This window comes from Sinohyriopsis cumingii, chromosome 8 (assembly GCF_028554795.1).
Source record: "Sinohyriopsis cumingii isolate HCF-2022 chromosome 8, ASM2855479v2, whole genome shotgun sequence".
Taxonomy (NCBI): domain Eukaryota; kingdom Metazoa; phylum Mollusca; class Bivalvia; order Unionida; family Unionidae; genus Sinohyriopsis; species Sinohyriopsis cumingii.
In genome coordinates, this window is record NC_142968.1 from 33,747,511 (window position 1) to 33,819,599 (window position 72,089).

General features: G+C 35.4%; 1 protein-coding gene across 1 annotated transcript; it reads right to left on the reverse strand.

Annotated features, from left to right (window-relative positions):
- Nucleotides 1-21,118: 21,118 nt before the first annotated feature.
- LOC149793267 (uncharacterized) lies at nucleotides 21,119-39,292 on the reverse strand. Its single transcript, XM_089966336.1, has 7 exons — nucleotides 39,015-39,292; nucleotides 37,396-37,716; nucleotides 35,469-35,777; nucleotides 34,048-34,089; nucleotides 32,030-32,128; nucleotides 23,429-24,272; nucleotides 21,119-22,110 (listed from the first exon to the last, which is right to left on the reverse strand). Exons 1-6 carry the CDS (start codon nucleotides 39,073-39,075, stop codon nucleotides 24,247-24,249), a joined length of 858 nt encoding a protein of 285 aa, XP_089822462.1. The 5' UTR covers nucleotides 39,076-39,292; the 3' UTR covers nucleotides 21,119-22,110; nucleotides 23,429-24,246.
- Between the last annotated feature and the right edge of the window lie 32,797 nt (nucleotides 39,293-72,089).

Below are 72,089 nucleotides of genomic sequence, written 5' to 3' on the forward strand. Positions count from 1 at the left end.
ATAATCATGTGCCGTCTCGATCCCTGTCTGTGGTAAGTCCTACGTATTTATAACCATGTGCCGACGTGATCCCTACCTGTGGTAAGTCCTACGTATTTATAATCATGTGCCGTCTTGATCCCTTCCTGTGGTAAGTCCTACGTATGTATAATCATATGCCGTCTTGATCCCTTCCTGTGGTAAGTAAAACGTATTTATAATCATGTGCCGTCTTGATCCCTGTCTGTGGTAAGTCCTACGTATTTGTAATCATGTGCCGTCTTGATCCCTTTTTGTGGTAAGTCCTACGTATGCATGATCATATGCCATCTTGATCCCTTCTTGTGCTACGTCCTACGTATTTATAATCATATGCCGTCTTGATCCCTTTCTGTGGTAAGTCCTACGTATTTATAATCATATGCCGTCTTGATCCCTTTCTGTGGTAAGTCCTACGTATTTATAATCAAATGCCGTCATGATCCCTTTCTGTGGTAAATCCTACGTATGCATAATCATGTGCCGTCTTGATCCCTTCCTGTGGTAAGGCCTACGTATTTATAATCATATGCTGTCTTGATCCCTTTCTGTTGTAAGTCTTACGTATTTATAATCATGTGCCGTCTTGATCCCTTCCTGTGGTATGTCCTACATTCTACATGAATCAGCTAAGTGCTTTCAAAAAACACTCAGACATTTAACTTATACAATATGCAAGAGCTCTAATAAAGTACAGATCTTGATAAAATATTTCTTTATTTTAGCTATTGCATTTCATTAAGTATATCCTAAAGATAAATGTAGAAAACGGTTATAAAGTTGTCCGACAATAATACTTGCCTGAATCATGCAGTAATTAGAAGGGTGTTGCAATAGTATATGATCTTCTCCTAAGATAGCCCCTAGACATTACAACTTATTTAAACCGAAAACTAGCAGTGTATACAACGGGAACAAAATATTGAGATAATAAAATAATTTTAAGATGAAGACACTTTCATGCTTGCAAAATGAGTCTAGCAAGTACATCTTAATATATGACAAGTACTGAATATATCAAATAATCGGGGAAAGCGTCATAGAGAGAAATCATTATATTATAGAATGCATAGCGGTGACATAAGGCTGTATTTATATGTAATACATGTATGGTATTATATGCCACGACATGTAAAAATATTTTATTGAAAGGAAACGAGGCTTGCTGAGTTTCCTTAAAAAGAATGATTTATAGAACGAGTGGTATATCATTGATACAGCGTACTTATTATACATATACGCTATTTATATCACATACAAATATATGTATTTACCATTTAAACGTAGTTAACATTTATTAGACAACTGTGCATTGACCGAGTGAATGAACTTCTCACATCGCTGACAAGTGTGTCAACTACAAATTGTAGTTCTATGCCTTTTGTGGGTGTTCACAATTACCTTTGCATATTGGTAAGTTCATTGTTTTCATGTTTAAGTTTCTGTTTTTCTTCACATTGATTAAATCAATATAATAAACACTTACGATTTAAACTTGAACTATGGTTTTATTGAGGAATGTGAAACACCACAAACATATGTTTAGCGACGCCATGCACATGAACGCTCAGCCATTAACGTAGCGGTGCATGGAAATTAATGTTAAATAGAAACTGAGAAAAATGACGAAACAACAAGAGGTAATTACATTATTTTAATAATTTTCAGGTGATGTAATCCATTAGTCTACTTTAATAAGATTACTACCGACCACAAAAAGCTCTCTCTCTCTCTCTCTCTCTCTCTCTCTCTCTGGTCGGTCTTATTTAAATTTTAACAACATTCATAAATTCAGAGACATCATGGAATGACACAAGCGAAAATTATCTTCGCCCGTCTTTTCATAGCTTATTGACCGTATCTTGCTATGATGGTCCAGGGAGAGAGAGAGAGAGACACACACACACACACACACACACATATATATATATATATATATAGAGAGAGAGAGAGAGAGAGAGAGAGAGAGAGAGAGAGAGAGAAGGTGGACGGCCTTTTGCATATTTCATATTTAATTAATAATATTCGATATGTAACATTATAATATGTGTAAGAAACAACAAGAACAACATCAAAACATTAAATACATCTCATTATGTCAACCACGTAATTGAGGAATTTAACATATAGCATTGACGGGGTTTGCAACACTGTATCATTGATTATATAAACATTGTAGATAAATCCAATGAATAGTGCACACATACCGTTATGACGAACCATATTCTTGTTGGTTATAATAATAATAATAATAATAACGAGGACTTTGTATAGCGCCTAATCTTTAGAAGCTCTAAGCGCTTTACAACATTAGACAACATCTATAATATAAAAAACATATAATAATATGATTACAAAAACAAACACCATGAAATTACAAAACATTAAAAAACATGCTGAGAATATGTAAGGTAGGAAACATTATTAGGTCTTTAAGTTTGTTCTTGCAGTCGAAATAAGTGAGTTTTGAGAACCATCTTGAATGGGATCAGTGTGTCTTTGTGTCTAAGTTCAGTGGCCAATTCATTCCACGTTGCTGGGTCCTGGTATGCAAAAGAATGCTGTCCATACGATTTTGTTTTCATACTTGGAATAATGTGCATACGATTGTTAGCAGAGAAGCGTAAATATCTTGCTGGTGTGTACACCTGGGTGAGGTCGGATAGCTATGTTGGACTAGAGTCCGTCAGTGAAACTTAGCACAGAGAACAAATTTTGTGTTTGATTCTGGATCAAATGAATAGCCAGTGTAGTGTACAGAGCAGCCGGGACGTGTGTTCTGATCGTGGTACTCTAAGTATGATCCGAAGAGCTGTGTTTTGAACTTTTTGAAGTTTCTGGAGCAGATATTGAAATGAACCAGAAAAATTGAGTTACAATAGTCCAGTCTTGAAAGTACTAATGAACACACAAGTGTTTTAGTGGCATCAGCTGAAAGATATTTACGAACTGAGCTGATGCGTCTCAGCTCAAGATATGCAGCCTTACATATGTTAATGACATGTTGTGAACGAAGGATCTATGCAGAAAGGCAAGGTTGTCTGTTGGTGCAATGTGAGAGTACTGTCCAGAGTAACACCTAGGTTTCGTACTGATTGTGTGAATGTATTGTTGTTGTTGCTGATATTTATTGTTTGAGGTAAAGGATGTGAAGAAGAAAGTCTTTGTGTTTTGATCAGAATGACCACAGTTTTATCATCATTCATCTTCAGCTTGTTACATGTCATCCATGATTGCAGATCAGAAATGCACCTCTCTACTCCTTGGATGGTAGCATCAACTTCAGTCGTGTGGCTAGATTTGTATATTCGGGTGTCATCAGCGTACAATTGGTGAGACACTGTATGATGATCTATGACACTTGAGAGCGATTGAGTGTACAGAAGGTGTTAGTTCAATTTCAAGGTTTCCTTCGATCCCCATCTTTTCTCTCACTTCATAGTCATGCGTTAAGCGTGTGAGAGGGGAGGAGCAAAAGAAAGCAGAAAGGATTACGATGAAATTGTGTACCATATTCAATTCATTTAAAAAACGGGGATTATTAATACTTTTTTATCGTTTTATTTTCATACGTTGCTAATGACTAATGTATGGAAATTCATCAATGATCTAGATTCAACAGCACACAGATGGAAGAATGTTTATATATGCGTATTATTGTGCTATGGGCGGATCACAATTTGATATACCGATACTATTGGTTACTATTGGTATATCTAATTTCCTTATAACAACTCTTGGAAGGCCATGCTATTATATATATATATATATATATATATATATATATATATATATATATATATATATATATATATATATATATATATATATATATTGAATTAAACATTCTCGACACCATGTGCAGTTGCATCTAGATCAATGATGAATTTCTACAGATTAATCATTAGTGACGTAAGAAAATAACAATAAAAGATATTAATAATCCTCGTTTTCTGAATGAATTTACATATTTTCATCACAATCCTTTGTTATCTCTGGCCCCTCCCCCGCATAACGGGAAAAACTACTCAGAAAGGTGGAGTGAGAGAGAGAAGGAATTTGGGGTTTATTAAAACCTTGACATAGAAATCACACCAAGTAACCTACAAGACTATGGTTCGTCGTAACGATACGTGTGCACTTTCCATGGGATTTATCCACAGTGTTTTTCGATGATAGAAAGTTGCCACCATGTCATCATTATACAATAAATTCCAATGTTACATGGTACACATACTGTGATGTATTAGGTTTTGTTTGTGTTGGTTTTCTGTAATATACTATAATGTTATAAACATTGATTGTTATTAATTAAATATGGAAAACACCTCTCTCTCTCTCTCTCTCTCTCTTCGTAGCAAGATACGGGCTAAAATCCATGAAATGACGAACGTACAAACTTTTCTTTCCCATTATATCTCTGAATTTATGAATGATGGTAAAACTGACCAAATGATAAGAGTGAGAGAGTTTTAAAATCAAATCGACCACAAAGAGAGAGAGAGAGAGAGAGAGAGAGAGAGAAAGTCAACAAAGTAAACATTAAAATATTTTAATTACCTCGTGTTGGTTCGTCATTTTTCTTAGTTTCCATTCTACATTAATTTCCACGAGAAGGGGGGTGAACGGCTTAGCGTTCAAATGAATGGCTTAGCTAACCAAGTCGTTGCAGTGCGCTAACTTTTATCATTAAATCATAAGTCTGCATTATATTGATTTTATCAATGTGAAGAAAAATAGAAACTTAAAAAAGAAAACAATCGACTTATCAATATGCAAAGGTGATTGCGAATAGCCACAAACGGAATGGAACTACATTTTGTAGCGGACACACTCCGGGATGTGAGGAGTTCATTTATTTGGTCAATACACAACTGCCTGTAGTAAATCTTAACTCCTTTCAAAGGGCAAGTATATGTATTTGTATGCCATATAAATAAAAAATATGTACAGTATATACGCTATATCAATGATATACCACTCGTGCCTCGTTTACTTTTAATGAAAAATGTATACATCTCGTGGTATATCATCGATACAGCGTACATACTATATATATGGCTGAAAAAAACACCAGGAGATGAGCCCAAACGTGCGAATCTAACAACCACTGGTTACTACATCAAGTCGTTCCCCCGTAATTCTCGCGGAGGTGGAATTGCTGTCATCACAAAGAACTCCATCATAAAACGTCTTAACCACACCACAACATTCAATTTCGACCACACATCGTTTGAACTAGTCCAAACCACACTCACACTGGAGAAAATGTCAGTCCATTTTTTCTGCCTATACCGGCATCCTCCTAGTAAAAAAAAAAACAAACTGGCTGACTCTCTCTTTTTGGAGCAGTTTCAGAATCTCCTGGACTATGGACTTCGACTGTCATGGAAACTCAAACACATAAAATCTCACAGATTCCATTAATGTTTTCAACCTCAAAGAGTCAGTTAAACAACCCACCCATAAACATGGTCACATTTTAGACTGGATTCTTCATAGACCAGATGATAACATTTTACGGCCCTCCCTGGTATAACTTGACCTTGCATCAGATCACCTCTGCATTATATGCCATCTTGACGTATCAGTCCCTAACCCTCCACATTTATCTGCTACTAAGAGAAACCTATGTATGATAAATATAATCAAACTAATGCACGACATCCAAGCTAACCTAACAACTTGCTTACCTCCTACCGCAGAACAACTCGATAACTGCCCGCGTTCATTGCTGGCAAATATGGCCCAGCTACCATGTGCAGAGTATCAGTTCAAAAGTGTTCTCTATGGTATAGCAGTGTTAGGGACCAGCTTCGCACTGCTAAAAGAGACCTCCGTAAAGCTGAGAGGCTATGGCTTTCCACCAGACTTACTATTCATAAGCAATTCTATGAAGCCGCTAAGAAGAATGTCACAAATATAGTCCATGCAGCGAAATCAGCCTACTACACTATTAAGATCATGGAAAGTTCCAGCTGCAAAAAGCTCTACGAGATTACTAACACGCTAGTGTCAAGGAATAAATCTACACCACTTCCAACTACCTTCTCTCCAGTAGACCTTCCGGACATGTTTGCAAATTTCTTCCGTGACAAAGTACAAACCATTAGAGAGAAGCTTGACACCTCAATTTCAATTGACTCGTCGTCACCATACAGTTCGGATACAGAATTTGAGCGGCAACCATTAGCAGCATTTGAACCTGTCTCTATGGATTTCGTACGTTCAATCCCGATGAAGAGTGCACCAAAGTCATGTGAACTTGATCCAATTCCAACATCACTGCTGCTTGAGTGCTTAGATCCAGTAATGCCTTCACTAACTGATGTTATTAATACCCCTCTCTCTCATCCGGGGAATTCCCATCATTTTTCAAAACTGCCATTGTAGAGGCTTTGCGGAAGAAACCAACACTAGACCATAACGATTTAAAGAACTACCGCATATTTTTTAATCTCCCATTCATAAAAAAGAATCTTAGAAAAGGTTGTTCTATCCCAGGTTGTATCTCATCTAAATTCAAACAGTCTTTTTAGCAATGTACAATCTGCATATCGCCTTTGCCACAGTACTGAAACTACTCTTCTAAAAGTAGTTAATGACATTCTCTCTGCGTTGGATAGCGGAAAGATTACAGTCCTCACCCTCCTTGATTTATCTGCAGCATTTGACACAATAGACCATGATATATTACTTCACCGTCTCCAGCATGTATTTGGCATTCATGATACAGCCTTACTGTGGTTCAAGTTTTACTTGGTCAACAGGACACACATTGTATCTGCAAATGGAATACACTCCAGCCCAGTTGATCAATGAGGTGGTGTTCCACAGGGGTCTGTTCTTAGACATGTTCTCTTCATTATGTACACTCAGTCGCTCTCAAGTGTTATAGATCATCATCCAGTGTCTCACCAATTGTACGCTGATGACAAGCAAATATACAAATCTAGCCACCCAACTGAAGTTGATGCTACCATCCAAGGTGTAGAGAGGTGCATTTCTGATGTGAAATCATGGATGACATGTAACAAGCTGCAGATGAATGATGATAAAACTGTGGCCATTCTGATCACAACACAAAGACGTTCTCATTCACATCCTTTACTTCAAACAATAAATATCATCAACACCAACATTAAATTCACACAATCAGTACGAAACCTAGGTGTTACTCTGGACAGAACTCTCACATTGCACCAACATGTCATTAACATATGCAAGGCTGCATATCTTGAGCTGAGACGCATTAGCTCAATTCGCAAATATCTTTCAGTTGATGCCACTAAAACAATTGTGTGTTCATTAGTACTTTCAAGACCGGACTATTGTAACTCAATTATGTCTGGTTCATCTCAATATCTGCTCCAGAAACTTCAAAAAGTTCAAAACACAGCTGCTCGGATCATACTTAGAGTACCACGATCAAAGCAAACCTCCCCGCTGCTCTGTACGTTACACTGGGTATCACTGGACAACAAATTTTTACAAAAGTCATGTTACTGAAATAAAATTAGTCAATTCTTATCAATTTTTATGTGCTGAACACGAAATTGACAAGCAAATTGCAAAATTGGCTCTAGTTTTTTTGTAATTTGCAAGAAATTAATGTTTACATAACGAAATGCATTCCAATAGTAAAAGGTCAACTGTAATAGCCTACCTATAAAAAATCAAGTCATTGACTACATCTTAGATTTCTTCGCCTGTCTCTTGTACAGCTGTTCGGGAGCATCTCTGAGGAGTGTCCAGCAGTAGTCAGCCAGCATTGTAGTGGACCATTTTCCCTGGTATCTTTGTTCCATTGTTGCGATATCTTGATGAAAACGTTCGCCGTGTTCATCACTAACAATACCACAGTTGCTAGGAAAGAAATCCAAATGGGAATGAAGGAAGTGAATCTTTAGAGACATATTGCAGCCAAGTTTCTTATACTTCATCAACATGTCTTCTACTAGTTCCTTATAGTTTTCTGCCCTAACATTTCCGAGGAAGTTTGTAGAAACTAGGCGAAAAGCATTCCATGCTTGTTTCGCGTCACCTTCCAGCAAGTTGTTGAACCGGTCATCTTTGAAAAGCTCTCGAATCTGAGGACCCACAAAAACTCCCTCTTTAATCTTTGCTTCGCTGAGTCGAGGGAATTTTTCATGCAGGTATCGGAATGCTGGCAAAGTCCGGTCAATGGCTTTCACGAAGTTCTTCATCAAACCTAGTTTGATGTGAAGGGGTAGTAGCAAGATTTTCTGAGCCTCAACCAGAGCTGGGTGTTGGATATTCTTCTCTCCAATGGCTACATTCTGCCTGTGAGTCCATTCCTTCCTCATGTAGTGCATTTCCCTTGCTCGGCTATCCCACTCGCATAAGAAACACATGTATTTTGTATATCCTTGCAGCAGTCCATTAAAAAGGAAACTACCTTCAAATCACCACAGAGGTGCCAGCTGTACTTGTTATACTCAATGGAATTCAGTAGCTGCCTTAAGTTATCGTATGTCTCTTTCATGTGGACAGCATACGCTACTGGAATAGATGGAAGAATGTTTCCATTGTGCAAAAGCACAGCCTTGAGACTCAGTTTCGAAGAGTCCACAAATAGTCTCCATTCTTGTGGGTCATGAGTGATTTTTAAAGCATTCATGAGGCCCTCAATATCGGAACAGAATATCAGATTACTTTCCTTTCTGAAGAAAGGCTCCAATTGCTGGTGGCGCTTTCGATATGCAGTAATTGTGACATCTTCTTCTAGAAGATTCCATTGTTGGAGTCTTGATCCTAGCAATTCTGCCTTGTTCTTTGATAAGTCCAAATCACGAATCAGGTCATTTAGTTCTTCCTGTGTTATTCTGTGTGGGGTTGATGATGCACCACAGTGAAAATCTGGATCACTGCATGCTGCTGGACCAGGAGAAGAACAGGTCGACTCACCTTTGTCTTCGTCAGATGAATCAAGAGAATATTCTGCTGGAGGTTCTGGAATAGGAAGTCCCTCACCATGTGGAACTGGTCTCAATGCAGACGGAATGTTTGGGTAGACTATTCTCGACTTCTTTCGCTTCGTTATTCCGCCAGAAAGAGGAGGAACCAAGCAGAAGTAACAGTCATTTAGGTGGTTGCTTGGCTCTCTCCACACCATTGGGACTGCAAACGGCATTGATGACCTTTTGCAATTCAACCACTGTGAAAGCTGTGTTGTACATGTAGCACAGCATATATGTGGAGCCCAAGGCTTGTCTTGGTCACCAACCTTGCATCCGAAGTAAAGATGATATGCCTTCTTCACTTGAGAATTGATACTTTTCTTCTGGTTGGCAAATGTCACTTCCCCACAAATATAGCAAAAATTGTCCGCGGTATTAACACACTTTCGAGGCATTACTGTTCTTTATTGTACGTAAATGGATAAAATAATAAGTTTTATGTAACAGTAGCTTGAACTGTCTCGCACAACGTCTAAAATATTTTAAATGCTGAACCTATCTGATTGGGCTTTATATAGTACACTGCTTACGTCAGCTTCAGCAGCCGCCTGGCATTAGTATAATAGGCCTACACATGTATAGTACACTGCTGACGTCAACTTACTTCAGCAGCTGCATGGCATTAGTATTGCATTGCATCAGAAAATGATGCAATCAACTGTGGATGATGTGAGCATGATGGTATTATGCAATGTTACATCATTATTCCGGATGTTGCTGCAGTCCTACTGGAGAAATTTACACAGTGAAACATAGAAAATGAGGTATATGAATATCTTCAAAACGAGAGCCAATACAAATTTTTCACGGTTATATTCGTGTTCGGCACACCAAAATACTACAGATTAGGGCCTTTTCAAGTCAGTAATGATTTCACTGTTGACCAGTGTATCCATTCGATCCAGGATCAAACACAACATTTGTTCTCTGTGCTACGTTTAACTGTTGGACTCTAGTCCAACATACCTATCCGACCTCACCCAGGTGTACACACCAGCAAGATACTTACGCTCCTCTTCTGACAATCGTTAACTCATTATTCCCACTGTGAAAACAAAGTCATATGCACAGCGTTCTTTTGCATACCATATCCCAGCAACGTGGAATGAATTGCCCACTGAACTTACACACAAAGACACAGTGATCACATTAAAGAGTGCTCTCAAAACTCACCTATTTCGAATGCAAGAACAAACTTAAAGACCTAATAATGTATCCTACCTTAAATAATCTCAGCCTGTTTTTTTTTAAAAATTAAAATATTTTGTCATTTCATGTTATTTGTTTTTGTAATTTTTATTTCATGTTGTTTGTTTTTGTAATCATATCATTATGTTTTTTATCTTAAAGGTGTTGTTTAATGTTGTAAAGCGCTTAGAGCTTCTAAAGATTACCCGTGATACAAAGTCCTCATTATTAATATTATTTTATATATATATATATATATATATATATATATATATATATATATATATATATATATATATATATATATATGAGAGAGAGAGAGAGATCCCCATTTTAAAGGTTGATACATGGCTAAATTGTTCAATCCACGTGATAACGTTACCATAGATCACCATACCGATCCAAATACAAATGTAAATTCCTTGGTTAGATTAGTATTCATCCCCATAACCATATCTTAAATCGCCATACTTCCTCAAAACAGGCAGATATGCTTCTCATACAATATGACGCCAGGCTGCGCTTTTGATCAGCGAGATGAAGATATGTATCGTATTGCCTCCATTAATGCCATTTGTAAAACTCGTCGAATAATTTTTAACAGTTCGTAACTTGACCAGACTACTAGACGACTACAAAAAAAGTTTAATAGGCTAAATAGGATCATCTTGGCGCAGTTGACTATCATCTTGTCAGGTCAGATTATTTCCCGCCCCCCATTCCATCCCAGTACCTTTGGGCAATATCAGCTCGTACTTTGCAAGGCTTAATGTATCCATAATTAGTTTAAACTTAGACATTAGCAGCAGTCTGATTGTATAACATGCTGCATGTGAAAAGGGAATTACATACATAGGATTGATAGATTACGCAACATTATTTGTATCACATTCTCTATTTTTCTCTCCTGAAGTTGCATTAACAAACGCCCTGTGATGCTTTTTACAAGATGTGTATGTATTTTACACTTTCAGTCATGCCAAAAATGTTAACCTTAAAGGTCGATGCTGTATTGTACTTTTTCTTCCTATCAACTAATTTGTATTCGCTTCTACGAAATCTTATATCGTTGGGACAATCATATATCAATTGGCCTTTTCCCATCCTTGTATTCCGGATACCAACCTTTAAGATTTTAAAACATTATATTTAAGTATGAAAGTTTCTCCTATACGAGTGTCCAGCAAGGAAGCTGTTTACAGCGGTTAAAACTTGCAAGTTGCAAATCGGTTTGCTGCGAGGAATAGCTTTGCCGCTTAACGGTGTATTGTAAACCGAGGCAGGAAGTATATCATCGCCGCCATTACTTAGTATGCGTGTGTGTGATTTGGACTTTTTAACGAAGCTTTAAAAGATATTTCAGTTATATCGCTACAGTGTATGCAGTGTGGCAGTTTATAGTGATGTCTAGCACCAAGTCACATTATGCTGAGCAGTCCTACCACTAACCCGTTAATGCTAATCGTCAAGAGAGGGAGCTGTTAGTACCATTTTCTGTTAAGTCGTTGGTATGACTCGGCCGGGGTTCAAACCCGCGACCTCCCGCATCGGAGTTGGATGTACTAACCACTAGTCCACCGGAGCGGTCCTAAATGTGTGAAATCTAAATATATATATAGCTTTAAAAATAATTATGTTATGTCACTACGGTGTCTGCAGTGAGACATTTTATAGTGATGTCTAGCACCAAGGCACATTATCTTCTGTTGTCCTCACACTATCCCCTAATGATGAGTGCCATGCGAGGGAGCTGTTAGTATAATTTGTGTTAAGTCTTTGACATGTCTCAGCTGGAGTTAGAGTACCTGAAACTTTCACAGTTATATCAGCATAGTCTGGGTTAAACTATTTCTCTGCATGTACCTTAGTTGTCTTACAAAATAAGAATATACGTTGAAGACTTGATTTAATATTCCCATCAGTTATTCGAGATTTTGAAATGCAGTCTTACCGAAAGGTATGCCTTTTCTTTATCTATTGTCAATAAACTCAGCCATTATTCAAGATGAGATGGATTCATTAATTTGACAAATGTATCCTAAATGCTACTCGACTCTTGAACCTTCCATTACGTATGATGTCCTTGGCAAAGATTATCTTAATATGTACGAGAAAGCTACTATTATTACAAAAATCCGTAATATATTATTAAAATATAGACATTATCATTTCTTCAGATTGCTTTCCCAATATTACAATATATTATTGCTTTCTAACTGTGCCTGTACGTTAGATTCAGCGATGATGAACCCACCCGTCGTGTTAGACATTTTATCACCTATTATGGCAATGACAATGATGATGATGTAACCATTTGATTTAGTTTTGCTGTCGCTTCTTTCATTCGTCTCTTGCTCTTTTGCTGAAAAATCTGAATAACCAATGAGCTATTCTTGTATTCTGAGGACGTTAGTAGTGAGTGGGGGCGCTTTTTCGACGTGGGGAATTTAACATGGATGAGTCTGTATAGCGGCAAGGAAAATTTAACATAGCATCAATGGATTGGGGCTGTATAGCGTCCAGGGGTATTGAACATAGCGAAAAGGGATTGGGCCTGTCTAGCGACAATGGAAATTTAACATAGAGTCCATCTAGCGACAAGGAAATTTGACAGACATATATACACAAACCATTTTGCATGTATAAAAAAATTGGCAATACAGAATAGACATCTCTTTTAGTCATATGAGGGGCCTTGAAAAGGTCCGTTTAGTTTTTGTTAACATCGTGGATGCAGACATAGCAGGTGTGAATTCTGGCTCACTCATGTCATCTTCAAAATCGCTGGCACGAATTTGAGCCTAGAGTTCAGCTACTGTGCTAAAGGATCAGTGTCTTCCCTCAGAGTATTCATTTACACTTTCAGTCATACAAGTGTTTTCTTCAGAGAAGCCTAAGGACTACTCCCCTCCTTTCGAGATAAAAGTCGAGACACATGCTATATCTATCAAAAGAAAGGGCATTGATCGTCAGACTCCCTAAGGAAAAAGAGAACCGATCCAAGAAATAAGAGAAGGATGAGAAAGAGCAGAGGTGTTCCGATCAGGAAGAAGATGTACCCTCCGAAAAAGAAGAACACAGACCCGTAAAGAATGACAAGAAAAGAATACGAGAAGAACGTAAAGAAGAAGAGGAGGAAGTACCCGTGACAGTTAAAATGAAGAAATTCAGAATGATTTGATAAATGTTATTTCTCCAGATTTGATTCTTTTTATTTCTCTCACATATTTATCATTTATTACTTTTAGCTTTTTTTTATCTCATCAAGTAATTGTTTATTTTCGTAGTCTAGTTTATATCGTTCCAATTTGAACGAGGATTTTAGTTCATTTAACTGACTAATATTAATTATAATCAGATTTGATATTATCTTTCGTAGTTGTTCAACATCATTACGAAGTTTTTCCGTTTTTAATGAAGAATATGAAGGTAGTGGCCTTGACTAATCCACATATGTGCCCACTGAGTCGATTTCCGACGCTAGTATTTTAACCGGAACATGCAGAAACTGTACGAGGAGCAACCACATAAGATATCCTTGGACTGTTATATGAAATTTGTTTATTACAACAAATGTTGTAACGTTTCAATGATTTTACATGTGTGACCATTATGTTTTTTTATATACTTTAAATAACAATTTAAGAACATATATAATTTATTTATTTAAACCCATAGGTGGGAGTTCCAATGAACATTTAAACTGTGCTTTTATGTTTTGAATCTCAAGCAAACTAATGTTAAACACCTGTCCATGCATTTCTCTCAGAAACATTTGCCGAACACGAGCAAAGTTTAAAATTGAGAGAGATAGGAATAGATAATATAGCATCAGTGTAGACCAAACTCTAGCAATTTAATTGTTTGAACGACAATAAATAAAACAAATATCTACATCATTTACAAATAGGTATAGTTTATTTTCTGGACTCTTAAACTACTAAAGGATGTCACAAGAGTGAGTGTAACATATAGTTTTTTTATCTTCTAATGAAGTCGTATGGCATTAATGTGATGCAAACAAACATCGCTCTCTAATTCTGCACATTGTCTCCGTAAACGTGTTAATATACAGGGACGTTTGTTAGCAGGATCATATACCACTAGTTTTTTCCTTGAAATGTATCTTAGAATGCAAGTGCAAGATGAACTTATATATGAAAATTGTGTTCGTACACTATACCTTGATAAAGTTATGTGTAACAGTAATTTATCTTCTATGTCGACAAATGACACCCCTAAAGTCGTCCTTTGTCATCCCAAGTACAATATAATCCCTTGTGTAACCATACTATGTCTTCAATGGCGAATGGAAATTCAGTTCTCCTTTTCTCAATGCATAGGTTTGCCTGTCCGCCTCGTTGTCTTGTAAGACAAATGCACAGGTAAAATGCAAATTACGACAAGATACATGCCTTTAGGAGTCGTATGTATAATATAATACACGGTTGTTTCATCAAATTGGAATGGACGTGTGCAAAATTCTTGTAATTGTGCCATGATCACTCTAACTGTACATATACTGAAACAAACCAAAAGGTTTCTACAATTGTATCATTGTAAATAAAACTTAATTTCCTCGATTATATGACTCATTGTTCTGTGTCTAGTCATGAAGAATTGTGGATTTATATATGAAAATGAACGCAGACAACGAAACGAGAACAGGTGGGGGCAGTTGGTATTTCCTATAAGGATGACGTGATAAGTTAGCATGGGAGTCATCCAGCGCTTGTTTAATAAGTTGTTTTTCATTTGTGCGCATCAATTGAGAAGTTTACATATTAACTTTTCTGTACCAAGTAAAAAACTGAGAAGATTCAATTCATTATTATGTCACAGCAGTGTGTACATAGCGATTAGCATGCGCATGGTATCGAAATCCAAAATTATTATATTTAAAATAAAACAATAAAAAATCATCAACTATCAATGTTTATGTAAAATGCATACTCACAGTTATGGACCTTTAGACAAAAGATATTAATGCTTTAAAGTCGCGAAGTTACTAATTGTAGACAATATCCTATTTCACTTGTAACACTCCGCAAAAACAACACAAATAAAACAAATCTGACACATAAAATATAACATGATCGAGTGGAACATTGGAAGCTGATTTTAATAGTAGAATCAATGGTACTTTAGACAGCGATACATCGGAGTTATTAATCTACAAGTTTCGAATCGCACACATGTTCCTTTACGTGATATACTGAATATATAAACTGATTAAATAAATAAGTCATGTCTATAGTGTAAGCAAATAAGTTATATGTATGTGCCTGTGGGAGTTTTCTTTAATGCAAACTTGTCGAATATACTGATTGTTCTAATTATGTTAAAATGAATCAAGATAATTGTCTGTCTGGAAGAAATATTACAATAATTGTCTTTCTCGTTTGATTATCTATGTAATTTTCCAAATTCTCCAATCCGTTCTTTAATTCCTTTATGAGCTTAATTTCATTATAGAATATCTTCCTTCTTGCCGCCTCGATAAAAGGGTTGTCTGTTATTTTGTTATAATTCCTTCATACTAACATTTCCATTTATATATTACCTGAAAGAGTGCAATGAGTATTCTAGTATAATGAAACGTCAATAGTCATTCTACAATTACGACATGAACTGTCAACATTTAGGAGATTAAGAAATACTGCGTGTACGTACTTCGGAATATGAGTTTCTCAGCTAGTGAATGTACTGCTGTAAGAACTATGTACGGTATTGAGAGTTTGTTTCATTTTTGAGCCAGGCCTTGCGAGAATAAATTCTGAAATAATAATTTTGAATAAAAAATAATAGTTTTAGCATAGGTAACGAAGGCTAATTAAAATGCTGATATAACGATACAGGATAAGAACGTAACTCTAATAAATAGGCATACATACATACACACACACACACACACACACACACACACATCCACACACACACATATATATATATATATATATATATATATATATATATATATATATATATATATATATATATATATATATATATATATATATATATATATAAGTTCGCTGTCTCTGTATTGTCTTCAGCTTATATTTTGACCTCATGCAGTCCCTATAGCATCATAGATGGAAATGTGTATCAGCATCCACACTGTCTCTGCTAGTTAGACAACCATAAACATACCGGTCCTAAATATCTGGATTGAATGATGTACTGATTCAATTAGTGACTCAATCAAATAATTCCTTTTCTCAACTGGTAAACCGTTTCATATATTAATGTAATTCAACTTTTATAACTGATATATAGGTACTTTTTGTAATTAACAAGGAACAAAGATCTGAGTAGTAAATAAAATGCACACAATACATGAAAATAAATACATGCAGTATGTAACATAAAGTGCTCAATTATATTACATACAATATAAACCATGTTTATACCTTTTGATAAATATATAAAGTATATATGCAAATGTCACTATAGTATGACATTATTGATGACATGGAGAATTACCAGCTTATGTATTGAATAAATTAGTGATTTAATGAATGAGTTGTTCTTGTATCATTATACTGGTGGAAAGATGATCCTATTCCACTCAGTACTATTGTGTAATTTCACAGCTTACCTTTGCCTGTGTCCGAGATTGTTGATATAGTCTTCCAATGTCCTGTCGATCAAGACAAATATATACAGATTCAGACGAAACATTAGAAGAAACGTTTATATTCGTTCAACAGAAAACGCAATTCTAGAAAATTTTCTCCGTTCATCGAATGTATATGAATCAGAACTGTATCCTGCCACTTTGCAAGTTTCCTCAAAAGAAGATAGATGTTGGAATCTGTTTTAAACCTGTGATTGCTAAACACCACATCCCCCGCTCTACGTTACCTTTGGAAGCATAAGGTATGTTTTACGCCAAATATGACAGAGACAGAGAGATGGAGGGATATATAAAGGGAGATACCTTTGTGAAACTGATGTACCAACAGACCATCCAAAACAGCTAGGGTAAGAGAAGTTTTGGAAAGATGTGGGTTTGAAGAGACTTGCGCTAAAATTATTTGTTTATAGACCGTCCCTATATTTCTGTGTTTTCTTTTGTTTTCTGCTACCTGACCAGTGACATTGTAAGACGGAAGAGTGGCAGGATAGGGGCCTACTGCCAAAATTATATTTTTAAAAAATCTGTTTTCAGAACCTAGTTATACGTTTCAGATAAATAACAAAATTAACAAAATATTAAATAAAATGCTGTGTGTGCGCCTCCCTACCAAATTATTTACCGTTCTGTCTCGACAGTCTATTGCAATTTTGGTTCTTTGATATTTCCAACACTGTCGAGAAATCCCAAGAAAAAGTACACACACCATTAGGAAATAATAATAAAGCGTGAGAGTAGATCTTCTAAAAAGAAACCGTCTCATTTAATTGTATGGTTGAAAATGTGCCAGATGTTCTATATAAACGAGTTATCTGTATATAATTTTTTTCGCTTGATTCTATTTGTTAGCCCTATCTGAGGTTTATTTTTCTATAGCATATCGACCAACTTTATCTCGCTGAGGTGATTATCAAGATTTGTCAGAATGTAAACACGCACAGTATTCATATAATTTTCATCATACCATAAATTATGCAAATTAAAGATTCGTGTAAAATATGTGAGATTTGAGGCATGGATAATTAGACGGGCAAGAAGAAGAAAAAGATATTTGAAAGTTTTCGAGACAGAAGAAATAATCTATATAATGGTTGCTTAGTTCGCTTTTCGCAACGCGTGTAGAATATTGCATACGATCACGACGGGGTCATGAGTGTTATATTATTCCTTTCCGAATCAGGAAAGGGAAACAGGTATTATAATGATCAATACTTTAAAGATAAAATGCGGGATGTCTCTTCACGTACCATGAACGAGCATTAATTGAAAATATATATTATGAATTGATGAAATAAAATAATTTTGAATTATATTATTTAATTGCGTCCTGTTTACCAAACTGGATTGTTACTTACTTAAAATGCAGTGCTCATATCTCTTGCTTGGAAGTCTCATATAGTATACATATTATATTGACAAAATGTTTATGCTCATGTTAAATGCATACTTACGTTCAACAAGAACACTCGTGTTCTCTTTCTCAGTGGAAGTTGACCGTACTGTATACTTTCCACTGTCATTGAAATTTGCACTTAATAGCAGAAAACTGAAACTAACATTGCTCCATACGATTCTTTGTATTCGGCCATTATAATTTATTTTAATGGAAACATTTTGGTTTTGACCGTTCTCTGGGTGGTACAGCAGCACATTAGTGAATTCTTGATTATTGTTGTAACCAGATACATTTATTTCCAAAGCAGTATTTACATGTGTATCAATATCAACAGTAGCATTATTTCCCTGAATAGTTGTCAGCTGAACTGAAAGAAAGGTTAATGAATCTACTTCGATATGCCAAATGCATGACAACAGTATAATTTTGTTTTCTATTTAAATCTTCAGACATATATACTTAAATGTAGTGTCATATAGATATCAAGTTAAACATACATGTACTCATACCATCAAATATACATACATGCATACTTACACACACACACATACATACATACATACATACATACATAAACATCTACGTATTCGAGACTTATCAATGTCTTTTTAATAGCGATCTTTCACGATCAACGAAAATGTGTATGAGCGATGCAGTCTAAAAGCACTTAATGTTCCTTTCAGATTATATCTATGCACGACTTTCAAATTTCGGAGGGTTCTTTCAAACATCAAAATACTTATCTCGATTTATGCAAATATTTACTTTGATAACAATCTGTTATTATTATCATCCTCTGAGGGAAAGAATCATTTAGGAAGTATATATCTAACTAATACATAAAGAGAGATAGATCAAGAGAGAGAGAGAGAGAGAGAGAGAGAGAGAGTAGTTGAGACGGGGCTTGGAAGGTTGTATAGAGCTTTGCGTGTACAGGCAGATATTGTTGGTTTAAAACACTATATGCAACATACATATTTGTCAGTCCTTAAATATAGCATGGTTCTTATATTACATAAATTTACATTTTAATTTGAGGGATTATTACTATTTCCATCACTAAATAAGATTAGCAATACTCTTCAAAACTGACAGTACATGCTATATCCAAAATGATTTTATTGAGTATTTTTTAGCTTTGCCACTTTATAATACATTAAACCTAAATTCACCATTTTACTAGATAGATAGATAGATAGATAGATAGATAGATAGATAGATAGGTAGGTAGATAGATAGATAGATAGATTAATGGATAGATTGATAGTTCTTGATATCACACATGTTAGTTTTTGTGAGTTTAAATACTTTTTATCAAGTTATGTGTCCTGCCTACTCATTCATAAAACATTATATTTACTGGATATAAACGTTATACTCGAACAGATATTGTACCAATGAAAAAATTAATTGATCTTTGATCTTTAATTAATAGCTTGGTTTTCTCTTTTGAACATGTACTTATTTTTAGGTGCAACAACAACACAACAGCCCATTTCGAATTAGATTGTGAGATTGAGGGGAAAATGAGACAATTTGATAAAAGACCCAATAACCATAGAAATCAATGAATATTTGTTTATTGTGTGTGGTTTCAGAAATAACCAGACAATAATCCCAGTTGTTGCATAATCCTTTAATAAAACATAAACTAAAATCTCATTCCGATACATACACAATAGAGAAATATAGAAATTGGAGAAATATATTGCATGACGTAGGATTGAACTTTAGCTTCCAACATTTCCAAGTGAATTCTGACATTTAACTTCTAACACAAGGCATGACCGTGTGTTACAATTGTGTCTTGAATAAACAAAAGTTTCCATTTCCTTCAGACACAGAGAGACAACGAATTACACATTAAGTTGGTGTCATATATACAACGAAAACAATCGATATATTTCAACGTATATGATAAGGAAGAAAGTGATATTTGATCAGAGCAGTGTAAATTGTACATTTTCCTTTTGTCTCTGATCTACATATATCAATGGTGAATATAAACAGTGCCAGATTAAGGCCTTCCAGGGCCCCAAATACTGAAAATAGTATGGTGTACCCCTACGGTCTACACAATATAAAACAAAACAAATACTATTAAAGTCTGGAAAACTTCTATATACTACTATATATATAGATAGACAGAGGCATATATACTTTATTCAGTCATATCATCAACAGAAAAATACATAATTTGAATCGCGAAAAACATTCATAATATTCTTCTCGGAGAAATTAGTTTCATTTGCGACAGAAAATGTATTCTAGATAAAAAAATATTTTGAATAAAAATATATTTATCTACGAGAAATTAAAAAGCTTTCTTATAGAAGAAATCATTTTACTCATCAAGCGAAAATAAATCTATTATACGATTCAGCGTTTATTTCGGCTCGACGAAACTAATTAATTTCGAATAAAATTCCTCAGTGCTTTGTAAAGCAGCGGAATAACGTAATGATGAGTACACATAAAAGAACACCAACTTTCCAATTATTATATAATTTGGTCGCTTAGAAACATGTATATTGTCGATCAAAATATTAACATTCATGAAGAATATAATTTTATTTGCATCAAATCTTCGGTTTCAATGGTTTGTTCTCCGAGATGAAACACAATACTTTTTGTCTCTAAATACGATTTCATTAGCGGCGAAAAGTAAATTCATGGTTCGAATAATATATATTTGGGGTGCAACACACACACACACACACACACACACACACACACATATACATACATACATACATATATCGATATCATGGTTCGAATAATATACATTTGGAGTGCAATATACACACACACACACACACACACACACACACACACACACACATGTATATATATATATATATATATATATATATATATATATATATATATATATATATATATATATACATACATACATACATACATACATATATCGATATATAGGATTCTGATGAAACTTCACTTACTGCAATATAAAAATCCATTGTACGCTGTTTGAAAAATCGGCCAACATTTTCATTTATTTCCTGATTCATTTGTACCAATATAAACCTAAGATCAATTCATAATTTAAGGGAACACATGATATTCCTACACTTGGCGGGTCCTATGGAGATATTATATTAAAAATGATGTCCACATTATTCTAAATAATATTTAACTCCTGAATATATTGTGAGGAATATTATCTCCAAAATGATTGATAATTGTACAAACATTACGAAATCTGCTCTACAATTTAATCATGGCTAAATAATTATAACATGAAATTTAGTCTGGAACTAAAATTATTTTCGAAATATATTTGAAATGTGCACCAATTTGAAACATGGTTAATTGAAGGTTCATGAACAAATGAAGTTTCAAAGTTGGACCGAAATTTTTTCCACACTATAATATACAAAGGTATAAAACAATTTAGTTGGGGATTCAATTTATAGTCTTATTTATATTCGGTCCTCTCATTTCTTTCTTTCTCTCTTCCTTGTGCTTGATTTTTCTGTTTGTTATCTAGCTCAAGCCAACAAAAACCAGGAATGACTACCGCGATGATACAGTACAAATCAATGTGTTTTAAAGGGTCTGAACTATTTATCAGCTCCATCAATCGTTTCGTCTCGTCCTTCCTTCTTTAACTGTCATTGTTTATTTGTGTCCATTCCATTTCAATTGCAATGGTTAGTAGCTAAAGGCAATTATGACAGTCTTTCATTCTCTTCATGAACTCTTCCTCGACTTTGGGACATTGAGGTTGTTCGGCAGGTTCCATGATAAAGGATCTTCTGATCGGCTTCTCTGATGTCCTGTTGTGATTCCAGATGCTTCTTTACACTCATTTCGAGGATAATTAAAACTCCAGCACCGGTACAAATTTCTGGTTTTAGAATCTGTTGAAGTAAACAATAATTTGGAGTAAAAAGTAAAAGCTAAATGCTAAAAACTGCAATGCGTGTTAAAGTTTATACTTTCCGTGCAAAAACTGTCCATTACATGAATGAATGAATGAATGAATGAATGAATGAATGAATGAATGAATGATTTAAGCATCAGTTGTTTTGCTTAAACAATCTTTTTCCCCCGATATGATTAACAACAAAAGCAAAGTTAATAACTTATGTAGCCAAATAGATAAACATAATGTAGCCTGACATTCTTTTTATTGTTGTTATCAGTCGAATAGCAAGAGCTATGAACTCTGCTAAGCTATCTGGGTTAATAGGATACAATGCAACCATTGTATAGAGAAACGAGATTGACGAGGTTTATTTTTTTTACTGAAAAAGGGCATTAAAATGGTGTTCTATTTATGTCGACAGCCACGGATAATGGCTGTGATAAATGTAGAACAGTATGTAAAGCACCCAATGATAGAATATGCAGATAAACATTATTTAGCCTGGCATTGTTTTTGTTATTGTTATCAGTCGAATGCCAGAGTCCTCAGCTTTTGTCTATGCTAACTGGGCTAATACAATGCAATGTAATCAGCCTGTACAAAGACAAGATAGACAATGCTTATGTTTGACTGATAAAGTGCATTAAAATGTTCTTCTATTTATGTTGACAGTCACAGATAATGGCAGAGGTACCTTTAGAACAACATGTAAAACAACTAATGAGAGAATATTCAACGTCAGAGTCACAAAATTCCTTCTATTTATATTTTTTTTTAAAATTACTATTATTACGTTTAACTGTTCTCATATTTTAGTGATAGTGTACATTATTGCTGCAGATGCGCATCTTTAGCTTAAATTTAAGGTGCATCACTGCAAACATCGTATGTACCATTGATTCAATTCAGAGGAAAATATGACGTTTAACCAGATGGGATTCTAGGACTCGCTGCAGACGTAGCTAAGGTAAGTTTCATATAATTTATGTACAAACGTATTTCTGCAAAAAACGTTAATTATTATTTGATTTTATACCCGTAAAAGTATCTGCTTGTACGTAGAGGCAAGTCAATAATTTAATTATCAGTTTCCACTATGTAAACAAGATTAAAGGATTTAATTACAAAACACAGTCTGCTTCTCCTGAGGTTTGTTATTGATAAGAATATCTGCATTATCTCGGCAGTTCCTCTTGTATTCTGTATAACGTTAGAGCTATTTGTTTTAAAGTCGTTTTGAACGAAACCTTACATTTAGGAGTTTGAAACGAGATACAAAAACAAATAGGATAATATCCGTAAATAGCTACCTTGAAGGTTAGATGATTCTTGCGTGAACATACATGAATGCGAGCTGATGCACCTTGCATTAATCTTCTTTTGACGTTCCCGGTATTTGGACAGGTTTGGAGAATCGATAATTTTTCTTGTCAATGAGTTCTCTATCTCAATGGAGCACGGCGGAGATAATATGTTGGCCATATCAAGGCTTCTTAGCTCAACAATGGGGCCTGTATGCTGAGTCTTCTTAGATCTCTTTTTTTCCAGTTTTGCATATAAAAAGTTGATGGAAGGACTCTTGATAAGGGTTTTATGTTAACATTTTTCAAAGAATATAAGAATTTCTCAGTTTTGGTTTGCTTCTTGTTTTTCATCGTTACAATTGGATCAGGTGCAGGTGGTCGTAAGGTCATAAAGGTATGCTGGATCACGTAATCGTATTCAATGGAAGAGTCAGCTGTAGTTTCGGTGCCGTTATTACCTAAGGCATTCGAACACAGACATGAATCATTCGAGGTACAGTCCGTCAGACAGACAGTTTTCAATTCATCATATTCCTGCCCATTGTCATTTACAGGAGCAGATTCTGACAACAAACATTTGGAATCTGACTGCAATTTGCATGCAGTTCTCATTGATGACTTTGCACAAGCGAACCCTTTTGCGTAACTATTTTTATCGTTCATTCTGACTTTGGTCTGGATTTTATTGTCCTTTAAATTGTTATGATTCTCTGAAATAATCTTCGTCGAAACTGTTCGAAATTCTTCCGAAATAAGAGCTTTCTTCAAGTTCTGGCATTCACTTCGAGAATTGTTAGCGACAGTCGGATTTCCATTCCTGTGTGTCAGGTTCCGCGTCGTGGTTGTTTTACTTAAATGACAAAATATAAGGTGTTATAAAGAAAATCGTGCATACAACTATCAAATGAGTGTCAGCTATAATTTTTGAATTCAATTTCCAACCATTTACCAGAATAAAATACAACACCAAACAAAACATCAAACCATTTTCAGAGGACATATTTCAAGAATAGTAACTGTATTGGTAACGTCAACACTAAATCGTCAGCAAATATTGTTCAAAAATTGCAGGTGTAAAATAGTATTTTCGCCTCACATATTCAACGTGTGAAATAGAGATGTGGAAAACATTTGGTAACTGTCATTTTTGATAGTACTAGAAAACCTTTGGCGGATAGTAATGAGAGCGGTTTATCTTCTCAGATGGAAATGTGTAGGACTATTAATTACAAATTGTGTTACGTATGCACATAATCAACTTTTGCGATTAAGCATGGATACTAATCGTAGGAAACATTTGGTGACTTACATCGATATCGCACACGAAGGCTCAGTGGTTAGCACGCCTATATTGCGATATACTCAGCAAGTTAGAGGTACATTGTCGTGTTGTATAGTCATGCAGGCATTTGATAATATTACATTGAATATACATGGTTTGCTGCGGAAAGAAGGTGTGCGCGTGTCTGAAATTGGGTCATAAAGACATGTGTTTAAAGGGGATCCCTCAAGAGGCAATACTGAAATGGCAGTATCACCCTGCTGAAAATTCAATTTCGGTGGTAGCGCCGTACACCACATTTGCCATTGCTTTTTGAGTGTCAGCAAAGCAACACGTTTGAAACAGATAGCAGCAAAGGCGGGGAAACAATGCACAGATTTTACTTGGTGAATTCTAGTGTGGAATAAGAGATTGTTTTCTCTGCATGATCTGTATCGAACAATATAGACAACATATGGTTTACAATGGACTACCATGTATTGTGTGAATGAAGGAGCTGCTCCGAGAGTGGTAGATCACTGAGATCAAATAGGATGGAATGCTGGATGCAGTATTAACAGCCAGAGACAGGCAGTTAAGAATACCGCCTCAATCAAATCAAGAACCGACGCGAAAGCCATCCATGAGGCTCCAGGCTGTACCTCCGAGGCGGGAATAGCCAAAATCAACCTCAGGAGACAGGCAGGACTGCAAGCAACACGTGCAAAAGTAAAGCGGAGGGATGTAGTCACCATATCTGTGAAAGTCCACCTGGTACACTCTTTTCACAGCCTTGAAGCAAACGCAGCGCCATTCTTGATGCCGTTGCCTTCGATGGGCAGGGAACCCTTGAAGATAAGCAACTACGAGGCGTGAAGTTCAGCCTCGAGCTGGCAGACCAACTCAGAAAGCAGAATTCTTTCAATTTCACAGTGTATTTCCTCGTCCCATCACCAGCGTTATACGGCCGAAGATCATGCTGATTGTCTCCCAGTCAAAGGCAAGATTTAAAAGCGCATTATATTTACATGCACGAAGACTCAGGCTGCCACTTCGATAGGTGTGTGGAAGTAGAGCTTCACATTTCGCTACATCGCCCAAAGGTAGAGATAAATCCCGATGACAAATTGTATTTTGCGACAGTCTGTAATCAATATGGAATACAATGACAACCGTCAACACAAGGGCCAGCTAAAGTTTAATGGGTACGATTTCTATGTATTGATTTCTAACGTGTTAACATGCGCACTCCTCAACATGAGAAACGTGGCCAGAGTTTTTGCTTGAGGGAACGATCTCTACCCATCTCAAATTAGCGAGCAAGCAAGATCATACGTCGTAGACCTGCCTCTCTTGTACTAATTGAAAGATAATGCCACGAAAAGTCACTAGTCTACTAGATCAAACACGTATGACTAGTGGTATGTGAAAAAGGCAGGTGGTTAAAAAAGATGCATCTCTGGCTGTTTCTGCTTGAAATGCATGTACGTCTTGACAAACCCGTAAGAAACTAATTTTGAGAGTTTTAAGACTAATTTTGAGAAAGGCCAACATTAGGTCTGTCCAGATAACTAAATACTTTTATATCTGCGGGAAGGCCCTAGGTATGGATTTGGTGAAAGTCTACTGATGCATCACCGGCAATTACCATAGCGTGGTCCACATGGCAGGCAAACACCAGTTTCACATCATCCTTGAGGACGCTAAAATATTGGTCAAGATTCACAAACAATTCATGGAAATCATCGATACTGTCTCTGAGGAAAGCGTCAGCTTCATATCCAACAACGTAGAACATTCATGATTATTTCCCTGCGGTAGTTGCAGTTTACTGACAACTTCCATTTCCTTAATAACAGCCCAGAAAAACTAGCAGCCAACCTCTCCAAGGAAGCGTGCTGCATAACAAGAAGTTTCATAGGAAATTATGTCAGTCTGATCACCGCAAAAGGTGTGTGCCCCGTACTAGTTTATTAACAGCTGGTAGTGTTTCGACGAGGAGCAGCTCAGAGGTCAGTCGAGGCCTTTTACAGTAGTCTAATCTGCACTGGCATTGAGAGGGAAGAATAGATGCACATGGTAATAGTTCTAATGGTTTCTGGTGCTGAACACTGGGACACTATTACGACCTCCGCCTGAAAACGGACGTGCTCTAGAACGTACTTGACAACTCATTTGATAGCTCCGGTCCAGACCCTCCCCAATACTACAACTCTCCCAGTATGAACTGCGAAGCCGTTTTAAAAATTATAGACATCTTTTTCATTGAGACAGAACATCATCAGAATCATCTAGATTTTAAGCTGTGGGTACGTGGAGGCAAGACACATGATTTGCACCGGTCATGAGCCAACGAGCGCAACAGCTGAATTACATACCCTGATAAACACAGTCTCTATGACTAGGCCATGATGCAAATCCTGCCAAGGATCGGGTTATAGTGGGTGGCTCTTAGCAGAGAGACAAACTGGTAATCATTATTGGCGCTATCATGTACGACTCGACAAAACGCTATGCCTTGGGTGTCGACATTGAATACACGGACAAGATTTGAGACATACACAGTAACTAGTCGCTGAAACCAGAAGCTATGAAGTTTCACGTGAAGAGAGCACTGTAGAAATTAACGAGAACATGCAGATCAGCGAGAATGCATGTTCACCGGCGGTACGAACCACATCCCGAATTTGCGGAAAAGAGCAAAACGTGGTCCTCTACCAGCTCCAGATCTACACCAGTCTAGGCACGCGAAGTCCCAAAGTTCTTTACGCGTTTGCGTTTGATTAGAGCGCATTAATAGGGCCATACATACACATTAACATTAAAGTGTGGGCCGGGGTAACAATGCTTCGGCAAAACCAAGGCGAAGTTTCAAAGAAGCAGGTCAGGGTGAACGTTTGATGACTAGAAATGAAATTAAGAAAGCAAGGGAGCAAGTACATCTTCAACGCCTATACACCGTTGCGTTAACAAGCATAAAAATACCGAAGACGGCCACGATCTACTCTGAATCGTTAATTTGCTGGTCGGGTGACGCTCCAAAAGCTTATCATGTCAAGGAGCGAAATCAACAAAATTAATGTGAGAAATCAGGATCAATTTAGCCCAAAAGAACGCGGTCAACGACTAGTTCTCCTGATAAATAAACGCATCTAGGGAACACGGTCATACCCCAGTACGTCTTTGCTGACTTTCGGATGTGATGAGTTTAATAACCATGAACAAAACCCCGCTATGTTTGTCAACCTATGTACCATGGAGTTTAGCCTTAGCATCAACCGCAACAAACAGCTGACCGAGGAGATCCTACTGGACTAAGACGCCAACTATGTGGGATATCAGGTCCTGAACTTCTTGGGTTTCAGCCACAACGCTTTCCCAGTCGCGAACTACCAGGACATACTGCATACATGTATGACCGTACGTTGCTGACGGCGACAAATAATAAAGGTGGTTGTCGCCATTGTAGAAAATACGATTTGGAGACCACCAGGTTCAGAATGATACGTTATAATCGCAGGTCAGATAAAGTGTGAAAGCTCACTGGAACGCCTGCCATGCTGCCATGATGCAGGTTGATCATGCTTACGGAGAGTAATTTGCAGTGTTGAAATCTACGCACAAAGCAGGTTTAATCTTCCCCTGTTGGTCCATGGCTACGGATATCACTTTTCTTTGCGAGACTGGCGCAGTAGACTATCTTGCTGATAAGATGGCCTTGGGTGGCAAGGGCCGCCAACAATACTGCAAAAGCTTGCGATGATGACTCCCTTCCCACCTACCTCCCCAATCTAAAAATGTTGTGGCTTGCCAATACCCCTTTAAACACTTCTACTGCGTTTAAACCAGCGACGAACTGGCATGTGCCGAGACCCGGCGTGTAGCGGGAAGTCATGGTAGCTTAGACACTTCGCAAAATAGTAACACCAATTGAGATGTGTTCTGAACGATGCACGCCCACCATAACTACTTCAACTTGTATATCCTTGCGCCGTTGTCCTTACTGGCCACCAATATATGACGGATACACGCTGACTCACTGCACTACCGCTAACTCCATGTTCCTATTGCATAAATAAATGACAGTCCGATTTACGACTACAAGTCCATCGAGATACTGAAGACGCTAGACCAGATCTTCGGTATGCTGCTGAAGTCAGCGTTAATTAGAAACATGACGGCTCACTACATGCACGCCATGGAGATTTTCAAATACAAACAACACTTTCTGAGGTCTTGGTTGATGTCGTCAAATACACCAATGTGGTCGAGCTTGCGGCTTACTGCAAAATATTTGACATCCGAGACCCAAATGAACTAGATATGTTCGATAACTACGCAAAGAATTTGACATAAACCCTGGCTTGGATATATCTTTGCTTCTACCGGAGTCGGGCAGCTTGGAGGAGTCAATCATCCTAAATGGTCTCCATGTCGATGGTTCGATCATAGGCGGATAGAAGCCGTTATATAGGCAACATACTAGAGAGTAGGCTAAGCGGGCCTTTCGTAAATTTGTCACCCCAATTCGGCCAGAAACGCAGTCTCTACATGCTTATGTTGACCACCAAAACGAAAGGGTGCCTATGGGGAAAGTGGTCACGATTATTACTGCAACAAAAATGCGGAGATAGTAAACACAAGCAAGCTGGAGCACTCGTAAATTTCGCTAAAATACCAGGCCTTGCTATATAATTAATGTTACTACTAGTCCCGCTCGTTGAGGACGATCTTCCAGACTGCCACCTGCAAATACGCTCAGCTCTAAACAGCGAACTTGGCGGGATGTCAAAGACCGTCGGGGTAACTTGTGAGTGGAACTTGTTATGATAGCACCTTAGGTTATGGAGATGCTGAATATTGATGGAAAGTCACATTGAATTGCATAGCGTGCCGTCTTTCACCCTCTTGCAATAAAGTTGTGTGTATTCTCAACACTGGTATTTGACCCCAGTGCAACATCTTCTTATGAGTAGACGATGTACTCTGAAGGTCTCGACTTGTTTCATACAAAGACAACACAGGGAAAAGTGGAGCGGTGCTGGTGCGCATTCTGTATTTAACTTACCAGGCAGCGTCCCGTTAGTTGTAAAGGGCATTATGTGTACAACAAGGCAGTAGCTATGTGAAGGATTTAGGCAAGGACACCTGGCAAGTAAGAGCGAAGGGACCTAGTCGCCTGCATTGTATGTCTTAAGGAACAGGACTAGCACGTTTCAGATAATTGGGGCTTCTTGGACGACGATGGCCTCGCTTATAGTTTGATCAGCTACGACGAACCTTATGGCGAGACAGACTATGACGACCCAGACACAAACTTCAACCGCCTACTTTCGGTGACCTTGAACATCTGCCTGATCCGCATTGGTCACAGAGACCTTAGCAAGTACTAATTATCAGCATTAACGCTTTCACATATGGCCATATAGGATACTATATAGCTGTATAGCCCTCTGCATGTAGATAATTTCTTCGAAACACCCAAGCAGGAATGTATGGAACACGTCGATGCGACCGTGGACCCATAAACCTTAGGGCAGCTGAAGTGCTTTAGTAACAATTCACACGGTGTTGGTCATGTCACAAGACATGTGGTAACCTTCATCAATGTCAGTCGTCAAAAGGTTTCGGTGACTAGAATCCACACTAGTGACCAAAAGCTAATTATGAATAGACCATCACAATCTTTCGTTATATATCCCCATGGCTTTTCTGCAACTAGAACGGATGCGAGTCTCCATGGCTTAATCAATATCGCTATTCTCCTATGCTACTCTTTTTATCACTGTTATATGATTGTTTTGTATTTCTTAAATTTGTGTAAGTTTGTATTCATGACTACAAATTGTAGTGATTATCTATAGCTGGAATTCGCCTATTTTATTAGGTTTTATTTCAAGATATTAATGAAGGTAATATTGCATAGGCTTAATAAATGAATGTATATGTTTATAGTTGCTAATAATAAAATTATTCGTAAATATGTTGATGAAGTTTGGACTTTCCCATTGGACAGGATGGAAATGTGGTATCTTAGAAGAACTAACATAAGTCACATTGGGTGAGTTAAATCATGTAAGTTCTTCTACATCTTAGAAATTTAAGCTTTATTTGGATTATTCAGTGGAAATAGGAAGTGCTCGTTCGACTACAATATTGTTTTGGAAATATTATGGAAACCTTATTCAAAGAAATTCCGGATAACGCCACTTTGACACGTCACGACTGTTGGAATTTGTACGGAACTTTTCATCCTTGTGGACGTTACTAGAATGTTTTCTGAATTATTTTAGATTCAATTCTTAATAATACATGTTCGTCTTAAATTTTTTTATAACACTGATAATTAAATTGTTTGATAAATTTTACAAGCATAATGATTTTGCTTCGTTCTGTCACGTTGTTTCTGACATAAAAAGTCGTAAGAGTCATTTTGGACAAATAAATGTTAAAACAGAATACGGATTGGTTTCAAAATGTTCTGTTTGCCACACAAATTTCGTTTTATCTGTCAATTTAATGCCATGTTCAAAATAACAAGATTGAGATGTTTTAGAAACAATGACCGTTGAGTTTTTCTTGATTTCTTCTTACCATTACTGACTCGTAAGACAACAATTTCAACTTAAATTAAAGACTTGAGTCCAGGTTTCCAAAACGAGAGGTTGGAAAAGCTCATTCTTTGCAAAACAGGCAAAACCATATTTATGTTAATTTTACTCCTTTCCTTTCCATAGACTGGACAGAGTATTTAAGTCACTTATTGGTAAGATGCCTCGTTCAACTAGAGATGGATGATTTACACGTAATGACAAGGTTCATGCTTTGTGATTGATGATGATGATGGGGTAGTGGGTCTCGGAATGAGTTTTAACTTTATTTCTTAAGTTAGTGTTTTTCTTTTATCTTATGATTGAAACCATATAGTACGTAATATATTAAATATTCTAGAGCCATCTCATTTAGAATCTTTTCATTAATATTTCAATTCAAATTAGTTTAATTCACTGTAAGGAACATCTATATTTTGGCAAATTAAATATTTTATTTACAAAAATAACACACAGCCATTACAACTAGAGACATTTAAATAATGATTTGTGATGTTAAAGTCTGAATATTAACTTGTATTTTATAACATTTACTGTTGAACGTATTTGTTCGAGTTTACCACTTTATTAGTACTCACGCATTCTTACCAATGTTATTATCCAGTTCTCTATATTAACACTGCAGAGCTGTCTCATAATTCGGAACAATATTTCACATCTATGGTGTTAATCAAATATCATCTTTCACGAATTCATGTTCTGGAGGAAAAATAGTACAATGAACTCTTAATATACCTCTCCATGTTCGATGTTTCCGCAAGGCAGTGATAACCAGGAAAGACGATAGTAATGTTATCATTAGTGCAGAGATTAGAAGTCCAATTCCAGTCGTCTCTGTAAGGAAATAAATGTGTACTAGTATTGCAGACATAATATATAATATCAAAACCATACAATCATACTATAATTAATCATACCGAAAAACATACATGCTTCCGTACGGATATGCCGACACATACATTTAAAGAGACCCATACAAGCATATACAGAAAAAAACACATATATGCATACATACAAACATATAGACAAACATGGATATACACATATAGTTTGATTGGTGCACCGATTCAATGACTGGTCCGTACAAACTATTCCTTCTATCAGATTATTAATAGTTTAATATATTAAGCTTATTACATTTATATAAGTGACCTTATTTGAATAACTACTTCCTGTAATTAGCAAGGAACAAAGATCCGATTAATAAATAATATATCACACATGCAGAAAACAAAATGTATGCTTGCGGTAAGAAACATGCTCACTTATCCCTATTACATGCTATATGAATGATTTTTATACCTTTATTTACTGAGATTAATTATCGTTCGCGAAGGTCCCAATAATAAAATATTTTACTGACATCGATCGGATTTATTCATATTTGCAGTTATTATTACTCAGTACAAAGGTAAAAACGATGCAGCTATTCTGTTTTCATTCGCATTTATTTTTCTTTACCTATACCTGATGAATCGTTTTGTGAAGATAATAATAATAATAATAATAATAATAATAATGAGGACTTTGTATAGCTCCTTATCTTTAGAAGCTCTAAGCGCTTTACAACATAAGACCGCACCTATAACAAAAAAAAAAAAAAAACATACAATGATATGATTAAATAAAACAAAGACCATGAAATTAGAAAACATAAAAAACATGCTGAAAATATTTAAGGTACGAAACATTATTAGGTCTTTAAGTTTGTTCTTGAAGTCGACATTATATGACTATGGACTGAACAGAAACACTACCAGGAAAACATGACATATATTGATTCTTTGCGAGGGCTTCATTTACTATGGATAATGAGTCATGGGCTCAGCAGGAGCCGTTGAAGATAATCTTACACAGAAAGGATTCTTGGTTAACAATAGACGGATCACAATAAATTGCATTATTTGCATCACTTTCCATGTTATTTAGCGCATGTGTGAGAATGCAAATTGCAACTTTTCTTTTCAAATCGTGATATTCTCGGACCAAAGCCTACAATATGACACTATGAGATATAGCCAGTAAATTATTTGTATATCTGGGAAGATAAAATGCTTTTCCTAGCTCATATTCTATGTTTACGCCAATAAGATTATTGGTTGAATCTTTCTGTCCCAGGATTTAGCGATATTTCATCAGCATTTCAGACTTTTCTGCCAAATTAATCATCATGGCTACCGCCTGACTAAGGCCTTTATCTGTTCTAATCAACTGAAACAATCCATCACTGGGTTTATGTTCTATCTTTATATTGTAATGAGCCTCATACGATGTAGTCTCTGTCTCTGTATTTTGCAGTTCTTATAGCATGATGCATGGTCATGTGTATCTACAACGACTACGTCTCTACAGTTAGAAAACCATCGACAATATGTACATACATACATGAATTGATTGATGTACTTATTCAATGACTGATCCAACGAAATAATTCCTTCTGTCAAATGATATACAGTTTCTTCTATGACGGTAATTACATTTATATTATTGACCTTAATTGCGTAGGTGCTTCTTGTACCTGCAATTATATTACAAATTTTAAAAGCATGTTTCTACATTTTAGTATCTAGCTAAATTATCGTTCGCGAAGGACACAATAGTAAGAAATTATCAAAGACATGCAGATTAATCAGATTATGTAGTTAATGAATTAATTATATAATAAAAGAATGACTAATTTTTTTTATCTCATTGCTTATGCTGAAAAGATGAAGCCATTCTACTCAATAATTTGCTTTACGTTTACAGCTTACCTTTTACTGTGTTGGAACTGGATGTTGCAGACTGATTATTTTCTGAAGATAAAACAAATATTTACAGATTCAGACGATACACTAAGATAAAACCGTTCATATCCTTTCAGCAAAATACGCAATCAAGATTTCTTTCTCAGTTCATCGAACGTATATGTATTACAACCGTATCCTGGCATTATGCACACTTCATGAACAGAAGAGAGATTCTGTGAACCTTTATTAAACTTGTGCTTCTTAAACATGTAATTCACCCCATTCGCTCTCATGTACGTCTCCAAACATGAGGTATGTTTTACGCAGAGATTGAGACATAATGGAAGAGAGAGAGATAAAGTGTGAGAGACTTTGGCGAAACGGATGTACTGACAAACGAACATAAAAATAGCGAGGGAGAAGGGTGTTGGTTTGCGGAGACTTGCCATAAATTTATTTGTTATTTACTGTCCCTGTTTTTCAATGCCGATCGATTAATCTGCTGTCAGACCAACCAACACAGTGAGAGACAAAGAGAGAAATAATGTGATAATAGAGGCCTCATGACATTTTCATATTTTGAAATAATCTGTGTTTAGAACCCAATTAAAGGTATTTATATATGAAAAACTATTGCGTGAAATAGATTACTGTGTTTGTGCATCCTAACCAAGACAGTTACCGTTCAGTTTCGACCGCCTAGTGCATTTTGTTTCGTTTTTATTTGGTACACTGTAGATATATCCATGAAAAGTGTATACAAACCACTACTAAGATCCAAGCGTTTGTAGGGTTACTTGGTAAAAGTTCAGTTTCAACTGCTTTAAACACGCTCAAATTCTGGTTCTCTCTTATTCGACAGATTTCTACATATTCTGCCTCTGATGCATTGGAGAGAGAGAGAGAGAGACAGACAGAGAGAGAGGGAGAGCGCGAGCGAGAGAGAAAAACTAGGAAATTAAATTTCCATCACAGTCTACATACTTAATTCTTTCAACGGCATTTAACAATAAAATATCTTCACATTGCATGTGCGATTGCATTTCGTGCCTGATGATCTAAGACCGGACGGGGCGTCATTGTTTTCAGTCTGGATAGAAAAATTTATTTTGTAAATCTTTTAATTTCGAAATCATCTTTAATTATTCAATGTCTAAATGATGTCATAGCAGTAAACTGTGACAGAAAATATTCTAGATCTCCTAAAAAGCAACTGTATTATTTCGTCGGATGAAATCAAATATGGCTGTAAAATTGGTCAGCTATTCTATATAAAGGTGTTCGCGTACGGAGATTATCGGCATTTTTTTCTATTGAATGACAATAGTATGTACCACCAACATCCTCATTGAAAATTTATTACGTAGTTCCAGTGCAAGAATAGCATCTATGTAAAATTCTTTGTACAGACAATATCTTCATAAATTTGTATGTCATACATTTACCTTCAACGTCAATGAATATAGAATCCAAAAGGCGTCCTTTCTCATCCCATGCAAAATAACCTCCCTTGTTCAGCCATGATATGCTTGGAAAGGTGAAGGAGAATTCTCCTGTTTTCAAAGCACATTTTTCCATAACTACCGCTATTACAATATCTGTAGAGGTGCAATCTTCTTCAGTCACGTTATAAAGTAGGACAGTGTGGATATATTTCAAAGTGGCATGGTCGATCTTAACCGAAGTCGTGTTTAATTTAGGAAATATGAATGAAAGTGTAATGCGTTGCTCTGGATGTGCTTTCAGTATGCGACCTGTAAACAGAACGAATAAGGTCATTAAAATGTCCTTGGCCTTCAATATTTGTATGAAAGATGTATTTACTTCCAAATAATTTCAAATATAATTAATGCCATGGCTTGACTTAATGTGTGTTGTGATCAAAGAAATTTACAATATATTTAAAACTTTATATATATATATATATATATATATATATATATATATATATATATATATATATATATATATATAACCCACACATAAGTATGGTATGCATGATTAATTAGTTACGATTAGTTATCATATGAGTCAGTCAGTATGAGTTTTAATAATTATCATACACTCATTCGCATTATGAATCTAAGAGACTAAGTATTCGTCGTAACACATTTAACTCTATACAGACAGCCACTATTATACTATGAATACATAACGATATGCGTGATATTCTTACCAGACACCGAAATTGTTCTAAATAAAATGGCGTAAATAAACAATCAAACACCAAATCATGTGGGTAAACACCTTGGAAGTTTACAATCATGAACCTATAAATAATAGCTGACCTAGTTGTTCAACCTCTAAGTCATATAGTGCAGGCAATGCCATCCCTTGTTTGCTACCAGCCTCATTCCAACCCCAACAAAAAACGAAGCAACATCAAACAGAGAAGCACACACAATCTTAGCAAGACCCAACATAACACTGGCAGTTGATGCCACACGTAGAATTATAATTGCAGCAAACTGTTTACATAATCATTTTAAATCTGATTTCTGGAAGAAATGTAGTTTTAGTATTTGATACATTTAGGAGTCAATATCCTAGAAATCGTAATTCACTTATGTTTTCCTTTTGGGTATACATTGCAGGGATTCGTTTATCCGTATCTTGGCTTACTCCTGCGATAATGTTTAAAAAAGGTCTTACATGTCTATAACAGATGAAAAACATGTATTAGTTTTGTTTCTCCTTTCACTTTCTGTTTATTTCTAGAAGATGCTCATTACCGTATGATTCTCTTCTTTAACCCAATTCGAGTTTTCATTTTTATATTACATATATAACAAACTTTATCTACCTGCGTTCATGCACAAGATATGTTTTTCGTGTTTTGTCATCAGTTGAACACGCGCACTATTTTTTTATATATTATACACGAAATCATGAACACTGAATAGGCGTATAAAACATATGACAATAAATCGTGAAGGATTAGGCGATTACGAATAACAAATGATGTGTCAAAGTTTCCGTAACGAGATAAAAAATGAATCTAATGGATTCATAATTCGCATTTCTCAATGTCTGTAGCTAATTATATAAAACACGGTGGGTTTATAAGCGTTCTTGTATTATCTTTCTAATCAGGCTAGTGAAGTTGATATTATGATGCATAATACGTTTAAGATAAAAGCCAGGATGGATCGTCATCCACCTATGAGCGGGAATTAAGAAAAATATTTATTACGATTAGATAAAATACAATTATTTTGACTAGTATTATTTACTTGCGTCCGGCTTATCAAGATGGGTTGTTACCTACTTAAGATCCAAGTGTTTACGTCCGTTCCGTTGTTTGGCAATCTGCTGTAGTATACATATACAGTTTTGACAAGTTGTTACTGTTGATACTAAAGGAATACTTACTTGCAACAAGAACACTCGTGTTCCCTTTCTCAGTGGAAGTTGACCTTACTGTATACTTTCCGCTGTCATTGAATTTTGCATTTAGTAGCAGAAAACTGATACTAACATTGCTCCAGACGATTCTTTGTATTCGGTCTGTATAATTACTGTTAATAGAAATGTTTTCTTTTTGACCGTTCCCTGGGTTGTACAGCAGCACATTAGTGAAATGTAGATTATTGGTGTAACCAGAGAAGTTTATTTCTAGGGCAGTATTTATATCCGTTTGATGTGTATCAATATTAACGGTTGCATTATTTCCCTGAATAGTTGTCAGCTGATCTGCAAAAAATTGATTATAAATATTGTAAGATATGCTAAAAACAAGATAACAGTATAATTTCGTTATCTTTTCACATCGTAACAAACATAATCATACAAGTAGTATCATTCAGATAGGAATTTAAACACAAAAAAGGTCATGCCTTCAATTATGCTTTGTTCGTCCATGCTTGCATACGTACATACATGCATACATACATACATACATACATTAATGCATGCACACATACACATATGCCAGTTGGGGATATATTATCCATTCAATGTCGATGGAATAGGGATCTTACATTACCTAAGAACATTTGTAAGAGACTAAAATTATGCCAAGTTCATATCAGATTAAATATATGAATGATTTTCGCACACCTTTCTTTTGACTCTTTCATAGATCCAAATACTTACCTCCATTTACTCAAATTATAACTTAAGAAAACTATGCATTTTTTTTTTCTTTCTTTCTAGGATCACTTTCAACCGCTAAGGTGTCTCGAAATGCTTATTTTTTAAAGAAAATCAATTCTGGAAAGAATAAAGATACATTTTGCGTACTTAGTTGGATTTTAAATATCCATATGACAAATGCTATGATTTTGGTTTCGCATTCCCAATTGCAATACAACTAGGTCTTATGGGTCTCAAACACTCGAAGTGGCCAAGGCCTTTCTCAACCGCTGAAGACAATACACACACACTCATATATCTATCTATCTATCTATCTCTCTCTCTCTCTCTCTCTCTCTCTCTCTCTCTCTCTCTCTCTCTATATATATATATATATATATATATATATATATATATATGAGAGAGAGAGAGAGAGAGAGAGAGAGAGAGAGAGAGAGAGAGAAGGGGAAGGGACTAGATTGGGCCAGGAAGGTTGTACAGCTTTTCAAGTACAGGCAGATATTATTTTTTTCAAACCATGTGCGAAATAGATATTTCTCAAAGTGTAAATTGAGTGTGTTTCTTATAAGACATTAATGTGTGGGGTTAATATTTATTTCATATCAAAATAGTATTATCAATATTTCTTTAAATTGATGCTAGCTTCAATGTGGGTCTTCCAAAATGATTTTTCAGAATGTTTCGACTTTTGTTACTTTATAATACATTATATCTAAACACATCATTTTTCTATTGCATTAATTTGTAGTTCAAAATGTATATTTTAAGTTACCTTTATTACATGCCTTCAATATGTAATTCAGCAATCGCAGTTATTTTTTTATCACAGAATACTGTAAATGTAATACTGTTTCGGAAACCATTCGTATATTGTACTACATTTCTATTTTACTCACCTTTAGCTTGAACTATTCCACACAACATAAGGACAGCCGATATCTTGATTAAACTACCCATGATTTTACACTCAACCGTGACTCAAAAAAGTGCTCCAATGGTAAGACGGTATTTACAAATATCAACGAGTAGTGAAGTATGTGCCGGCAAGAACGTTGATTCTCGGAGACATCAGACATGCACATAGTAAATGGTAAAAATTAGTATTTGTTTACATTCTATATGTTTCATTCATAAACAAGTTCGTACTTAGTTCCACTGCAGTATCACACAAAGTTAAAATGTTGTGAGATTAACGTTGGAAAGGAAATTGTATCACTCACAGTTGTTTATACAAATATTTTATCCTGTACAGGAATTGAAGACCCTGATAACGGATAAAGGCTCAACAATACATTGAACAAATGTCACTTGAGGAAACAATTGTTAGCACGACGGTTAATGAGGAAAGAAGGTCTTTGTTATATTGAATATTGCATTAGAGTTCTTTTGTAAGTAAAGGCAAGTGCAGGAAAACCTAAGACGTTGAAAGAAAGGAACAATCAATCTGAAGGATATGATACAGTGTAGTACTTTCACCTATGTACTACATTTTTGATTATCACGGCAGGTCAAAAAATAGTTTTTCAGATTTCCCCCAACTTGATTCATAACAATCGCAATCGGTGCGCATTCATGATTTGTTCTAAGAGTAAGTTCACGTGCATTGAAAAGGAAACAAATATGTTGTCCCACACTGAAGGATCATGTGTATGTTGCTTGAAGTGTGGATTATAAGCAGTGCGTGCGCTTTCTATGTGTGACTGAGTGTGTGTGTGTGTGTGTGTGAGAGAGAGAGAGAGAGACAGAGACAGAGAATATGTTCACACACCTAGTTAACACCTACTACCATTATTTTTTTTTTGCATCACATCCTAGAGACGTAATTTTACATTGATGGAATACAGCAGTTGACAGGAAAATACATATTGTCATTATTCGCAAAGCGATCAAATAGGGCTGGATTTTCACCGATTGTATTTCTGTTTGAAACTAGAAAGTCAAAAATACTTCAGAGGAATGTGAATGGGTTTCAAAGAAGAAAATCATTGTAGGCGTGAGTGAAATGATAAAACGGCTAATGTGACACATCATGCTCCGTCACACCACTTACATATCGCTTGATATTACTGTTTACACATCGCTGAAAGCGCGGCAATGTTTAGTGTATGTGTAATTAATTAATTATCAACCAAAAACTATTTTTTGTGTTCGAAAACAGATGCATGGTTGTAACATGTGATCCATATATTTTTTACACATATTATTTTTTCACTCCCATAATTTATAAATGCCATTATAAACATAATTCAGGGCAATATGTTTTGTGTTTTCAATAAACCAATGTTAGACAATTATTGGCTTGCACTTTAGTTGTATGCTATGTACATTTGATTGGTACATGAGAGACGAAAACAATAAGCTATTAAAATATGAATAATGGATATTTTCATAGTTTATGACAGGGAAATTTATTTAGATTCGTAATGTCCTTTTACTGAGTAAACTAATGTAAAATATAATTAAAATAGAGCATGAGTGTGTGTGTGTGTGATTTGGATTTTCAACGTAGCTTTAACAATTGTTCAGTGATATCGCTGCGATGTCTGCATTGTGGCAGTTTTTTATGTCCAGTACTGGGCACCATGCCGCAAACACGTAGCATGATGTCCTACCCAGTAACATTATCCTGACACCAGTCCGAGCAGTCCTAACACTAACCTCCTAATGCTGATCTCCAAACGAGGCAGTTGTTAGTACCAAGACCGGGGATCGAACCCACGACAAACCACATCCGAGGCGGACGCTCGAACCACTAGGCCATCGGAGCCGTCTATTATACAACAAAACTCAATGCAATGCATGCAATGCATCACATGATACATCAACTGTAGATATAATAGAGAGAGGAAGTGAAAGCAATTAATATCAAACAATGGAATCCATTAAATAGAAGAAGTATAATGGAAATGAAATTTCAAGCTGTGCACATAACAAGAGTAGAGATGTATTATATAGAAAAAATAGTAGAGGGAGATTAACACATCATATCCAAATAGACAGTAACAAAAATATGGAAATTGAAATTTTAACAATATAAATGATTTTTTAAATTTATAGGAAAACATATTTTGTTTATTGGTTCTAATTTGGGCGATAAGTTGTTAATCTCCAATTATCTTGATATTAAATCAAAATATTATAAACGCACAATATCCCTGTGTTAATTAAAACCACTGTACGAAAACAAAAAATAAAAATAACTAATTGTATACATTAGAATGTGTTCATTTATTTCAACTAAAGTGATTGACATTGTCTTAAATTAAGACATTGAGAATAACAAATGTGCTCAAGGCTTTTTATTCCGGACCCTGAGTTTGACTTTCACAAAAAATCTACAATTTTCCTACTGTTATTGCAAGGTGTTCAAAATAATAATATATGAGCTGAGGTTATGAGTTTCTCAAAACAAGGTGTAATTTCAAGCTCACTTCGATAATTAAAATTCAGTCCGAAAGTTCACATTTATATCATAGTTTACGAAATACATGTCTCTTTTGTCAAGAATAAAATAACTCCCGGTATATTTTCCAGCAATTATGATACCATGTATCTCGCTTACAAAAATTCAAGTACTATTGGATGCTAACAAGACAATGCAACACCCGAGATTAGGAAATGGTGTGGCAAAATTAGTTTGATTTTGAATTCGAGGTGGCTACGTGGCTATTGCTCTTTGGTCCAAAGCATTGTAAATAGCCTCATGTATTCCAATGAATTAACACACAACTGACCTTCATTTGACTATCCTACCACTAAGAAGAAAGCCAGTAGTAAGGACATTATCGCAATTCGCTTTGATAGGCATTGTCATATGGCCTCCATATATTTTATTTAAGCGATTCCGATCTTCAGAGACGTTTTACTATATCCGTTTCTTATTTTACAACTTAAAAGCATTCATCTTTCTTTTTTATAAATGCAATCCACTACAGATTTTAAATAATAGATTTAATATAAAGACGCAAGCAAATTTTACTTTCATCAGTAGTGAATACTTTCGATTATTTAAGGATGGTAGGTCTCCAATGACGACCAATAAACTATTTCCACTCTATACGTACAGCTTTGAAGATAGCTATATACTCTTCTCAAATGTAGGTGCACATGTTCTGTGTAATAGTACAGGCCACGAATGTTAAACCAAACGTAGTATGCTTTATATATAATTTTAAATTGTTCAGATGTTTCGCTGTGCTATTGCAAATTGATGGAAATATCATCAGTTTATTTTCATGTCCAATTATTTCGGCCACCTAGGAAATAACAAATTATAATAAGAATATCGAGGCTATTTCAATACGTTTTACTTCACATAAATGCTCTCTTAACGAAATATATTAGTTTATGGCATTGTTTTATCCACAGTCATTCATATATTCCACATTCATTTATGAGGGAACAGTCATATGCATCATAATCTCTAATGGCACCGTAGCAAGGCTACACACACTACACTAAATTAATAATGGTCTGTGTTCCAGTCCCATTCTAGCTTCATGGCAGCGTGACCTTAAAGTTTCATCTATTTCTTTTGGATACTATATTGATTTACTGTTCTGAAACGAAATTCTAAAATGAATGTGACACCGATTAACACAGTTGTATATATATATATATATATATATATATATATATATATATATATATATATATATCCATCATTTCCAATTGGAGGGACGAAGGATAGTTATTATTATTGGCACGGTCTGGATCCATTCAGATTGAACATAAGTGAAAGCACTGCATAACCTTTCGCCTTCTACTTAGTACCAAAGCTTAAACGATACCACTGAATTATCCAGTAGCATGATTTCTAATAATATTTGTGAATCGGTCTTTTATAGAACCGTTATTGGTTACGCCAGTATAATATAATTAGTTACTGTCTAGTCAAGCTACTTCAATTCCGCGGGTGACAACCAGCATTAAATTATATTCAATGGTTTCGTATAGGCGATTACTTTAGTAGTCAATTTTGACTTAATACAAAATTCATAAACAAGTCATAAACAATCTCTTTTACTCGTATAATCTTTGACAATTTATTTTGTTCACCTACTAATCTAAAAATTGTTATCAGAAAAGTGTATGTTAATTCATCAGGCGAAATTTGATACCTACAAAAGGAAATGAGTATTATTGTTCCAGTTACGCACCGTTTACCTCTGTTTGTGTGCGTGTGTGTGTGTGTGTGTTTGTGTGTGTGTGTGTGTATGACATAAATAATTTTAATCAGCATCATTGAATGGACTTGATGACATTAGGACAACAAAATACGATATAATCTCGTAGAGTAGTAATAATATTACTCATCATCTCCCTCGTCCATCTCTTTTACAGAGGAACTGTGACGACGTTCTTAGATATCAGCGCACTTAAAGACACTTCCTAACCGAGGCAATTTAACAGTCAGGAAGTTTCCACCTCCTGGGTACCGTCGCACGAATGTATTTCCACCATAGACGGATCTGCCGGCTGTACTTCAGTCCAGTCCGCATTACCAGCTGCACCTCCCCATTGAGTATTTCCTACTCTACATCTCATCCAACATGGCTATGTGTTAATGGGTCCTTATGCAGCCACTTGTATATTGCAGCCTAGAAAATGACCAGTTGTAAACCTTTCTGTAAACAGTATCTGCATTGTATGAGGTAGTGACTGTGAATATTGCCTTTCGTTGCGCAAAATAGGTAATATCATTTGCCTTCTCGTCAGCAAATTTGGCTTAATTGGGAAGGCAATTCAACCTTTCATGTTCTTCTGCCCTTCAGCCCTTCCTTTGTTGACACTCGGGTTTTATTTGGCTGATAATGACTCTTTATCTGCAAATATATTTGCCTTGTCTCGTTGATTACATGCATGCATGACTAAGAAGTCCAACAAAGTTGTCCCTACTACAGTTAGAATTTAATCAATGTCAGGGACTATTGTTCCACGTTTATAGAACAATGAGGCCCTGATGCAGTCATTGATTGCCAACCACATAACGGATACATCAATTTCTTATGAGCTTATCAGAATTGTGTAGAATTGTGTAGTAGCCCTCTTTAGCAGCTAGTGCTGCAATTAGAAACAAGATGTGGTCTGCTTCCTCGTATGTGTTGTTGAGATCAGGTACCTTTTGTCTAACCTAGGGCGTGATTTGTTGCATTTATCTTCAAAGTCTAAACAGAGAGTACATTGTCACTAAGGCTGTCAGCGTACACTGTCTTCTTCCAATAATTTACTAAAATGAGAGGAAACTTATTTTGTTTCTAACATTCTAGAACCATTCTTGACACTGGCGTACACTATGTGAGCTATGAAGCCCATACTCTGTTTCACTCTGAGACTCCTTTTATTGTTCTTTATATATTGAATCATTCTTCCATCTTTGACATGGATAGAGGAGACAGGAAAACGTCACCAAAACGTACGTGGTCACCTTTTGCCTTTTAAACACGATTCTTTCCGTTCGACGTCTTGCTTGTTCTCAGAATTATGGCCCTCCTGTAAGTCTTCATAGTTTCTTCTAGCACATATTACTGAACGTTTCAGCTTGATTAGTTTACAGGTAGCCGGGACAGTCGTTATGGATGGGTTGCACTGAGATCTCTCAGTTCTCACGTCTGCATATCCTTTCTCTTCTACTTTATATTTTTCTATCGAATTAATGGTTAGTTCCCAGTGAGATGATATTGATGTGACGTGAGAATGAGATATGTGACGTACTAAACGGGTTGACCTGCTTTTGAAACATACTCTCCACTGCCGAACACTGAAACTTCATCTTTTCAACACTTGATTTGTATGCTATTTCATTTCTTTGAAATGACCCATGTAGGTGATTCTAAGTTCTGCTGTAATGCAGTATCTCTTCATGGCACCTGACGATTAGGTTGAACATTGAAGTATCTATTTATTTCTGTACTGGTACGTACGTGGTTTGGTCAGAACAGAAGGGGTCCAAGTGGACTGCTTCTAGACAGTTGAATATGAAAGTATCCATAAACGAAGCTGGTGTTCTCAGGTTGGTGCACTGTGGGCATATTAAGTTAGAAAGCACCCCGCGAAGTTTGCATTGCCATAAACAATACACCATAAATGTCAAGGATTGCATGGCAAAATGGTGTAAAGGCCGTGTGATTGCTCGATCAGAACGCAGCAAGGTCAGCAGGACATCTTGAACGATATCCATTTAAGACATCCAAACTGTTCACAGATCTACACTGATATGCCGATGATGCTCCAAGAATTTATTTCAAAGGACTTGTACATCTATAAATACTGAACCATGCACCAAACTCATAAAGTTCGTTCAGCATAGTTATTCGGCCTGGTTGTTCATTTCTCTAAATCTTTAACAGTCTTCCCGCTTTTTCGTATTCTGGTTTTTCTTCATCGAGAGGATGATATCTTTCCCAGCCAGTTTTCACATATGTACTTGTGAAGTCGAACTGCACGATTGTATATCTTGTATTTAGGAACTTCTGTTCTCAACCCTTCTGTAATGATGTCTGCTTCAATGCAAACCAATGTCCTCCAAAATCAGCATCGCATTCTATTTTTCTAAGAAGTAACACGACTTGTAGATGGATTGATCTGTACATGATATTGGAATCCGTGTTGTTTGCTTCTGGACAATACATCCTGGTTTTGTATATATATATATATATATATATATATATGTGTGTGTGTGTGTGTGTGTGTGTGTGTGACTGTTAACGTGTGTGTGACTGTTAACACTTTCTGCAAACGTAGTGGCTCCCTAACGGGTTATTATTGATCAAAAACGTAATCCACACTCTAATCAGTACTTAAGCCATTTCCAGTAGGCAAGTAGCCAGTGGCATTATGTGAAACAGGAGCAAAGTCCATGGTACTGATGTTGAACATTTTCCCTCTTTGAATCATCTGTTCGGCGCTGCCTACCTGCCTTGCAAATATCTAGAACAGCTTTTTTGCAAGTAATACTCCTTTCGGTGCATTCGTGTATAAATGCAGTGGCTGTTGTTAGTGGCTGTGCCACTTCCCACTTACCAATATTATAAATTGTACATTAGTCTTACCTTAAGTGGTCACACTTCTTTAACTTTTTGTCTCAATGCTTCCGAGCGGAACTTTTGGAGATTTAGTTCAAGCTCTTCTTGAATGAATTCCTGAGAAAGTCCCGTTTAGATAATTAAAGTTATTCCATGCTGAAGTTGTCAAACTGTAAGACTAATGTTGAATGGAAGAAACAATTACTGCTTCAATGTAGCTACACGTTTCTACAGATACAAAATTGTTTAATTCGCTTCCAGTTTTACATATGAAATTCATTGTCCTTGTATGTTCAAAATGAAGATGACTTCCTTACAGAAAATGGTACATATACGTTATTCTAGTAGTCAACGGACATGTTTCTTGGTTGATTATTTCAAACCCTCCTCGCCTCTGTATATCATAAGCGTTGCAAGCTTTTCTGTCAAAGCCATCAACTCTTGGTTACAAATGAATACAAATGAGGCATGATTCTTTATCTGGGAAGCCAGTAGAAAAATATACCGCTGTTGGTAGAGGTGTTAACCGGTTAACTGTCCTTCTGTGTCTACCATTCTTGAAACTGTTTGGATTAGACACCTGATTTGAAAAGACACGTGAGATTGGATGCATTTTGTTTTCTTCATAATGAAGCTGGACTCTTCATATACCCTACTAAGGTACGTATAGACTGACGTCACAACTATCACGTGATCTAAAACAAAACAGAAGTTGCAGCTTCTAAAGATATACCGTTAATGCAAATTATCAAAAATTAATTAAACTTGATGTGTGAACTAGCAAAAGACAATCACGAATTCTAAACATTATGATTAACTTGTATAATTTCAAAGAAGGACATATGTATTTGTTTTAGATACAACAGCTTCCCTCTGCAGGCGTTTGAAAGAAAGGATGTCAAGCATCAGTAAGCTAATGATGTCCGTTTTCACTGAAAAGAGAATGAGCAATTGGGTACATATTTATATCATCAACGGATTAATACAGCACCCAGAAAAGAGCTTACACAAACCCTCATTTATCATGCAATATATAAGTAGACGAAGAACAACTGTTAAAAAGATAAAATATTTACATTAAATTTTAGCTAATCAGTTGGCGTAAGACAAGGTCAAAAAGAAAGGCTAAAGTGGTAAATCACTGAAGATAATGCACGTTCATGGTTATACTGGAACGCGCAGGTGATTGATTAGCTTATGTATTAATTTTAATACCCTAACCTAACCAGTTCAGATTCCCATGAAGATCGACGCAACATACTCACACATAAGGACAAAATCCACAAAATCTGATAAGGTGTTTAAGTAAGCTCTTAAATACATCTGTCCATCCATATATCAATACATACATATATACATACATAAGGAAGGTTATCCATTTATACAATATGACCCAATCTTGTTTCAAATTAAAATTTGTCATTATATGCCAAACGAGGTGTTACGTTTTGGTCCATATATTCATATCACTTTCTAATTTCATTCAAACTCCTCTGCGCTCGATAAAGAATGGAATGCAAAATTGTGCAGCATCAAAACCGTGTCTTACAAACCTGGATTAGATTTGTGCTCTTATACGTAAAGGTAAGTGTAATAAAGGGAGGTAAAAAGAATCAAAGAACAAATATTATTTGATTGAATAGTTTATACATAACATTAATGTTCGTCAATGACATGCAAACTGTCCGTATTCAGCTTGGATAAGTTGCGGTCCATCAAGAGGTCTGTTAACACAGGGTATTGCCACGTATACAAATGTAATATCGTTGCTGACAAAATGCCAACTTGATGTTGAGCGCTGGAATTCAAATTGATACAGTTTTACCAGAGTTTTTGGGTTTGTACATGTACTCGTTGAATGTATTCAAACTTTTAATTTAAATACGAAATAATTTGCACATTATCAAGCAAATAATTTAGTAATCTGAATAATAAATTCCATGCTCTGTTTTGCATGTTATATTGCCGAACAAAATTATTTTGAATCTGAATGAGTCTAAGACTAAAACTGCATAATGTTACATCATTTCGTGAATGACTAATATCATCGACTTTCAAACCCTAACATTTAAACGGATATCTGGTGTTTTAAATTCATTTACTTATATATTGAAATTGTATTCGTAGTTCGTTCTATATAAAAAATGGTGCGCATCACTCTCTTTTACCGTTATGCTAGCCTCCATATACTTAAAAGGATCTATAATACTTCAAAAGGATGTTATAAGCTGACACAACATATGCAACAAATAAAAGCATTAAGTCAGCCGCCGTCGCGTTACCTAAGGGCTGAGTAATAAGCTAGCACGGATAAATTACACGGGGTAATATTATCCGTGGCACCGCCTACTTCCTGAAGAGATCATTAACAATCCGTTATACCTGAGGGTAGGAATGACACCGTGACACGACTAGATTAAAACAGGATAATATTAAGGCTCGCGCCATCACTCTTCCTAAAGGATGAATTACACAAGTACACGGCTGGATAGATACTAGATAATAATACATGAATGAATGAATATCATGCTGACACAGCTAGATAAATATGGTATACTTCTAAGCCTATGACAGCCACAATACTTGAATGACAGACGGTACTAATTGTATCGAAAAATTGGAACCAACCTTGCAATGGGCGAACAAAAAAATAGAGTATATATGGGTTTTGGTAGCCATAATTGGTTAATAAACGTTATTTTGTAGGAATAATACTCTTTAGAGAGCTTATCCTTGTTTTAACGTTAGAAAATAGACATTGTTTTCTTGATATAATTTCTGTCCTTTAACTGTCTTGAGTTTGGAACACTCATTATTGAAATCAGCACCTGACTCGTTGGTGCGGAATTGAAAGCATGTGTTTCAAACACATGAAAGTCCAGAAAATGCCACGGTTCATATCTTTTTATCTAAGCTGTCCTCCAGTTTTTATCTATTCTGGATTGATCATGAGCACTCAGAAATTTAAAGGATTACTCTGGAAACTGAATTAGTACCGTAAGTCCTGAAGGAACAAGTAGCACACGGACAGGGCTATATTAGCTGGATATTATATACCGTCTGCCACCATCACAGCTGGACTTAATTAACCCCCCGCTGTAAAATATCTCAGGGGATGAGCAACACCGTGAATGGGCTTCATTAGCACGGTAGTATATTACGGTAATTATCCGCCATAAGCTGTCGCGGCTAGAATAACCGGATTATATCAGGCCTGCCATCGACACAATACCTGAAGCATTTTCAGTCATAATATTGGAATTATGCTCATGGCAAATTTCTGATTTTACTCTTTCAGTTACTTTAAAAGATTTTGAGCAATTTTCTTCGTATTCAATTACAAATATCTGCACATTATGACATGTATTGTTCGCCTAATTATATAACATGTATGGCATATACTGGGAGAACAGTTCTTATAAATATTTATTTTATTTAGTCTTCATTAAACATATAATGCGATAATCACTATGTGTCTTGTGTTTCTTTCTCAGTTTATGCGATGTACATTTATTCGGTATATTGGAGGCAAAATTTATAAACTGCACAACACTTAAAGGTTTGTTAATGTTTTACACCAATTTCCTACCTTAAATGTTAGTATCAGTTCATTATTTAAAAGAGTAATATCTATTTCGTGGAGACATCATGATAAAAGAAATTGTTGAATGTGTGGTTTGCAAATTCCATATGGCAAACTATATTTTTGTTTGTAAAACATCTTAGATATACTGCATTCAAAAAAGGTGCCCGAATGTATTAAAATATTTGTAATGGTTCAATTGGCATGAACATCTGATAAAGTAGTCTGTATATCCATGCAAACATGACTGAAAAATTTTATATATATATATATATATATATATATATATATATATATATATATATATATAATACATATTTTGTTTAATAGTTAACGAGTTGGGACTGTATGACGTGGGGATGTGCAGAGAGAGAAGAAAGGATATGGCTAAATGCAGATTATCATTCTGTCATCAGCGGGAGTAACACAATGGTCCAATGAAACCGAAACCTACTCGATTCCACTCTTCGTTGGAAAAACATGTATACCATATCGCAATCATCAAAGCAATACATACCCTGTGGCGTATAAGCTTCTTGTTACCGATGCAGAGAGCAAGTGAAAAAATATATATCGAACAATGGAAATTTCAAAACAAATCAACTGCTTGGGGAGGAAGGACTTGAATTCATTTTTAATTATGTTATCAACACAACACAACACTTTTAAATGTTTCAATGCAGTGACAAATTATTACGTATAAACACAAAATGATATACGATTGTACTTTGGGTATGAACTGCATGAAATAAATCCGGCTTTTCATTTGTTTTAGATATCCGTTTTTTTTCCTGTTCTTTTCTGCAAATAAACACTCGAGGATAAATAATTGCGCAGTTACTTAGTTACTTCCTACTGCTATCTTTAATGACATGTACTTCTTAGGAAGATCCATGTATTGTCAGAAATATCGTCTGTAATATGAGGCTAAATCTCAAATTGTGAAGAAACATTGAAAAATATATTCCAATGGGAAAGGATTTTAAATTATAAATCTGTAGAATGGATGACCAGGCTTAAACTTCACTGGGCTGGTGGCACATTAAGAGGATGAGCTATTCACTTGTATCAACATGACCTGCATTCCATGATTCTAAGCTGAGGGAGATATACTTAATGTAAAGGTGTCGATGTGAAGAAAAGGTCATAGCCTTTTTCTCAAACTTTTTAGCACCACAGTTCTTATGCAAAACTTTAATCTACTATTGGTTAAAATTCTGGATGCGCAGAGTATAAATGAGCCATTTAATTCGGAAGAAACAATTATCTTCATTATAGACAAGGATCGAATCCAAAGCAACAGACATGCTTGTGAGACCATGATGTCGAATGAAAAACGGTATCCAATCAATACAGGATTTGTACTCGAACCATATAGTAATAATAATGAGAACTTTGTATAGCACCTAATCTTTAGAAGCTCTAAGCGCTTTACAACATTAGACAACACCTATAACATAAAAAATATATATAATGATATAATTGCAAAACGCAAAGAACATGGTATTTGAAAACATAAGATATGCTGAAACATTTAAGGTAGAAAACATTATTATGTCTTTACGTTTGTATATATCATTTAATCATACATGATTCATCGGGTGTTCGATACAGCAGTTGAATCGGCATTTCGTTATCACAAACTAGAATTTAAACTGCTCAGGCTGAGGCGTCTTCTTTAACTTCCGCGCGTAAACATGTAGGGACGCAGTCACTCGAACCTGTATAAATCCCAAATTATATTTTGAATTTAATTATATAAGGAAGCTACAATATTTAGTTTACGTGAAAATAGGATATATAATAAACACAAAACGTCACTGAATCGAGGGACAAAACTGACTTGATATGGGTTTAGACGACCGACACTTATACCTACGCCGTTTCAAACTCATTCGTTCCGCCAACTAGGAAAAAACAGTTGCATTTGTTTCCTATGTATTACACATCAACGGAAGGAAAATTGGCGCCCGGTCTGTAACAACTATTCTGCAATCTATATAGGAGTACCAACCAATAAAGTTGAATCTAGACGAAGAATATGTATGTTTTGAGATTGGAAAATAGATTATCAATGGACCAACAGTAGGGTATGATCAAGAAACATTTATAGAGAACGAAATATAGAACATTTCAAAATATATCATGGTTTATTTTATAAGGTTGAGATTTATAGAGAACCGACTTTTCCTTTTGTCATGAAGCTATTATAATTGAAGAAAACGTTCAGAGCGTGATCACATATCACCATTGAAGAAATCCAATACAATGTGTCAAATGGAACCCGTTATATATTTTCTATAAATAACATAATTTCGTTAGTCGTGATGCATTAGTCGTGGTCAAGAAACGTACACTGAATTTCGGTAAACCAGCTTATCATAACTGTTGATGAGTCAGTCGGCCCAAATTAATTAAAATTAATAGAATCTACGATAAGTACTGGTGTCAATTATGAAAATCCCATTATAACGCAGAAACGATATCTCGCAGATGCTTCTTATCGTACATCAATAAGTATATTGTTCTACACCTACGAGTCACAAATGTGGCTTGTAAACAGTAGCGTGCAGAGACGTAGCTGGGGGGGGGGGGGGGCAGGGGGTACATATGTCCCCGGGCGCCAAGGTACAGGGGCGCCAAAATGAGGCTTACAACGTTACATTATAATAAGTAAAGAAGGGTAATATTCAAAAATGTGATTAAACGGGGAGGGGGCTGGGGCGCCAATTTTATAGTTCGTCCCCGGGCGCAAAATATCATAGCTACGCCTCTGGTAGCGTGCCTGGTGGATAAAAACCACATTAAAAGGATATGTGTACATTGACAACATTTAATTTTTACAAGAAGCGTAGACAAAGTTGATTATACGGAAATATTCGGTATAAATTCGAAAGTTGGTTAAAGCTTGGTCATATAACTAAAGTGCTGAAGTGAAACTGTATCAAAAAAGAACAAAATCACTCCTATTTCCGTCATCATAGCCAGTGCAGAACATGCTGTGTAGAATAGGTCTGTATTCCATTACTTGACTGTTATCAGTCATCATATGATTATCTACTGTGAAAATAGTGCATATGAATTGGCAAACCAACAACATTTACATCATCAAAACTGAGCATGTTTCCAAAATAATAATGTATCCATTACAGATAATAAATATACGTCTTTAAACCGACAACGATTCAAATTAATATAAGGCATACACGACTTCTTAAAATAATCAACCTAGCTGCAGGAACAGTTTATGTAATGCTCTTTCGAGTCCGAAAAGTTCCTACTGTGATTTGCATTTGTTTTCTCTCTCTGTGTGTGTATGTGTGTGTGTGTGTGTGTTTAATCTTGTCATGACTATTTGGAAAGGAGATTATTGTTGCATTCTAAATCAAATACGAATCGATTTTTATGTCATTGGCCTTCTTATATTACATTTAATCTCAGGGTTTCCTTTAGATTTTATTTTACAACCTGTTTTATATTTGCTTCATTGCGCAGGCTATATTCAATATACAAGCTAAACGTTGTGTTTTGCAATGACTACCTTAGCGGTATCAAGTTCTCTTCTTTGCATAAATATGTTTAGACAGCATTTAAAATTTGCAATAATTTTGTTTTCAGTTGGAACTTAATTTTGTACTCATTGTGTTAAGGTGAGCACTTGGCATTTTCAGTGGTATTGTGCAGTTTGACAGCTTCATGAGGATTCACAAAAATAGTTTTAAAATATGCTACATCTTCTCTGAGCATGGACCTTTATTACAACATTATAGACAAATACTCTCTGGTTTTCTAAGTGTATGTTATCTAGATTTATATTGCATATACAACGTTGCATTCATAAGCTATGCAGATTGTTTCATTATTATTTCACTCAACAGTTTCAGACCGGAAAATGTACAATGGAAAGATATTTCTCATTGCATTATATTTTTTAAAATGCTCGAATTCTTCAAAGGATGGGTGACGGGAAGACATATATAATCATCACATTGTCTCTAAAATATGTACAGCATTATATATATATATATATATATATATATATATATATATATGAATAGATAGATAGAAAAAGCATCAAATGTAAAGAAAAGGAAAGAAAAAGAGAAAATACTTTTAGGGCATACATCCCTGCTATGGTCATGTAAGCATGCAATCAAACACATTTAATTTGTCTAAACGAACTACGTTGGAGTTGACAGACGGATATATTCACTTAGAGACGGAGGGGTAGACGAAGGAACATTACCAACTTAAGGTGTCGCTTCAGAGAAAAGGAGGAAATATTTAGCATCAACTGAAAACGAAACACAATCGAATGCAATCTTTACTGAGGAAACAAATGTTGAATATATTTATCACACAATGACCGGATACGAATGCATTCATCATGCTTGTGAAGCTATTATAGCAATGAGGATAAACTATCTGTACCAAACAAGGTATCTATAGCGAACGCTGAGGCCACACACCACAATTATATTTTATCTCGTTCGTGTATAAGCATTCAATGCTGTGTAGGTATTGACTATAAATGATATACCTATATTGTTTTTGTTACATACACCTTTGTGCAATACGTCATGCAGCGTTTCGTCAAAAGATTTCTAATGTAAAGAAACCCTTGAAGGGTGTTACGTTTCGGGGTCTTGACCAATCTCATTTCCCTTGTAGTAACAGTGCAAGCCACATACATGTATCACTTTATCTCATATCCTCTATCATTTATTAGAATGTAGGATTCAAAATCACCTGGGTCAGGTTTCGAATCCTTCCATGGCCAGCCTGGATCAGATAGCACCTGCTGTCTATGCGGGGCATGTAACTTCCATTACCGATTCTTTAAATACACTTTAATGGCATAATGTGTCATTCATTAGGCAATTAATCAAGCACTGAGTAAATGGATCAAATATCCATTCAACAGTTATGAGACAAGGGAGATCTTCAAATTTGTACCAACAGTGTTCACAACTGCTTTCGAAAACTCAGTTTCCGACTCCGACAATAATTTCATATGTTTTCATGTGTACCTCATCGCAATGCTTATATTAAGGTATCCCGATAACATTTCGTTTATTTAGACGAATTCACCCATAAGATTATATTTCATATCAATATGCTTCGTAACAGACTCTGCTGCTGCACAGTGATTATGAACAGAGAACACAAATTATGTATATATATATATATATATATATATATATATATATATATATATATATATATATATATGTGTGTGTGTGTGTGTGTGTGTGTGTGTATCCATCTCAACTCTCTCTCTCTCTCTCTCTCTCTCTCTCTCTCTCTATATATATATATATATATATATATATATATATATATATATATATATGAAAAGCGTGAAAGAGTTGGCATACAGTAAATTAATTAATGTAAGGGTGTGACAGGAATAAAAAAAACGAATCTGCTTTGAAGTTTGAATTATTTGCATCCTGACGGCCTTGATTTACCCCTAACGTATCTTAAAGGGTTCTCTTCGGATATATATATGTATACATACATACATACATACATACACATATATATATATATATATATATATATATATATATATATATATATATATATATATATATATATATATATATATATATGTATATATATATATATATATAGAAAGAGAGATTTTATGGTCAGTGGTACTGTTACTAAAGCAGAATATTGACTTAGATCAACTGTAAATATATTAAAAATAATTAATTACCTGTTGTTGGTTCACTTTGCTTCCATTCCGCAGTAATTTCCACGAACCGGTAAGTTCATGGCGCTAAGCCTTCATGTGAATGGAATAGCTAGCCAAGGGTTTGAAATCATCAAATTTTTTCTTCAAAACAATACTTCGTGTTTAAATCATAAGTGTATATTATATTGAGTTAATCAAATTAAGGATAAAAAGAAACTAAAATAGAGACAAAATAAACTTATGCAAAGGTGATTGTGATTAGTCAGAAAATGCATAGAACAACACGCTCGTGGTAGTGAATTAATTCACTTGATATTAACTCCGCTCAAACGGCAAATATATGTACTTTCATGTGATATAAATACAAACATACAAAATATGTATAGTATGTACGCTATATGAATAACATACCACTCGTTGTATACATTTTTCAACCCTCATTTTCTTTAAATGAAACATTTAGACATCTCGTGGTATATCATTGATAAAGCGTACATAATATGCATACATTATATATATATATATATATATATATATATATATATATATATATATATATATATATATATATATATATATATATATATTACGCATCGAATTTGAAAGGAAAATACTTTAGGGGCATATAATTCGATTAAAATCATGTAAGCATGCAATCAAACAAATTATTTTGTCTACAAAACAAAAAATGTTTGAATTGTCATACGGTTATGTACACCGACGGACGCAAGGGTAGACGAAGGAACATGACCAATTCATGATTTCTATTCTGCGGGAGGACGAAACACCAAACTGGCTGGCTCAACCTGGGGCGCCAGTACTTATACACTCAAGTCATCAACGCGTGCCTTTGTTATTCGACAACCGAGTATTTCGCTCATGTCTGGGCGCAATCATCCCACACCAAGTTAATTGGCGTCCAGCTCAACACAACGCTTCTTATAATCTCTGGAACACTATGTTCTACACCTTCACCATGTCTGCTCGTACTGCGCAACATTTTTCTTCCTTATCTGCGTCGCCAGAAAGCAACACAAACGTTTTGGCTAAGGTCTATGCCAGCGAGACATTTCTACTATACATGGACATCACCTCACATCCAGCAGTCCGCTTAGCTTCGAGACATCCAATCTGGTTAGGTTCGTTGCCGGATGATATGACAGCTATTTCGGCTTGGATTGTCGAGTGATCTTTAAAAGGTGTAATGTGTGTGTGTGTGTGTGTGTGTGTGATTTGGATTTCTAACGTAGCTTTAACAATTTTTCAGTCATATCGCTACGATGTCTGCAGTGTGGCAGTTTAAAGTGATGTCTAGTACTTTGGCATCCTGCGGCAAACATGTAACATGATGCCCCACCCAGTCACATTATCCTGACACCAGGCCGACCAGTCCTAACACTAACCTCTTAATGCGGAGCGCCAAGCGAGGCAGCTGTTAGTACCATTTTTGTAAGTCTTTGGTATGACTTGGCCGGGGATCGAACCCGCAACCTCCCTCCAACCACTAGGCCACCGGAACGGTTAAAAGGTGTTTTTAACCACTCCCTCATAGCTGTGTTATCTCTCTGCATTCCTGGCTTCAAACTTCCACGTCATCTGTGGACCACGCTGAACCGCTTTCGTACAGGATAGTGTTGTTTTGTAGTCAGCCTTGTCCCATGGGGCCATTCCACTGACTCTTCCTTTTGCTGTGGAGGTCTACTGACCATGTCACATATTGTGAACAACTGTCCACTTATAAAGTCCTCCGGTGGACTGCAGACTTTGCACACTGCAAACGATGATGCTGCTAAATGGCTGAACACGCACTGCACACGACAAATAAAAATATAATTCAACGGTTTTCGAGTTTTGACAATAACTGATATACCGCTAATGCTTTTAGTACACATCATCCCACGTTCGTTCAATACATCTTGCAACATTTCGTCTAACGATAACTGACTAATCACTATTGTAAAGAAACCCATGCAGAGTGTTAGGACTCCGGGTCCTAATTATGCAACAGATAGAAGTGCAACCAAGAAGTTCATTAAAATCAACAGATAATATAGTTCTTTAAGCTTCAAAGTGAACATTTAATAGAGACTTCCAGTATTGTGAATTAAATCCCAAATAATCCTAAATGTCCGAACCTGATGTACTAATGGTCTTGAAAAAGTACACAATAATCTCAAAGTAATGTTTTAATCCATAATGTCAATGTGCACATTGTAATTACGATGAACAATTTAAATAAATAAATCTTCTAGAATTATATCTGAGCAGAAATGTACACACTGAGAGCAAATCGATTCCAGAGATTCAGCTAAAGAGCGAAATGATCTTTTTAATGATATTTGATTTTGATTTTTAGCGTGGTTTTAACAATTGTTCAGTCATATCGCTACTATGTATGCAGTGTGGTAGTTTATGGTGATGCATATCACTCATGATGCTATATGTTCAGTGGTGTTGGCGAAATGGATGCACAGTCGGCACAATGGATATGTACAATCATTGAATCTACTGCTTCATAAAGAGCAAGATTTCATGTATTTATCTTGGGCAGATATGGTGAAACCATTTGCTTTAATTTGAAGCCCAATACCCTTAGGCTATTGATGTGTTTTGTCTTTGTCTGTGTCCGTTCTTTTAAGTTTACCAAGATAAACAACATGCATATGTACTTGTTCCTATTATTTCCAACTGTATTGTTTAATTCGCTTTCTGCTCTGGAATTTTATTATTATTATTATTATTACTCTTTTCCACTATTCCCCTACACGATTCCATTGACGTATTCCTTATACAACCCCCTCGAATAATTCTTTGGGATGTAATTTCTTGAGTCAATTTTATAGATGACGTTATTTTTTTGCCACGTTTAGCTACTCACTGCGCCTTTGTCATAAGCGATTCTGCTATCTCGATACTTGTCCTATATTGGATGTTATTCCTACGCCAACCAACCCATTCTGTGAACTGTACTTTACATCAAATTATCTGCTTTGAAATTCATAGTCCATGTTGAACTTCATTCTGACAACAAAATTATATGAACCATTGAAACTAATCTGTGTTATTTGAGAAAATACACGGCATTCGCTGTTTACAAGAGCACGAGAGTAATAACGATGTAATGGAACACATGTTGTAAAGGCTTGTAAAGACTGGTGTAACTGTAATAAATGAAGCTCTGTTTGTTTTGTATGATAATCTAATGGGGAGATTACTCTGATTATTCTAATATATTAGCATCAAGCTCTATGTGAAACAAATTGTTATCCCAATCCCGTGATAACTACTGAAAAATAGTGTTGAGTCCAAGAGGGGCTATAATTCTGAACAGCAGATTTAAAAGAACTCACAAGTACCTAAATCCACGTACAACCGTTAGAGGCATTAAAAAAACATAAAATGTCGAGGAAGATGAAAATTGAAACCTTAAAAGAATGATCACAAATGAAAGCAATATTCTATGTGATATATCCCAGATACTAATTGTAGATGTTGATTAGATAGTCGTAATATATCGATCTGTTTGTAAAGACGTCTGTTCTAGAATGGTTCTGTAATGTGTTACTTTCTATTAGCAAAAGCTAAAAGAATCCCCTTTATTCTCCATTAGTTTTCTTAGTTTTACATTAACGTGGTTAGGCACGTTAGCCAGTGTCCTATCAACATAGATTATAATAGTTTTTCATATGCATTCCGAATGCAAGGTCGACATTGCGACATTTGCTCAATCCGGAATTAGTCATGGAGCAGAATGTCGTCCTACATAAATATAATACCATTAAAAAAAGAATGCAAATTCCCTAGTTTTTCCGAGCAGAATTTTTCTCAGAAATTAACTATTGCAGTTTATTGTGATTAGTCCTGATGGAATATGGCCTGGTGTGTACAAGCATGGCGATGGGTGCCATGTATGTGCAGGCATGTCATTTGTGCCGTTTACCTGCGGACCTGGGCGTGAATCTTCGTACAGTACGAATTAAAATTTATCTAAAATGTATAATAGTATTATTTGTATTAAATATTAATTCTGCCTACTATTATCAAGCATTCTTCTATAGAATCCAGGGATAGCACTTTGCGTTCTGTCTGGTTTATATTTATAATTCTCTGGAAGTAATCCTATAAAGGTTGATTTCTTTCATAGGAATCCGGAATGACTGTGCAGATAGATGATAAATAATTACTTGGTGGTCATACGAGTGCGTTCTACACACGAGTGAATATACCACCGATTAAGTAGCATCATTTTGTGCTAATGTGTTCTTAGCCGTGTCGGAATATGGGCTGGTGTGTGCAGGCACGACGATGAATGCCGTTTGCTCGCGGAACTTGCTTCGAATTTCCGGAGAGTACGAATTGGAAATTATCTCTACTCTATGATATTATCACTTGCATTAGATGTATATATATATATATATATATATATATATATATATATATATATATATATATCATACATGTAAAGCGTTTGTTTATAATGCAATTGGACATACCAGTACTGATGACATTTCACACTGTGATCGGTCCATTCAGCTTTAATATTATTGCAGCAATAGGCTATTGCTTCTAAAATGTCTTGATTAGTGATACATTTCCAGTGATTAATCATTAAAAACATTATAAATAAAGAGAAAATATCTAATTTGATTAAAGATATTTGACCATTTTACCGAAATCGCCATTGTTTCTCTCTCTCTCTCTCTCTCTCTCTCTCTCTCTCTCTCTCTCTCTCTCTCTGTGTAAACCATTGTAGTATAATACGCTTTATAGTCCGAAGAAAATATTGTAGCGGATTTTCTCCTGTGTCATGGAAAGATTTCTCTGGACTAATGAATAATGGTAAAAGTTACGTTTGCCAGTGTCATGCCAGTTAAGAGACTTTATATACCATATCATGCTGAATGCACTTCATGAAGCATTATATTATTACTTTAACTAGGAAGTGGGATATGGTTAGTGTATTTGTGTTTAATTAAATCAATTAATAAATATACAGTTTTCCTAATAAAACAGATGAATCGTACGGTCTATTTATATTTTTCCTTACAATGCACTTGACTGCAACAGTAATAAAGACCAAAAAATCATAGAAATGTTATGCCATTGTTTGACATTCTTTATTAATCATATTTGCAAAAAATAAGATCCTAAACTTATTCGGCAGCTAAATATGAAATATAGCTAATATAAATAATTCCGATTGGAATTTATTCTTGGGACCGGTTTTATATTCATAATAGTCTTCACTTAGTAATCTATTTATGGGAATGGGAGATTGGATCATCTATCAAAGGATTCTGGCCCTATACTATAACGTACCCAACGAATTCGCTGTCATAAACAGAACACAAGGGATGTAAGGCCACATGATTTTTCGACCAGACTGCAACAGGGACAGCAAGACATTGTAAACCATATCCACATAAGACATCCACAATGTCCACATATCTACACTGATATGCCGAGGATGATTCAAGACTTTATTTCAAACGACGTATACTTCTATAAAAGCCGATTCATTCGATACAGCTCTTTGGCAGGTGGTTTACTTCTCTCAGAAATGAATAGACGACTAATGACTGGACGAACAATTTACTGCTTCAGGGTAGCTTCAGAGAACATACTAAAACATGGACTTTAGCGTTAACACTGGAACCGATATCACAATTTTGTGTCTCCGGGAACACGCAAAGATGACTTTAACATTGCCGCTGAGTGTCCTCACAGAGCATGGTAATGAAGGTGATTGGCGGGGGACACTTTCGGAGGGTTTCCGTTTGCTCTTATTCACTGTAGGAAAATAATCTTACACAACGAAGTATTTTTGATGAACATCAGATAAACATTTGATGAACATCATAAGGATGACAAGGCTATTGAGTTGGTTTTATTTCTTTATCATATATCTCACGTGAGACGTTTGATGGATGATCTTGGTGAAGTTTGTCGACCTTTTCTTTCAAATTGCAATTTCCCTTTTCAAATTCTGGTTTTCTTTCTTAACATCGTGCAATATGACAACGTCAGTTTCAGCCATTAATTTGTCTTTGTGTCTGGAAAGATACTAAACGTGTTTCCTACCTCAAATATAGTAGTTTGTGGACATGCTTCTTGGTAGATTCGTTCAGTTCATCTACCCCTCTGGATATCATGAGCGTTGTATGCTTTTCTGCAAAAGCAATCGCCTCTTGGGTACAAACGACTGCAATTATTATGTACTGAAACAATTCATCATAGGCTTTAATTTGTAAAGAGCATAAGATCAGACATTCTCTGCCACTGCATTTTCTTTATCTTTCGTTTATACTCTTGTGTATTGAATAACTCTTAGAGCGTAATTCCTAGTAATATTCCACTGCTAACTGGGTGGCCCTATTAGTAAGGTTACATCCATATTGCTGACTGCCGATCTGCATAACCTTTTATAAGCTTTAGTCTACTCTGGGCTGTGTGGCTTTAGCAAGTTGTTTTGTTTTTCCATAATAACGTTCCCTTACAACATTTGAATTTTTACGAACTATGAACTATTTGGCACGATGAGTTAGCCTTTATGTGGTATAGTCACTGATGCCTGCTTCTTCGCTCAGACTTGTTTCTGTTTTTCCATTTAGAGAATTCCAAGTCACTTTCATGGTAATCGTGCTATTTATTTCAATATTGCAGAGATATTCTGGATCTTTTGACTGTACAATCCTTAGTAATTGATAGAACTGAGGGATTGATCTAGACTGACGTCAGTACTTCCAAGTGATCTAAAGCGAACAGAAGATGCAATTATTAAAGATCTACCGTTAATGCAATTTACCAACAAATTAAAGTTGATGGGTGTACTGGTAAATGATAATCATACATTCAAAACATTAAAAATAACTCGTGTCACTTCAAAGAAGGAGATAACTCGTTGTATTAGATACAGTATCTTCACACTGCAAGCATTTGAAGAAACCATTCAGATCATTAGTTAATGATTCACTTTTTCATTCAAAAGGTCATGAGAAATGGGTATGTATTTCTATCACAAACTGATTAATGCAGCACCCAGGATAGCGCGTACACACACTTACCCTCATATATTATTCAATATATAGTTGAGCTAAAAACATCAAAGAAATAGGTAAGATAATTAGATATCAGTTGTAATACATTAAGCTAACTAATTTTAATTTCCTTGAAGATATACATAACATACTTGAGAAATAGGATGAAAACCACAAAAGCCTATAAGGTTCATATGTAGGGTCTATATTAGGTCCATTCAGCCATCCATACTTTCAAACATACATATGTCCATACACAAGGAAGGTTATTCATTTATATATAACCCTTTCTTGTTTAAAACTAAATTCTATCATTTTATGTCAAACCTGTTGTTGCATTTTATTATATTGATTTGTAATCCTTTTCAATTGAAATCATTATGTTCCTGTAAACTCTATTGCGCGCCATAAAATAAGGCATACATAATAGCATAGTATCAAAAGCTGGGGTAGATTTGTGCTTATTTACTTATAGATCAGTGTTGTAAAGGGAGCCATAATGAACTAAGAAACAAATATTATTAGCTTGAATAAGTTAAACATGATAGTAATGTTCGTCATGGACATAACAACTGTTATTATTCAAATTAACAAGTTTTGCTCGGTCAAGATAAAAATGTCTGTTAACACAGTTTATTGTTACGGAAAGGAATGTGATATATCTGCTGACAAATGCCAGCTTTGTATTGAGATGTGCAATTCGAATCCATAAAGTTGTATTATAGTTCTGCATTTGTGCCTCTAATCATTCAAAGTAATCCAAGTTTGTATTCAAATACAACCAATCCGCACATTGTCAAGCAAATATTTAAATAATCAGAGTAATAAAATCCACAATCTCAAGCAATCAGAAAATGCTCACCATAGTATTATTATATTATCAATGTTAATTAAAATTGCTTTCCTTAAAGGAGATAAATTTTCTGTATATTTTGCCTGAACGTATATGTCTTTATGATGCCTAACAAAATTATTGTTAATCTAAATGAGTCTAATATTAAAACTGAATAATACTAATGTTATATCATTTCGTGACAGACTAATATCATCGGCTGTTAAAACCCAACCATTTTCCCGCAGTTTTTCTAACAAATTTGCCTATGTATTTAAAGTTTTAATCCATAGTTCACCTTATATAAAAAGAAAACCAACACTACTTTATTTACGTTGTGCTAGGTCCCACCATTACTCTTCCTACTCAACCCTTTAAGAAGAGTAATGGTGCGAGCCATAAAATTATACCGCTTTAATCTATATTGTCAATGTGTCACTCGTACCTTCGGGTATATGGGCTTTTTAATAATATCTTGGGGTAGTCGTACTCAGTCCCTTAGGAATTGTGACGGCGATTGATTTAATTCCATCCCATGTTAATTATGTCATTCCAGAGTGAAACGTACCCTTTTGAAATATTATGACAGCATCAAGGTTCCTTGCAGATGTGATCTAGCACAACGTAAAGAAAGTGGTTTTTATTTTCTCTTTATGTAAGATTAACAATGGATTGAACAAATAGGTAAACTGAGTATAAAACAGCGGGAAATGGTTGATATCTGGCTGACGCGCCTTGACTAACATGGGACATTTTTGATCCTACCACAAAACGTATACTTGAAAGAATAAGTAGCACACCGACAGGGCTATTTCAGCAGGAAAAAATATTACCCTTGCCGCTACACCTGGACTTATTAAGCCAGTCGCCGAAATATTATCTCAGGGGATGATCTACACCTTGAATCGGCCTCATTAACACGTTAGCATAGTAGGCCTTGCGTTGCTGCAATACGTATCTGCTACACGCTGTCGAGACTAGATTGAATTTGGATTGTATGAGGCATGGAATCCACGCAATACCTGAAGTATTTTATTTATAATGTTGTAATTGTGTTCATGGCTTATCTCTGGTTTTACTGTTTTACTTACTAGAAAATATTTTAAGAAATTTTCTTCGCATTCTATTACAAGTTCTGGACCATGTTCTATTTATTATTTGCTTAATAATATCCATTTTATACCCAGCGCTCGGAGGACAGTTCTTCTAAATATGTATTTTACACTATCATTATCAGTCTTCATTAAACATACAATGAGATAAGTACAAAGAACAATGTCTTTCTCAGTTTATGCAATGTGCATGTATTACATGTATTCCGTATAATGGACGCCATTGATATAAGCTGCACAAAATGGAAGAGTTTGGTAACGTTATTCTACAAAATCCGACAAAACAATGTTTATATTATTTGTTCATTGTAAAATATGGCGTTGTTTGTTACGAGGACATGTGGATAATCGTAAGAAATTGTGATTTACAAAGTCGGCATGGAAACCAATAGTTTTGTGTGTAAAACATGTATTACAGTTTGCATTAAGAAAGTTGATCCAGAATGGATACAAAGGTGTTTTAAAATGGACCTAGGGATATAAACATCAAGTGAAGTCGTCTGTATATGCATACAAACGTGACTAAATATATTTCATTTATCTAGAATAAATATTGTTTGTTAAACTGTGTTAAAGAGTTAAGAAGGATGTGTGGATGAGTAATGGAAGAGACGAAAGGATATGACTCAATGCAGATGATCATCCTGTCATAAGTGGGACTAACACAAGAATCAAACGAAACCGAAACCCAGTCTCTTTAATCTTGTAGTGAAATCTTATAAACAATATAATAAACATGAAAATGACGAATTCCCCGTGACGTATAACTTTCTGGCTGCCGGGATGTAGACAAAATGAAATATATATATATATATATATATATATATATATATATATATATATATATATATATATATATATATATATATATATATATATATATTAAACAAGGAAATATAATCTAATGCAATAAGTATTGCTAAATTTAATACCAACATTAAACAATTGGTTTTGTAACGAAGAACATGTTTCTATTTTTTTAATTATACTAAGTATCATTTTTTGTGATGCAGCGACAAATTATGGAGTTTGAACACAATATATTATAAGACTGCGTTTGGCATGGAAAAATCCGGCTTTTTATTCTTTAGCGATCGTTAAAAAATTTTCTTTTTCTGTAGTTAAAACTCATGGGTAAATCATTAAGCAGCTTTAAAGTTACTTTTCGTTCTTCTTAAGGGGCCCCGAGTGGCCGAGTGGTCTAAAGCGCTCTCCGTTACGGATCACTGCCATCTCACCTCTGTCTACGTGGGTTCGAGTCTCGGATTCGGCTAATGTGGGTATGTGAGAAAGCTTGCCAGTAGCTTCTCGTGGGTCGGTGGTTCTTTCCGGGGTTTTCCCGGGTTCTTCCTCCACCATTAATACTGGCCGCCATGTATAGCCAATCGCGTGCTGAAAAATGGCGTTAAGCCCTACAACAACAACAACAACTTTTCGTTCTTCTCTTAAACGACAAGCACGTGTTAGGAAGATCCGATTATTTTCAGAAATATCATGAATAAAATGATTCTAAGTCACAGTTTGAAAAGAGACATTGAGACATGTATTGCAACTGGACATGCTTTAAATTCTGAACCTGTACTGTGGTCAGCCAGGGTTAACCTTCAGTGGACTGGTGACCCATCAAGTGCAAGTGATATCACCATTACCTGCAGCCATGAAAATGGGCTGATTTTAAGCCCAGGGAGGTATGCTTAATATAAAGGTCTCGATGTCAAGAAAGATCATCAACATTTTCTAGGTATCACCTTTTACCATTTAAGCTCTTACTGAAACCTTTAATGTACTATTCGTTACAATTCTTGATGCGCAAACTATAAATGAGCCCTTTAATTCGAAAGAAACATTTATTGTGAATATCCACCAGTATCGATTCCAAAAGGAACGCCTCGTTGTCCTATATAAAACACGTCATTATGAGATCATGATATATTTTGAATGGCGAAGGAGAAATGGCTTGTACTCAATACTCATTTTGTACTAAAACCATATGCCTCATCTAAACATACATTATTCATCGTATGTTCGATACAGCAGTTCAGTCGGTATTTCTTATAACATTTGTGTAAATTCGAACTACTTAGGCATCTTTTTTTGACATACATGGTAGATATGCTTGGCAGCAGTCACTCAAAACTCTTTATTTTCCGAGCTATATTTTGAATTTCATTTACATAACAAAGCTAAAATTATGTTGAAAAAACTTATAAAAGAGGGTGCATTATAAAATAACATCATGCTATGGCTTTTGACGGCAGTGACCTATGCCTACGACATATCAAACTAGGAACAAAAAACATTTTCAATTACTATCAATTACTACGTATTATACATGACCGGAAAGAACTATGGTTTCCGGTTTTCAAAAGCTATTATGCAACCTAGATAGGAGCATTACATAAATATTACATGAGAACAAATATTTCGAGTATCGATGAATGTATTAATAATGAAATAACTGTAAGAATAATTAAAATGTTTCGTTTCACTTGTTTCTTCTCTTCAAAATATACATCGACTGTGCTATTTTCGTCTGAGTATTATCTTTCTTCTGCAGTCCTGATTTACTAGATTACAGTTTGAAACATAATCTCCTTGAGGTGGTGGTGAATAGAATAAAGAGTAAATTAGGTGGATCAAGTCGATCCAGCTGAACAATTTATATCTGCGTCTCTTGGGTAGCTAATCTTCCTACATCCAGTCACCGGAGTTGTGATTTTAGTACTAGAAACTGTTTGGCTATTCAAATTGTTGGACCCAGCTGTGAATAAGATCAAAAATCTGCCGGAAGGGGGTCGGTGTGATAAACTGTGATAAAATGGTGTTGCATCCAGAAAGGAACACCGTGAAACCTGCTACAAGCCCCGACTCTCTGCTCAGACGGAGTGATCTCAAACCCTTTCATGAAACACAACATTGATGGAGTGCTTCCTTGTCTTTTATATCGAACTACTGAACAGATTGGGCAGCCAAAAGGATCAATTAATCATTCCAAATTATCACATTATACTGAATTTGATTTAACATTTTCCCTTCTGGGGATGCCGTAATACTTTGCGAGAGTGGCAGATGTTCCAAAGGAGATAGACGATCTTTCAACGCTGAGTTTGGTAGCCAGCAATAATTATACTCCTTGCAATTAATATTCTGAAATGAAACTTATGTTGAACAAAACCGCTTGTCCTCTTGTACTTTATCGAATAGCTTTCAGGATGTACAAATGTTACTGTTCATACAAATGTCAATGAGGTGTAGAAAACAGACTACCATTGTTCATTTTCATCGTTTTGACACGGCTAGAATAATTTGTAAGAAGAATCAGAATTTGCTACAGGAGAGAGGCTTTACCAAATTATGCCAAACACTTCTTAGATAAAACTATGTCGAAGATAGTCAAAGTCAATCATTTAGAATCTCCTCTGGTGTTACAGTTACCAAAATTAAATTATAACATGAAACGGAATAAAAATTGAAAATTGAAAACTAATAAGTGCATGTTTGTCAAAGTTGCATAGATTCAATCGAATATGCAATAATAATTAACATTTTAAAAGCCTCTCTCCTAGATGTATTCATGTACAATTGCAAATACTGAGTCTATTTGGTTAGGTGTTTAGATTACTCTGTTACCTTTTTCGTGGTATAGGTAGGTCACATTTACTACATGACTTTCAATGCTATGCTGTTGGACTGTTATTCCTTTATATGTTTTCTTTTGCAAGCGTAAGGTAGAATCAGCTTATAGGTTATATTTTCAGTGGTGGCGACGAATTGGTTGCACAGCCGGCAAACTGGAGTTTACGAACCTTGAGACTTTTTGCTCATACAGATCAGGAGTTCACGTTCTTATCTGTGACTGGTACTGTAAAACCCTCCGTTTCGAGTGCATCCCACTGCCTTTAAGCTATTGGTCTGCTTCTCTTTTGCTAAACTTTTTTATATTATGTTCCTCAAGTTAAACAACGTGAATATATATTTCTTCCCATTCATTTTGTAGATGACGTTGATTTTTCCTTAACGCTTGAATTCATTCTGCGCCATATCCGCTAAATAAGCTACTGTATTGTTTGGTTATTGATTATCTAATTTTGGATATTTTCCCTATGCCAACCAACTAGAATGGGTCATCTGTATGTATGTCAATATTAACAAATTAGTTCCAAATACTATTCTCCATTCCTCCATTTACTGGTATGACTAACTAAGGTAACTTTAGCAGATATCTTGGTTGTTATTTAAACTAAGTTAAATTTATCCCAAGAATAATGTTAAAATTTCTTCCGTTGACTAATGATCAATTTCATTGAGAGGAGGGGTACGGGGGGGGGGAGTGGTTTTTCACGCCGTTCGAACTTCACAAGTTTCGGTATTTTTCAAAACCAATCACTTCTATTTAGACATTAAGGGATTGATGACTATATGCAAGATTTCCGTACCTCCCAAACTGAAGAACGTAACAACGTGCAAAACTATGATATTTTGTTGGACTCAGAGCTAGAAAGTGAAACGTAGTTAACGCATTTTAGGAACGGTATTAATGCTGTCTTCTTGTATCCATTATATATCTTTGTCATTTATCATTCAATCATTCAAAACTCCAGTATTTATCTAAGCTTTGCCTTTAGCGCTCGTTTTGTGGATGACACGTTTTGTTCTACGTACGACGTAGAACTTATATTGTTGAAGACGTTGGATACTGTTATATTTGTGCTGTTGTAATCGGTTGTGTCAAGACAAATAGGAACACAAAAACACTGACAAATTAACTACAGCAATAACTCTTAAAGGCAAATGTAATTCGTTAGGATTTATCTCCCTTGGTCAATAACTTGCTTTTTTACTAAAAATATGAAATGAGATTTCTATATACAGGCCGGATGAAAACAACAATGCATAGTGGGCTCTGGGGACAAGTGTGTGTATGTAAATATGAGTGTTTCTGAATGTCACGATTTTTCTTCACCACTTTTTATATTTGCACTTCTGGCACAATTAATAACTTCCTTTCTGAGATGTGTCCAAAGGGCAGAGCTTGGTTTACTCACCGTATTAGTCACCTTGTGATTTTTAGGTACATGTTGTACCTTTATGGTATACCACTCAGTCAAGGTGTGTAAAGATGATCTCTGTTATAATAATAAAACTACGTTATAATATTATTGTATTAAATGTATATAAGAGTCCTATCTCTCCGGGTAAATGAACTCTGTCCATCGAGCCAGTTAGATTTGCGATTACATTTTTTGTATTCTTCCTGTTTGTTTGTGATATTTTTGTTTTGGGGACTGAATTTTGTATTTCTTTTTTTTGCTATTTTTTTTTTTTTGTTTATTTTCCAATACTGGCTTATATTATTTTGTATCATGAAAAAGTAGATGCAAAATATACGAAACAAATTGACTTATATTATTTGTTTGCAAGAGTAATATTATTTGTTTTCAAGAGTGAAACGTGATATTTGTATATTTGCTATCCTAGCTCGGAGTGACATCCTATGGAAATCAACGTGTATATCCTTCATGTTTGCTATCCTTGTTTTTCAGCAATAGTGTTTTGATATGTGGTGCATGTGAGTGCGTGTTGTGTGTGTGTGTGTGTGTGTGTGTGCATCTGTGTGTGTGTGTGTGTGTGTGTGGCAATATTCAACGTTTTGTCTGTTTTATATTGTGTTCTTGCGACGTCCATACCACCATTTTCTGAGTTATTACACCCTTATTATAATACATTACTTCCTGGTCTGAAAATAAAGTTTCTCCTATTAAAATAGAATCTGGTTTATCTTCTCACTTTGGCATGTTTAGCACTGTAACATGAATGTAGTTTATTAGAATAATATTGATGATGTTAATGCAATATATGTTTTTGTACATTTAGAATTGTTTGTTTCGTGTTGATATTATTTCTTCGTATTAAGTTATTATCACATGACGGTCAAGTCAGGTTCCGGACTCATGCATTCATAAATGTCATTTGTGATTCAAGGCAAAGGTAATATAAAAGGTGCCTTAAACAGTTATTAATATACGTTACAGAAAACAAGCTTCTAATTAAGGACATCTTAGACAATTAAAATATAATATTCATACCAGAAATTGATGAGAAGAGGTGGTTTGCAACTGTATCTCTAGTATTATATAATACCTATAAGAGGATATTTCATTGATGAACATGTCAGGAGCAGACACACAATAAATGTGAAAAAGATGAGACAGACTATAAACATCATTGCATTTTATTCAGTTATCTATAATATTTGATCATGGCAGAAATTTCTTGAAATGCGACATTTATATTCAAGTCATCTGTCGACATTACAAAAATGTTGATTTTATTGTTTAGTGAGCTTATAATACCGCGCAAATGGGTATAGTGCATACCTCGAGTTGGAGCCGACCGGACTACATATTTGAACTAGGCGGTTGCTCAGGAGGCAGTCTGTTAAAGGGCGACAAATTAAACAGAAGTGAATTGTTTTTCTCTGGGGGTAGAGGAGGGAAGCCAAAAATCCAAAATGTTTTCAGATACGTCCATTGGCTAGCAAATGTATTTAATTATATTTTTATTTTTTTAAATTATAAACTGCATTAAATGTGCTGTAATTGTGAATAAATTATTTGCATTTATTTTGATATTCTATAATTAATTTCCTTCTGAAAATGAATTACAAGAACCATTGAAACGAAGTGGTGTTATTTGGTACAGTCCTTGCAATGTAAAGAAACGTCTAAAGGCATATAAACGTGATATGTTTCGCTTGTATGATATTCTAATGCCGAGATTAATCTGATTGTTGTAATATATATGCATCAAACTATGTAGAAATCAAATTGGTATTCCATTCCTGTGATAACTACTGAAAAGTAGTGATGCGTAAAAGAAGGGATGTAATTCCATAATTCTTAAAGAACAAATTGTAAAGGAGCTTCCACATTCGTATGTTCATGTTCAACAGGAAGATGCATGGAAAAACATCAAAATGTCTAGAAAGAAAAAAACCAAACGTTTACACTGAAGTGATGTTGTATGTGTTATATCCCAGATAATCTTTTTAGGAGCTGATTAGATCGTCATCACATATCGATATTTTTTTAATACATCTTTTCAAGAATGGTTCTGGAATGTGCTATTGTTTAAAAACAAGAGTTAAAATAAGCCCCTTTATTTTATGAATGGGTCCTCTATATGACCACTTTAAATACCGGGCTTGCTTTTTGCAAAGAGAAAACCTTAGTCCATCAAACTGAGCGAATAATGTATTGATATATTTTTCATTCGTTCTTTCACATGAAACATTACTTTTCATAGTTTTACATTAGTGTGAGTATGTACGTTGGCCATCATACTAACAACATAGATTAGTATAGTTCATCTGATTTATTCCGAGTGCTAACTAGGCAGTGTGCCTGTTGCTCTATTCGGAATTAGTCGTTGACCAGAATATCGTCCTGCGTAATTATAATGACATAAAACTGTTTGTAAATTCCTTAGTTTATTCGAGCTACATAATGTTCAGAACCAAATTATTGCAGTCTCAAAACTTTGAATACTTACTGAGATTTGCTGCTAAATATGTAATACAAGCCGTTCAATTGTATTGATATAACTTATATTTTCTGTACGTCTTATCCGTGTGTTGATAAATACGTTGTATGGATACCGATATGTCATAGTAAGATTTT

Bases quoted from the DNA above. Each gene is read 5' to 3' on its own strand.
- LOC149793267 (XM_089966336.1), bottom strand. From the start codon at position 39,075: ATGGGTAGTTTAATCAAGATATCGGCTGTCCTTATGTTGTGTGGAATA. The intron at 37,717-39,014 runs GTGAGTAAAATA...AATTTTTTGCAG, and splicing joins TGGAATAGTTCAAGCTAAAG to ATCAGCTGACAACTATTCAG. The intron at 34,090-35,468 runs GTAAATGTATGA...TTTTATCTTCAG, and splicing joins TATATTCATTGACGTTGAAG to AAAATAATCAGTCTGCAACA.